Below are 58,537 nucleotides of genomic sequence, written 5' to 3'. Positions count from 1 at the left end.
AGCTCAGTGAATCCGTTCCTCCAAACAAGCTTGATCGATCGGTGGTAAAATCTTAGGCTCTACCAAGCCGGAACGTGTCCGAAGGATGCAGGTTCAGCAGATTAAGATGATGGCATCTACCAAGGTTAGTAGAAACTAAAATGAGAAGTTCTACTTACGGTATTCCAACTAAGCCTTCTCCCGCACCGTTCAAGAGCGATCAAACCGGAGCGATTCCGAAGGAATAGCTGTTTCTATACGAAACCTCACCTGAGAAATTCGGAACTACAAAGCTGGGATCTGCACGTGACACATCCCGTTTCACCGGACCAAATCTGGGTGCAGTTGTTCGGAGCGGAGTATAGTGACCGAATGGCCAGCCTGATGACCTGCATCGACGAGTAGCGTGGGGAAAAGCGAAAGCAGGAAAGGTCACCGGGAAGATGCCTGATTAGGCTTAACGTCTGCTGGCATTGAGGAACTCGAACCCGTCTGTTATTCTCCATCGACATTGGTGGCACCGGCTAGGTTCCACTCGATCTGCTTCACGAATGCTAGCCACGCGTCCTGGAACTGAAACCCTCTAACCCAACACCGGAACCCTCAAAATTACCCTTTATTTTATACACAAATTTAACAAACTAAACAGATTAAACATACAATAGCAACTTATTGTTCTAAATCAGCGGTTTTTCTGGAAGCCACCTTCCCGCAGTGCACCGAATCCAACCTGGTCCATGTGACCGTATCTTCCCGATGTAATCCTCCGACGGGTCCAGGTAATAAAGTTGTTCACGTACTTGGCAACGACAACAGCTTGCCCTCCTGTTCGTTTTCCTCATAAATATCCACGATCTAGTGGATGATGCGGGTCGCCGACAAGATCAACGGTAATCTGGATGTAATCGTGTCCTTCGCCAACACCCGAACCTCCTTCGACCACATCGGCACCGATCCGGCGAGATCTGCTCGGTTCCGATCCGCCTCGTCGAGCAACAGAAACGTGCAACGGGACAGGTTGTCTCAGGATGCCTCGCTCCAGCAAATCGATCAAACATCCCGGCGTAGTAATCACCTTCTCCACCCTCCAAATCGCGAACCTAAGTAAAACAAATGCGTCAACGTTAGAAATCCAAGCCAATCTAGCACTACTCACCAGCGGTTCCCCGCTGTCACGGCCGGACAGCTCAATCGGTCATCCCTGGACTTGGAAGGTGGTCGGCGAGGAAAAGCCCTGCTTATTGATCTCTCAAACTACAAACTCATGAAAGTTATCCTCGTCGAAGGTCTGCGTCGGATGGGGCACGGTGTTTTCCATCACAGTGACCTGCATGTACATGGGGATAACGCTTAACTGGAGGGCTCGTACAACTTCCTTCACGGTTTCAGGTGCTCCCCATGGACTTCGCCGGCCTCTGGCTGTGTTCGGCATCGCCTTGTACGCTGAACGAATCCACCGGCTTATCGAATCGTGGATTTCCGTCGCCCGAATCCGCCTTCGTTTTGCTGCAACATAAACACACTTGGAATGTAAATAATGCAGCTCTCAAAACATCAAACCAAAACAAACCTTTAACGATGCAGGACAGGTCACGATTCGATGCGAGTCCGCAATCATCCGGCAACCCCGGTCCTTCTCGCGACTGCTCAACTGGTCCGGTGAATCCGAATCGCCAAATTTGCCAAAAGTCAAAACCATGCACAAAAACAAATAAAAACAAAAACAAGACCTACCGTCGGATGCAGTCAAATTATACAGACATGAAAATGAAAATAATATTTTTGATATATTTGATACATCAAATTTTGATGTTTTTTGCTATATTAACCATTCTAAAGCACATGACTTATAAAAAAGTCTTTGATATTACTATTTTTTTTCATTATCATCCTATTATTAACGATTCGTAAGCAAAATTAGGCTTTTCAAATTAAATTTATTTAAATCCAGAGATACTGCATGATACGGTAGCTGTTTACGTTATGGTGGTGCCATCTGTTGTATAGAATTTAGTTCATCAAAAATTCCACCAGAGGGATTTGGCGTAGAACAAACGCGAACCTGGCGGCAATTTTGTGAAACACCCCTGTCTGTGCCCCATTCCTCAAAATGATCAACTCACATTTTGCGTGTATCGCCCAGTTTTGACATTTCTCTCCTTCTTCGCAAACGCCCTCCCAGTCACGGCGTTCTAGCAGGATTCTGGAAGAGTTCTCACAGAGGTGGATATTCTAACAGCATTCTAGCAGAAATGTTCTACTATTTTTGCAGGATTCTGGCAACCAGCTGTGCTAGAATATTTCGTGACTGGGCTCACGCTGATTCATCTGTGAGAAACCGGCGCAACCAAAACAAACAACAACAAATCTGTCGTCGCAAAAGTCCGGTTTAAAAAAAAGTTATGTTAAACAAAACTTTTAGTGAATTTCTGCTCGGAAACTAGGCTTCGTATTGGGTTTGTATTTTGTATTTGGAGAATTGGAGAACAGAGCGGCGGATCGTTTGCCTGGTGTGGCTTTCGATGCTGGTTCGATTTTAGTTGGCTGGATGGGAATAAAAGTGGTCAACCACGATTGAAGGAAAGTTGTTGCAGGGAGGACAGATGTACGCGGATAGCGGATTCTTAATGGTTTATTTGGGCTATTGCTTTGATTGTATACCATTTTTGCATCATGGTAGATCCAAACATTGGGCCGCTGTCGGGAAACGCCTGCTTTTTAAAGCACGGCAAACGGGTTGCTTCCATTTGTGGGGATCAAGAAAAGATTTGCAGGGACAAAGAATTTGCCTGGTTTTACTTCCACCGCGCATTGCTAAATGGTGGTATCAACGTGGTGCTTGCTCTCTCCTGGCCGAGGCCGAGGTAATCTTATTTTTCAGCCCATCAAAAACGTTTACGGTCCCCATCCGAAATAATTCAGGTTTTTGATTGGGTGCCGCTTGTGGAAAATCTCTTCGGATAGTGCTCGGGCATAAACAACGTGGCTACGTGACTACCAAATTTTAAATTCGAGATTCTTCACATGATTGTAAGGATTTTCCAAGAAAGTGCATCCCGTATTGTTAACATCACTTTATTTTTATTTTTTGCATGATGGGCGCCGAAATGGATTACGCTCCGAGGCACCATTTTTATTCAAAATAATAATAAAACCTGGTTGAATTTGGTGAAACATATTAGAAAATCATTACAATATTTCGAACAGATATATAATATCGCGTATTGAAGTTAACCATTTGAACTTTAAAATAACCTTTTGATTTAGGATAACTATTTCAGTAAACATCCTCAAAAAGTTTTTCAAAGTCATTCAGAAAAAAATCACCATTACAAACTTTTCAAAAACCCTAATTATAACGGTAACTATTTGACAAATAATCATCCAAGTCCGCCAGTTGAACCATTTGAATTTTAAAATTACCTTATGAGTTAGGGTAACCATTTGAGAAAACATCCGCAAATAATTTTTTATAGTTATCTAGAAAATTGTTTACCATTACAAACATTAAAATAACTCTATTACTTATGGTAACCATTTGACAAATAGTTATCAAGGTCCGCCAAATAACATTATTACAAATGGTGACCATATCTCAAAAGGTTTTTTTAAGTTCCTCACCAGAATCGATATAGTTTTCGTTTATCCGGGTATGTATCAAATTTTTTGTAATTGTCTGCTCTACAACTTTGTAGAACATTGTTACAGGCTTAAAAATAATCCTGCAAAGTTAGAAAAAACACAAAATTTTAAAATGAAAATTTTTGTTCTAAATGAAAAAATGACCCTTCTGGGTCAATGTAGATTCGAAAAGTACATTAAATTTCCCTTAAAATGACATGTTCCAAAAAATTTACAGTCGAGTAACGGAAAATGGCAGAGTTTTTAAAACTTTTTCAGTGTTTTTTCGATGAAAAATACGTTTTTTTTAGAATTCTGAGTACGCCATCAAATCGGGCGTATAACTTTACATAAAAGTCCCTTTGACACCAAATTTCTATCTCATCACCGTTTCAGGCTGCAAATTATTGAAAAACACCTCTTTTTCCGCATGTTCAAAAATGGAAGGGGTCGTACCGCCCCTCCGTCTCGAGGTATCAAAAAACGGACCTCGAATTCGTGATCAGGGACAAAAAATACCCCTTAGGACAAAGTTTCACGCAAATCGAAGAGGGGTCGGGGCAACTTTTCCCGATTTCGTGTGAGTTGGTAGAGAATTACCTCCATTTTAAATACATGATAGGTGCTGGTAGTTTTTCAAGGCAATTTCAACAATTGTTTACAAATTGTTAAATAAACTTATCTCAGTTTTCATTATATTCTCAATATAATGTGAGCGATTTCTGGGATCTCAACCTATAAAGATTTGAATTTATGCTTGCAATACAAGAAGCTAAAAAAATGCTAAAAATAAACTTTAAAATAATGTTAAAAATTTTCATTTCGATTTTAATAACAGTTCAACAACACAAGCCAAGTTCCTACAGTAATGCAATATCCTCCCCCAGTAACAGCACCGTTCGGTAATGAAAATGTATGGTACTGTACAGTGTGAAAGTTCTGTGGTAACCGTCCGTCCTGCCCACACTCTGCTGGCCAAGGTAGGTCCCCGAACCCTTTCGAGAGGAGGGACGACGTTGCCTCAGCACGACTGCTTGCACTCGGTGCTGGAGCGATGATGAAGGACTTAGCCCGGCCCGGTATTTATGGCCTTTCAGAACTGCAAGTGGTGTGCAGATGGTTGAAGATAAAAGCTCAAAAGTTAACTCGTGGGGAAAACTGGCACTAACTTCGTGTACTCGTGGCCCGGAAGCACTCTGGAGTCGGTGCCAACTCGCTCCTGGAAAGAGAAAAAAAGAGGGGTCATCCTACTGCACTGCAACGAGCTAAACCGATGTCATTAAGTGCTCATAAACTCGTTCAAAGCACAAGGCAGGACGAATGATGCAGTGCTATCAAGTGTTGGATCTCGTTTGATATCTCATTAGGTGCTTATTAACGGCTCAAGTCATCAAGTATTAAAATATTGAGATCCTATAAATTGTTCAAAAAAGTTTACCTTTAAATTATTTAGCTAAATTTCATGTGTCCACGAATACATGAAACCCACATCCAGTGACAACGTAAAAAAATAACACGCAACCTGCAATTCAACAAATGAAGTGAGCTTCCCCTGTCCGTTCATTACGGTGTTAAATTTTATGTAAGTACCCCTTCAACGTGTATGCAAACACCTTTAATGTTGTTAAACCAACGCCACCGGAGTGGCCCACTCGGTTTTATTCCTGTAATTTACAGTAAAAGCATCAATTTGAAGAAACAATAAGCCAATTATTCTACACGCTTAAACGACCATGAATAAATCAAAACGATTTCACATAAAACAGCAGCAGCACTCGAACGTGCCTCCCCACGTGGCGCATGTTTGTGGGGTGAGGGGTTGCCTTTCAACAGTGAGCACTTTTATTCTGAGCGAGCTTTCCCCCATTCATACAAGGCTTTGGTGCCAGAACCATGTGGGGGCCCATATCAACCACCAACTGCTGCCGGTTCTGTTCCGTTCTCTTGGAAGGCACCGATGGTTACCCTCGCAAGAGGACGACACACGAACATGAGGGAATGATTATTTGATGGGTGTTTTACTTCCCCGGCAATCCTGTGGCCAAGAGCTTTATTTTTGCTTGGGCTCCGATCTGATCCCGTGTTGAATGATCTGGCATGGAGAGGAGCACCGCTTCTCTGAATGGCTATTAAAGAGGATGAGTAACTGAACGAGCATCCGTAATTAATTCTTGGAGCTGGCTAAGTTTAAGCCTGTTAGATCCTTTGAAACATCAGTTAGGCTGGAAAACACCAACAGTTTTGTGTCAAAGGATTTCTCATATGAAAAGTTCTATGAACTCAATTTCAACATGTCTGCGTTTGATTTTTAAGAACATGAGGCTTGTTTAAAAAAAAATTATTGTATTTCTCTGCATACAAATTAAATTCCCTCATAAAATAGAAAGAAAAATTGGCTTTTCTTGACAGTTTGAAGTTTTCATTTATATTTAATTTTCGATAACAGATCGATTTTTTCTATTTAAAAAAACACAATGAAACAAATATTTTCATGTTCTTGAATCATAAAAAAATTGATGCAAAATTAATGTAACCACCATTGGCACCAACTTTGTGTGGGGCACCTGATGTCAATGACACTATCAGTTTTTTTTTGCATAACATAAGAACGAACCCTAACTGTAATTATGTAAAAAGCATACAAAGTGATAATAAACGCCACAAATGATTTATTTTTTCCGCGGCGGTACGATCCGTTCCATTTTTTGTTGTTGAGTTGTTTCTATAATTTCGCAAATAGGATTTTCTTTGTATTTTTTATTTAGATTTAATTTTGTCCATTCCTTATGTCAAAAAAGCAAATTTGTATCATTAGTTTGTCCATACAAGTCTCCATACAATTTTTCGGGCTGGTCATACAAAATGGGTACCGTCATCAGGGGTGACATTGGGTCTCGGGGTGAGATTGGGTCATACAAAAATGCTGAAATTTGTATGACCAAATCAAACCCCCCACACGCAATTTCACCTCTGATGACGGTACGTTAATATATGAAAATCTGTATCTTAGATATTTTTGGATCGATGTCTTCGGCAAAGTTTAAACCTAGTGCATGTTAATGCAAAATCTTGTTCCAGACACATATTTTTTTTTAATATCGAAAATGTGATCAAAGAGCACATTTTTCAAATTTGCAATCGAAAAGTATTTAACCAGATTTTTGATAAAGTGCACCATTTTGAAGTTATAGTCACTTTAAGGTTATCTAATTTTGTGAAGTTTCGTTTTAAAAAAATACTTTATAAAGGAAAAAAATATTTTTGAAAGGCTGAGAACTCCTTAGAATTGTCTACCAGAGACTTTGAAACTTGGACAATTGGTTTCTGAGATACATTCTCACAAAGAATTCGAATCGAAATGAGTTTTCTAAGAGTCACCTAATAAGCCTTTAATTTTCTACTAACGGTATCTCGGAGCTACTGATTTGATTTTTAATTTTAAAAATTAAAATTTGTGAAATTTTCTGGTATTTTCAGTAAAAATAATTTAAAATTTAGCTTAACTTTTGAAAAGGTCTCAAAGAAATAATTTTCCTTATTTCATATTTTAGACCAAATTTTTAATAATTTTGATAGTATTTTTACTGAAGAGATCAGAAAATTTCACTAAAGTTTCTTTTTTTACATTGAAAATCAAATCAATAGTTTTCGAGGTATCGTCAGTTGAAAATTACAGGCTAATCAGGTGAGACTTAGAATTTTCTCAGCTTTTCAAAAATCTGATCATCAGGTTTTGGCTTTCCTTTAAAAACAAACAAAACATGTTGAAATTCCAGAAAATTATAACTTAAAAGTGACAATAAATCCAAAACGGTGCACTTTATCAAAAAAACGGTGAAGTACTTTGTGATTTTCATTTCATTTTATAAATTATACACAATATTTTTTTTATAAATTCATGTCTCTGGAAAGAGATTTTGCACCATCATGCTCTACAGCTCATAAAATGTCTTTTTTTGTCCACTAAACATATACGTAGTCTATTATGTTTTTAAAACCTTTTCATGGAATTTCACCACTAACAGATCAATTTAACATACTCCCTAATTAATCAGCTTAGTGAATGTTCATCGTCAAACAAGACCAAACTGAACCCGACCATCATTCATCGCTGTTACTGGTGTCGGTGCAGTAGAGACATACATTCCATAAGATCTTACCTTGTACAAAATATGATTCCCATACCGAGCAACGCCCCGCGGGACACCGGGCACCCGTAATTCCTGTAATCGTAAAAGATTATGGATGTGGTGCCTGGCATAATTGTCGGGGTATCCTCCCGGGGCCAAGGGGCCAAGGTTGTAGAGTGAGAGCGCGGTCGTCTCGACTCTCCTCGTCACTGCGTTGGTGACCTGCAGCGATGCAGCACCAGACGCGCCCCAGGACATTCCACTTGCTGAACTTGCTCAGGCTACCGATGCAGCATCCGATGTCGGGTGGGACGAACCAGGCAAGTGCCTTCGAGGTCCCTTTGAATTTTGTGCGGTGAACAGCTTACACAGCGGCATGTTAATGGGATTCCACTGAAAAGCAAGGAAATCACGGCTACGAACTGGTTGATTTATGTCTGAGAAATGGATGGAATTACACATAAATCGCATAGCTTCGCAAAGCGGCCAATTATCAGAGAGATTTGAGAACTGGTAGATAGTTTATGTTGTGACATGGGCTAATAGGAAATCATGAGTATTTCATCAAAGCTCCATTAAGCAGAATTTGCTGATCCTAATTGCTTCTGAAAACATGAAGCAGCTTTTATGGTAGAAAAAAACGTTTAATCTGTAACGTTTCAAAAACTTTTCAACAGGAAAAAATCTGTTTTCTTCTTCCAGCGCTACATTGTTTGACCTGTCCGATAAAGTTAATTAACTTGTATCAGCACCAGCAACTAAAATCAAGACCTTTGATCACATGGTCATATGGTACAGCAAAGAACACACGTTCGCGTTCACGTATTTGCCTCAAAGAGCCACGACAAAAGTGAACCACGTTGGATCAGGTTAATTAATTTATTACTCGTTTGAGGGGTGGATTAACGCTGCTGGATTGGACACTTTCGAAGCAGTGACAGTCAAGGCAGTTTGAAAATTAATATATTTCACTCAAAGCTGTTTCAAAGAGTTCGCAGCAACTGTTTGAAATTATGTACGGCTTTTTTTTCATGGCGATATCTCAGAATCTTATGAAGTAAACTAAAAGAATGATGTGATATGTTTGCGATTTTAAAAATAGTAGTTCCTGCAACACGTTGCGAAAAAGGAGATTTTTTCAGCACGAGTCGTACATTCCGGCAAGAAAATGTTTGAGTTGGATAATTACGACAAGTGCTGAAAAAATCAAGTTTTGCAACGAGTTAAATGAAACATTTTTCGAAAAACGTCCTTTGAATTGTATTTTGTCAGTGAAACGTTTTTTCCCCACTTGAAGGGTCTTTGCCGACAATAAAATGGTCAAACTCCGAAACAGTATCGAAAAGTATTATTTTCGATTCAAGTGCTGAAAAGTTTAACTCAAGTAAATGTTGAAAAGTACTTTTTGCGATGAAAGGTAGGCCGTGTTTTTCGAGAATGACACTAATGACAGTAAAGTAAGTTCTTTCGCAACGAAATTATTAAAAAAAAACAATTTTTCAAGCTTTTGTGGAACATTAAAAAAAACCACCCTTCGCCATTGTCGGGAATTCTTGTCGCCTGTTCATTTTAGGCCAAATTTTTCTGGTTCTTTTGTACCCGATCCCCACCAATTTCAATGAAACTTCAATCCTAGGCTTAAGCCATTTTTATGAATATGGAGCCAGTTGCACTCGAAAATGACATTTGAGAAGGGCGTGTGTCATTCAAATATTTATGTATTTCGTAATTTAAAAATTACTGTATCTGGAAGCCTTTGCATCGTACAAATAATTGATCAACGACTAATTTGTAGGAAATTGGACGGGTTTTGCCTTCCTCACTGAGGTAAGGCTATAATCCTGCTCGAAAAATGAACTTTTGAAAAACAGCTCATAGACCTATATTCATGTATACCTATCGACTCAGAATCGAAAACTGAACAAATGTCTGTGTGTGTGTGTGTATGTGTGTGCGTATTCCCCTTGGTGCTCGAAATTCTTGCCAAGTTTTCTCGGCACTGGCTGATCCGATTTGAGTCAAACAAGTTGCATTCGATCCGGTTTGGTGCCCCATACTGCACTATTAAATTGTTTGAAGATCCGATAAGTAGTTCAAAAGTTACGTATAAAAAAGTGTCAGAGTTGCGAATCGGGTGCTGGAATTTTGATGCCGGATCTCACTTATCTATATGAAAACTATGTCCGGATCTATCATCCGACCCATCGTTGGTTAGGTAATCAAAAGACCTTTCCAATGAGTCCAAAACATTGAAGATCTGGCAACCCTGTCTCGAGATATGTCCACTTAAGTGATATTTATGCACTTTTTTGAAGCCGGATCTCACTTATCTATATGAAAACTATGTCCGGATCTATCATCCGACCCATCGTTGGTTAGGATATCAAAAGACCTTTCCAATGAGTCCAAAACATTGAAGATCTGGCAACCCTGTCTCGAGATATGTCCACTTAAGTGATATTTATGCACTTTTTTGAAGCCGGATCTCAATTACCTATATGAAAACTATGTCCGGATCTATCATCCGACCCATCGTTGGTTAGGTAATCAAAAGACCTTTCCAATGAGTCCAAAACATTGAAGATCTGGGAACCCTGTCTCGAGATATGTCCACTTAAGTGATATTTATGCACTTTTTTGAAGCCGGATCTCACTTATCTATATGAAAACTATGTCCGGATCTATCATCCGACCCATCGTTGGTTAGGTAATCAAAAGACCTTTTCAAAAAGTCCAAAACATTGAAGATCTGGCAACCCTGTCTCGAGATATGTCCACTTAAGTGATATTTATGCACTTTTTTGAAGCCGGATCTCACTTATCTATATGAAAACTATGTCCGGATCTATCATCCGACCCATCGTTGGTTAGGTAATCAAAAGACCTTTCCAATGAGTCCAAAACATTGAAGATCTGGCAACCCTGTCTCGAGATATGTCCACTTAAGTGATATTTATGCACTTTTTGAAGCCGGATCTCACTTATCTATATGAAAACTATGTCCGGATCTATCATCCGACCCATCGTTGCTTAGGTAATCAAAAGACCTTTCCAATGAGTCCAAAACATTGAAGATCTGGCAACCCTGTCTCGAGATATGTCCACTTAAGTGATATTTATGCACTTTTTTGAAGCCGGATCTCACTTATCTATATGAAAACTATGTCCGGATCTATCATCCGACCCATCGTTGGTTAGGATATCAAAAGACCTTTCCAATGAGTCCAAAACATTGAAGATCTGGCAACCCTGTCTCGAGATATGTCCACTTAAGTGATATTTATGCACTTTTTTGAAGCCGGATCTCAATTACCTATATGAAAACTATGTCCGGATCTATCATCCGACCCATCGTTGGTTAGGTAATCAAAAGACCTTTCCAATGAGTCCAAAACATTGAAGATCTGGGAACCCTGTCTCGAGATATGTCCACTTAAGTGATATTTATGCACTTTTTTGAAGCCGGATCTCACTTATCTATATGAAAACTATGTCCGGATCTATCATCCGACCCATCGTTGGTTAGGTAATCAAAAGACCTTTTCAAAAAGTCCAAAACATTGAAGATCTGGCAACCCTGTCTCGAGATATGTCCACTTAAGTGATATTTATGCACTTTTTTGAAGCCGGATCTCACTTATCTATATGAAAACTATGTCCGGATCTATCATCCGACCCATCGTTGGTTAGGTAATCAAAAGACCTTTCCAATGAGTCCAAAACATTGAAGATCTGGCAACCCTGTCTCGAGATATGTCCACTTAAGTGATATTTATGCACTTTTTGAAGCCGGATCTCACTTATCTATATGAAAACTATGTCCGGATCTATCATCCGACCCATCGTTGCTTAGGTAATCAAAAGACCTTTCCAATGAGTCCAAAACATTGAAGATCTGGCAACCCTGTCTCGAGATATGTCCACTTAAGTGATATTTATGCACTTTTTTGAAGCCGGATCTCACTTATCTATATGAAAACTATGTCCGGATCTATCATCCGACCCATCGTTGGTTAGGATATCAAAAGACCTTTCCAATGAGTCCAAAACATTGAAGATCTGGCAACCCTGTCTCGAGATATGTCCACTTAAGTGATATTTATGCACTTTTTTGAAGCCGGATCTCAATTACCTATATGAAAACTATGTCCGGATCTATCATCCGACCCATCGTTGGTTAGGTAATCAAAAGACCTTTCCAATGAGTCCAAAACATTGAAGATCTGGGAACCCTGTCTCGAGATATGTCCACTTAAGTGATATTTATGCACTTTTTTGAAGCCGGATCTCACTTATCTATATGAAAACTATGTCCGGATCTATCATCCGACCCATCGTTGGTTAGGTAATCAAAAGACCTTTTCAAAAAGTCCAAAACATTGAAGATCTGGCAACCCTGTCTCGAGATATGTCCACTTAAGTGATATTTATGCACTTTTTTGAAGCCGGATCTCACTTATCTATATGAAAACTATGTCCGGATCTATCATCCGACCCATCGTTGGTTAGGTAATCAAAAGACCTTTCCAATGAGTCCAAAACATTGAAGATCTGGCAACCCTGTCTCGAGATATGTCCACTTAAGTGATATTTATGCACTTTTTGAAGCCGGATCTCACTTATCTATATGAAAACTATGTCCGGATCTATCATCCGACCCATCGTTGCTTAGGTAATCAAAAGACCTTTCCAATGAGTCCAAAACATTGAAGATCTGGCAACCCTGTCTCGAGATATGTCCACTTAAGTGATATTTATGCACTTTTTTGAAGCCGGATCTCACTTATCTATATGAAAACTATGTCCGGATCTATCATCCGACCCATCGTTGGTTAGGTAATCAAAAGACCTTTCCAATGAGTCCAAAACATTGAAGATCTGGGAACCCTGTCTCGAGATATGTCCACTTAAGTGATATTTATGCACTTTTTTGAAGCCGGATCTCACTTATCTATATGAAAACTATGTCCGGATCTATCATCCGACCCATCGTTGCTTAGGTAATCAAAAGACCTTTCCAATGAGTCCAAAACATTGAAGATCTGGCAACCCTGTCTCGAGATATGTCCACTTAAGTGATATTTATGCACTTTTTTGAAGCCGGATCTCACTTATCTATATGAAAACTATGTCCGGATCTATCATCCGACCCATCGTTGGTTAGGTAATCAAAAGACCTTTCCAATGAGTCCAAAACATTGAAGATCTGGGAACCCTGTCTCGAGATATGTCCACTTAAGTGATATTTATGCACTTTTTTGAAGCCGGATCTCACTTATCTATATGAAAACTATGTCCGGATCTATCATCCGACCCATCGTTGCTTAGGTAATCAAAAGACCTTTCCAATGAGTCCAAAACATTGAAGATCTGGCAACCCTGTCTCGAGATATGTCCACTTAAGTGATATTTATGCACTTTTTTGAAGCCGGATCTCACTTATCTATATGAAAACTATGTCCGGATCTATCATCCGACCCATCGTTGGTTAGGTAATCAAAAGACCTTTCCAATGAGTCCAAAACATTGAAGATCTGGCAACCCTGTCTCGAGATATGTCCACTTAAGTGATATTTATGCACTTTTTTGAAGCCGGATCTCACTTATCTATATGAAAACTATGTCCGGATCTATCATCCGACCCATCGTTGGTTAGGTAATCAAAAGACCTTTCCAATGAGTCCAAAACACTGAAGATCTGGAAACCATGTCTTGCGATATGACCACTTAAGGCCGTTGCAAATATTTTTTGAAGTTTATGTCCTTCGACTCTAATCAAAGTCGAGGAGAGGGGGAAGGGGGGGGGCAAAAACATAAAAAAGTTAAAAATTTAAATTACAGGCCAAGGTGTCAACATTTGAATGAAAAAAGTGTTTTAAAATGCATCATACACCTGTCCAGTTGTTCTGCAATCATCGATTTCCAAAAGTACTGACGAAAATTTTATTTTTAGGAGAAAAGAAAGTTTTTGCGGTGTAATTTTATAAAAGTTCAAAATATTTTTAAACGAGTCCAAACATTTTTAATATGATTATCAATGCAGCAAAAGGCATTTTAGATTGTTCTCTCTTTCCATTGAAATTTTGATATTTTTTTGAAAAAATATTTTTTTTGCCCCCAGATTTTTCGGACCATGTCCGGATCCATCATCCGACCCATCGTTGGTTAGGTAATGAGTCTTTCCCACGAGTCCAAAACATTTAAGGTCTGGCAACGCTCAGTCTCAAGTTATGACCGCTTAAGTAACATTTATGTATTTTATTTTATTTTTTATTTTTGAGAAATAGATGGAATTTGTGTCCAAACCCATCATATCACCAAATGTTGGTAAAAAGTGAGGAAGGCACCAACCACATAGGTGGATTAAGTTAGTTTTCTGAAAAAATACACTCAAATAAAAATACACGCCACTTCTATGAGATTTATTATTTTTAAGTTAGAAATTAAATTTTAAGATGATGTCACGGCTTTGAAGATTGAGGTCCAAAAAACATAAAAATTCTTAAAATTGCTCGCATTTCCGTAAAACTTGATCAATTCCAACTCTCTTAGATGTCTTTTGAAGCACTTCAAAATGAGCCATAGATATCCAGGATTGGTTTAACTTTTTCTCATAGCTTTTGCAAATTATGTTAAATTTTTTTTTTTTAAACCTTAATATCTTTTTGAAACAGCCTCCAACACCCATACTCCCATAGGTCAAAAGTTAGGTAATTTCATGGACTATATGCCTACGGTATTAACTTTTTGGCCAATCGCAGTTTTTCTCATAGTTTTTCGATTTTTCTATAACAAACATTTACAACGTTAGTTTTTGCCCTGTAGGCTTCCATAGCTGCAATTTTTGGTCTCAATTTTGACATATTCGGAATCCTCGGAAATTTCACGTTAGTTAGAAGTATTTGGCATGAGTTCATCTCGTGTATAGACAAACAAACGCTGAAAGTTTCATCCAAATCGGAGCACCTCGATACGACCTCTAGAACAAACCGAGCAATATTTACAAATACTGCCTCTTAACTAAAAAGTTATTTTAAAAGTAATCTAAACGTCAAAATTGTCAAAAACCAATAGGGGTAATTCTCTACCAACTCACACGAAATTGGGAAAAGTTGCCTCAACTGTAAATTTTTTTGGAACATGTCATTTTAAGGGAAATGAAATATTTTGTTCTATTACCCTTCTGGGTTAATGTAGATTCGAAAAGTACATTAAATTTCTCTTAAAATGACATTTTCCAAAAATGTTTACAGTAGAGTAACGGGAAATGACAGAGTTTTTAAACATTTTTAATGTTTTTCTCAACGAAAAATACGTTTTTTTCGGAATTCTGAGTACGTCATCAAATCGGGCATCCAATCTATCTATCTTCTATATATATAAAAATTTTCGACGGTTTTGTTCGAACGCGAATCAGTTCAATACGGAGCATCGGATCGAGGTGCTTTTTGTTGCGTTGGGTTCGTATAAGCCCAAGGAAGGTTCTTACGCTAACTAATTGACGCTTTGGACACTCTGGCACCGATTCCGGAGCATCGGCAAATTGTATGGAGAAAGTTACGTAAAATCATATTTTGATCACAGGAGGCCGAACAAGCAAATAATCAAAAAACGTCAACAAACGAAAAAAAGGCAGAACGAAGTTTGTCGGGGAAGGCTTGTTTTACATAAAAGTCCTTTGACACAAAATTTCTATCTCATCACCATTTCAGGCTGCAAATAATTGAAAACATGTCTTTTTTTCGCATGTTTAAATATGAAAGGCGTCGTACCGCCCCTCCATCACGAGATTAAAAAAACGGACCTCGGATTCGTGATCAGGGACAAAAGTTACCCCCTTAGAACAAAGTTTCACGCAAATCTAAGAGGGGTCGCTGTGTGAGTTGGCGGAGAATTACCCATATCGATTTCGGGCCAATCGATTCTCCAGACAATTTTACATAAAACTCTTCATATTGACCATTATCCTAAATTCAATCTTTGTAAAGGTACAGCGGCTTTAAAAATAAAAAAAATAATAATAAACAACATACATTTCTATATGGCAGACTTGATTTTTGAGTCTCGTAAATATTTTTACCGAAAAACTCGTGCGATTTTCCAACACCACCGCTGAAAACATCAACTTTTTCTTCACTCTCTTCTGGCAGCACTTGTCATGCAACCAAGCAAGCTGATGGTTGCCAAAAGAGCTTTAAGGAAAAGTTGAAATTTTCAGCGGCGGTGTTTTAAATTCTGTAACATTTTTAAATATCAAATCTTTTCGCACTCTTCTGCAAAGTTGTTTCCTGTAATGTGTGATTTTCTTAAAGAAAATTTAAATTTAACGTGTTTGAGGCCATAAAATCAGTTAGACCATCTGAATTTTACAAACTTTTGAATTAATTCATATCCTCACTCCCCTTCATGATTCAGAATTGTTAGATTTTCGTTTGCCAATTTTTTCTAGGTTTTTAATCATTATGCCAGATTTGCCAGATTTTTTAAATTTTGCCTGAAATGCCCGCAAAAATTACCTATTTTTTACATCCTAAACTGGCATCTTTACTTCACAGATCCCCAAAATTCGATTTCAATCCTAAGATTTTCAATAAAAACCGAAAAAAAAACTCCGTGCATTGTTGTCACTTTTCATATGAAAGAAGTTTCAATCTTGTAGTGCTATCTTGACACAGCCTGAAAATTGATGTAAGTACGACAACTGGCCAAAGGAATTTCAGGTCCGAACGCGTTTGCCTCACGTACATGCCCGGACAATGCACAAAATAGTCAACCATACAAAACGTGTTTGTTAACATTGTGTGCTCTATTTCTTGTTTATCCAAGGTTAATAATCAAAACGCGTTTTTTCTCAAAACGTCAAAAAGCGCCTTACGACAAGATAGTACGACAGCGTCAAAATGCTTTCAAGAAATAAAAAATACGATATAATAGCGCTCTGCCAATGCTTACTCGTTAGGAATCCCATAAAGCTTAGTACAAGAGAGCAAAATGGCATCGAAATGTCCAATTTACAGCATTTTTGAGCTGCTTGCCTTGTTCCACTACATATTCTTTGCAGAATCTTAAGATCTAAGATTTTCTACAAAGTCAATAAAACTTCGTGCTTTGTTTCAATGTTTGAAGATTAATATCCTGTGGCTTTGGAATACCAGGCATAAACATTTGTTAAAAACATTCAGTATTTTTTCCAACCATTCTTTATTTACACTATCCAAATCTAATAATCCCATTTGAATGCAAAAGCATTCGGTATTACTACTTGTCCAACCACAAATTATTTCCCATGTTTTCCATGATAATGATAATGGAACCAATTCGGTAAACATTATTTCATACCAAACCGACCCCGGTCGAATCCGGAACTTTGCACAATACCCCAGTATCCGTGACGTTTGCGGTTTTGCAAAACTCCGACTTTGGACTCACAAACAGTATCCTCCGTGTGGTAGTTATACCCGCCGTTGTGCATAGTCCCTGGTCACACAATTGTTAGCACGTGATAAAATTTTCATGCTGCAAATTTTGCACCTCTCGTGCTCCCTAACGTAACTACGATTTTTCCACTCGATTGCAGGTTGATTCCACGTGGGTGTGAGGCTTCCCAGGTGCCTCTCAGGTGGCCGACTGTTTTCCGCTAATTTTAGCACAACTGTTGTCCACACAAAGGAGGGTATAACTATGTGTGCTCACAAAAAAGTAGGTGGTACGTGAATCAAATTACTCGCGAGCAATGTGGGATCTTCTTATTGTTGCCGAACTTAACAAAATGTTTAATTTAGATGTTTTATTTGTCAAATCTCTTTTTATGTTTGGATCCAATTGATAAAATTTTACACATGTTTTTAATAGAAACTTACTGTTCCACCGTGCAACGCAAAGCCACTGGCGAATAAATACGTTTTCCGGTATTTTCCTGCTGAAAAATTGGCTATTCAGGGGTAAAAATAATAGTCAAAATAGGTGGCACCCTACAACGAAAAAGTTAGTCCACGTTCTGCATTCCACAACCAAAGGGAAGGCTCGATGCTTGTTGCATCGTGCCAATTAACAGCGACCCCCTAGATGGGCCACAATTGATAAAGCGAGCATCCCCGCAACCCTTGGGCGTTGTGGTGAAACTATCTCGTGATGCGGAAAACAAATTTTTAGCTCGAGTTAATACGTTAACAGCTAGTTGCTCGGTCTACATGAAACTCGAGCCTCTATGGCGCTCTATCTACCGGGACGGGAGCGGATAGATTCCGAAAGACCATCGAGAAGAAACAGGGTCAGATAGGATCCACTGTGCCTACACAGTTTGGCCAGAGATAACGGCCAGGTGTTATTTGACTGTTGGCAGGCCTGTACTCTTCTGGGATTTTAAATATTCATAACTAACGCTGGGGGCTTGTCGTGCTAGGGTGTTGATCAATTTGCTCACTAATGAATAACTTCTCAGTGTAATCGCTTTGAAACATAGAGCATTGGAGAAGTGAAAACTTGTTGGTAAATGTAATACACTCATGTTTTGCATCAGCATTCGAGAAGCCAGTTGGATATTCAAGTCTTTTTATGTTTTCAAAGTGAATTTACAGACATAGACACAATTTCGTGAATTCAATCAGATCAGATAAGCTTTTCGAGAAATTCTAATTATTTTATCAGATTGTAAGCAGTTGATAACAATAAGAACTGTATGTAAACAATTGTAGAAGGAATGTACAGACCTGATTTTGTACCCATAGTTTGATTTACAGCACCACCCTACCAAAATCCATGACATCAACACGACCACTAGTTTTGAACGGTTTTCCCGGCGCTTCCCACCACCCACCAAAAACGAACGGTGGAGGTGGTCTGAGAAGCACGGATGCTAGTCCAAAATTAGTCCACTCTACCATGTGTTCAGATACATATCCGAGCCAACGCCACACCGCGGACATAGCCCGGACTATCGGTTAATTAAGTTCTTCACCGTTGTTCACCGTTTCGCCGCCGTGTCCAACCGAGTGGGGCTTTTACTACGAACATACCATGATCCAATTTGCATTCGTTCGTGTCTGTGTTGCACGAGTGGAAAGCTTCTCTGTGGAGCCAATTTTCCAGCCAATAATTCTTCCCCGGCTTTTTTTTTCTCCTTCATCTTTTCGATTTTGCACCACTTTGTTCAGCTCAATGGACAGACTGCAGCGATATTATTACAAAAATGAAAGGGGGAGAGGGTGGGGTTGAAAGGGATTTAAATAACTCTTGAATCATTTATCATCGAGTACAAATCTCAACCCCACCCCAGTCCAACACGTTCGATAAGGCCAGGTCGAGGCAAATATTATACTCTGTGTCAAATAGAGATTGCTTTTCCACTCACGTTCACCTTTTTACATGATGCCACTCAATTCCCACTTCTTTCAACCCTTGGACCTTTGGACCAACCCATCCTCCCCCAGCTGGGTTGGTAGCACAACAAAGAAAAAGCTCATGACACCATCGACATCAACAGTTGGCCCTCATCAGCTGCTACGCCAGCTGAGCTTTGATATCGGAGACTGCAAGTTGGACTGGGTGGTTGGGAGGGTACACTCAATATGGTGGGAAAGGGTGTCAAGTTTCTAGATTAGTGCTACAAAGCTAGAGTTGGGCTAGATCAAGTGAGGATCAAGGGTGATTGTACTGGGCAGTGGAATTGAACGCATGTTGAATTCATTGGTTGGAAATCGGTAATATTATATTTTTTCTTAAAAGTATTTTGGGAGTCATTGTTCGCAAAAGGGTTCCAATGAAAAAAAAATAAACTGAAAACCGCAATGTTTGTGAGTTCCACTTGGACATGGTTTTTGCACAATTCGACTCAAAATTTATTCAGCAATTTCAAAAAAGAAAATTAGTTTTACTACCGAAACAGTGTGAAGAGTTTGCATTCAAAATAAGCGATTCTCTAACATCGACGGGAAATGTTTCTCATAATAAGAGCGTTCAATTTTCCTAGGTTACAAAAATCCCAGGAAACGGAATTTTTCAACAAATTTCCCGGGAATACCGGGAAAAAATTGTTCTGATCCTGGTTAATATTTTGCAACAAAAATGTATAGAACATAAACTTTAATGGTCAAAATAAGTGAAAGATCAACTAATTGCTTTAGTGTTTTTAAAAAATCATACAACTTCAAGACATATAAAAAATTTCTATAAACCGTCTTGTGCATTCTTGAGTTTTCTTCTTTTTTTTAAATGGTTCAATAAACAAAAAATTCATTCATTCATCATTCATTCTGAAACCGCCTTGAAACAGAAGTATTCAAAAACACCCAGAAAGCAAAAATTAATAGTTATTGAACCTATTAAAAAAAACTTTAGAATTGTATAATAATTCAAAATCTGATCCTAGGATTTGTTGTTGTTTTTCGTTGTGTTGTATTATTTTTTTATCAAAGTGTTAAAAGCAGTGAGTAAAATGAATCCATGCTCCAGAACCATAAAATTGCTTTTAAACGTGCCTCTGTGACCAGTATGAGAGCAAGTAAATGACCTTGGCGCATAAAGGTGAAATTAAGTATAATCATGCAGAATTTATGTTTTTCATGACAAATAACTTTTCCAGAACAAGTCTTACTGATTTCAGCTCTTGAACTTCTCGTTTTATTTTAATCTTATTTTTTATAGAGTCACAACCTTATATTTTCAAATATTTAGAGCATATTTTTGAAATATTACATGGTTTACAGCCTAACAAATGAATTCGGTCAGTGTAACAAAGCAAAAAGTTATTTAAAATTATGCGATAAATTAACATCTAACATTTCAAAATGGCGTAATATTGAATGTTTGGCCCTATTGAAATGGTAATCTTGATTCAAAATTTTTAAAAATATTCGAAAAGATCGAAAAATGATTCACGAATGTTTCATATTTTAACATTGAAAATCGAACCATTAGTTGCGGAGATATCGACATCAGAAAATGAGGGTTGTTTGGGTGAGACTTAGAAAACTTCAATTTTCCTGTTTCTTTTTCTTTAAGCCGCTGTATCTCAGCAACCAGCGGTCCAATCTTTAATGTCCCTCACACAATTTTAGAGCAAATATTCTGAACTCTTAAAAAAAATATTTTTAGAAATGGTCGCTCATGGTCACTAAAAATTTCGCTGAAATCAAACTTTCGAAGGCCATATCTCGAAAATGGAGCCCTTTATCAGAAAATCTGTAAAGTAGTCTGCTTTCGATTGCAAATTCAGTTTAACATAGAAAATTAGGTATTTTTTTGTGTGAAATACCGACTTTTTCCAAAAATCAAAAAATAGGTATTTTGGGAAATTCAGTTTTTGTGAAAAAAAAGTTTATTACAAAATCGGCAATTTTTTTCCGTGTACCTATTTTTTTCTCAATAGTCCTCAACAATACCTAAAACTTTGCCGAAGACACCAAATTGATCATAAAATTCACTCAAAAGTTACAGCTGTTTGAATATTAACGTACCATTTTTGTATGGACAGTAGGGTGCCCAGAAAAAATGACGCCCTGCTCCACAAGCGGAAAACGGTTTTTGTGTTATTTTAAGCATCTGTGCAAATTTTGAGCGAAATTGGTCGAGATTAACCCATTGATACCCGAGCCTAAAGTTGGTGAAAGCAATGTTTTTCATACAAAAATTACTTTTTTAAATCGCTTATAACTCTTCAGGATCGAGTTTTACAGCTTTGGTATGTTGCACAAAGTTTTTTTTTCATAAAATTATTTTTATTAGGTCCTTTTCGGTGCTGGGACCTGGTTAGGACCGAGTCGGCTTTTGTAATTACATTTTACTTAAAGCTAAGAGTAATTACAGAGGATCTTGTGTGTAAATGTTAGTGGGAGGGGAGCCGATTACCCGCGGCCCACTCGGGGTTAGTAGTTGCACAAAGTTGTAGAGCATTAAATATTCAATAAGAATCTCACTTTTGGGAACATTTGGATGTAAGTAGCGCACCATGCAGACCATACCGTAAGAAAATTGGATTTCCCATACATTTTTTCGATTGACCGATTTTGCTCCTATTTGGTCCAGAGTCCTAAAATAGCTCAAGGAACAATATTCAGCTTGTGAAGCGAGATTTTGAGAAAATTTCCCATATGCTGGGCACCCTAATGGACAGCTGCCAAAATTGTATGAAGATTCGTATGAGAGAACAAATGACATAAAATATGTAGCTTCTTTGGTCAAAGTTTGAGTAAAATAAAAAAAAATACAAATAAAATCCATTTCCGGTTTAGGTAGAAAATTGTTCTCGGGTAATTAACAAATTTCCCGGGAAACTGGACATATTTTGTCGAGGGAAATCCCAGCATTATTCCCCCGGACGGAAAATTAGACGCTGTGACTGCGTATTTTTTTAAGGAAAATCTAGCGTTTACCTCACCAATTCTTGAATTGTTAGCATCTCTCGATGAACTAAAGGAGCTATTGGACTGTGACAAACAAACAAACAAACTTTTTGACAAACATTTGTTTGCAGAAACGTTAGCCTGCATATATTTGGCATTGTTTGTGAATTTGCCGCAAAGGGACCATCCATAAACCACGTGGACACTGTTTTGAAATCTCAGATCCCCCCCCCCCCTATCCCTCGTGGACAATTTCCATGAAAAAAAACATATCTTTTTTGTATGGAGCATGAAAAATCGCTTCACAAAATACAGTGTAATTTTTTTATTTCCATACAACACTTTTGTATGGAAAGCTCCCGAATTTTCATGGTGAAACCTTGCGTCTCCATTGAATCAAACTTTCTAAGAATAAAATCACGGGGACGCTTGGTTCATCACAAGAATTATGTAACATTTATAACCACAATATGAGCTATTATTTTTTGGCCAATAAATTAATTAATTTTTTTGCTGATTGAACCACCTTCGGAGAACCCGTTGCTAATAACCCATGACGATAAATCTTATATCTAAATTGTCCATGTACTTACTGTACTGTGGCCTAAATAAAACTTTTAGGCTTCAGAAAAGTCAAACTTGAACCACTCTATTGTCAAACTTGAGCCACTCTAATGTCAAATTGAAACACTCTTATGTGTAGACACTCCAAGTCCCATCTAAAAGAAGTATTGACAAGTGCCTGTCAGCAAATCCTTCTGCAAATGCATCACAATTAGCCACTTAAATCCCAATCTTGCCGAGCTTAACACGTCACCCGCCTCGATGGCCTACAGCTTATGACCCCCCCATTGGTCAATCTCGTTGATCCCGTCAAATACTCCATCGCTAATTTATCGCAATAATCAAACAATTAGCAGATTCCCGCCAACCCAAGCACAAAACTGAAATCCCTCCCCTAGCAGCAGTAGCGGTAGTAGAGAAAATTCCCTCTGGAGACTCCTCGAAAACAATTACTCGGCGGTTGTCCCGCGGTGACCAAGCAATGCGGGGCAGCTGGCCAACGCAACCCCAAATACAATCCTGCGAGACCGCGACCGCTCGGAACACGCTCATTACCACCGTGGACCAGCCGGCCGGCCAGAGGTCAAACCAAAATGTTAGGTTAGGGCGCGAGGGAGAAAGTGGGGTTGATTTGGTCAGGCCAAGCCACGCCAGACAAGCAGACTGCGAGGGAAATTCGATGATCCAATGCACGCAATTTACGGCGCTGTTACGATGTTTGATGGTTTAGGCCTCCTCTCATTATCGTGGTATCGGGCACTTTGGGCGATTTTGTACGATTTTAGAAAATTCAGGGATTTACGAAAAACTTTATTTCATTTTTAAATTATTTAAAAAAAATATTTTTAGACCAAATGATTAGCATCATTCGCAACTATCAAAAATTTGTATTGCAAAGCTCATAAGAGATTTCTCAGTCAGCTTTTTAATATTGCTTGTTATCCCGAAAATGTCCAACTTTGATCACAGTGTCCATCATATTGTAAAGTATGCAAAACACAAAATTCCACAATGGCAGATTTCACTTGTACCAGCTCCTCTTTCCACCTGCCGCACCCTCAGTGCACAGAAAAAAAAATTATGGTAATATTCATCAGGAAATGGTGACAGATTTTGTGGCAAAAAAATGATTAATTTTACCCCAGAAAATGATGAATTTTCATCAGTTTTTGATGAATATTCATCAGGTTAACATTTTTACACATTTTTTATGTAATATTACTCAAAAATAGAGTTAATATTCAACCTACCAAATTTTCAACATTCCAAAATTCAACTTTTTTTTTCTGTGTGAGGTTGGTAAGTGTACCGTTGAGTGCTAATCGCCTGACACTATCATCGCACTAGCTGCAACTGCCCTTAATGGCAAAAGTGTCTTAAATTGTTTTATAACTGAGTTTACCTGGATTATCGCAAAAAAAAATAAATTTACGCATGAAAGTATTTTTGGATTCTGAAATTTTAATTTTTCATGAAGGAGATAAGCCACTTCAATGTGAACTCCAAAACAAAGCCTCCAGCACATATGTCATTCCCTGTCCTGCGGACAGTCAGTGTGAAATTGGCACATCACTCGACACGGCTTAGAACAACTTGTAAAGTGTGTAATATCGGTCCTTTTCCCAACCCTTCCGGCGCTCCTGCCTGCCTCCCTGGACAAGGGTATGATTATTTTGAATGTGCCTTAATATGGAAGCTTATCGATGGGACTACGTGGCATGTTAGCGGTTTTATGAGCACCGCCGAGGACACTATCATAAATCAGTAACATGTCATCGGTTTCAATTGTGATTGCGGCGTACGCGGGCTGTGTTTGAACAACTCGCCGAATTCGGTGCATAGGATTTGGAAATAATTGCTCTTCGAGTGGGTAAATTTGGTGCAATATTGAAACGAGATTTAAGTCAATAGTTTGCTTTATTAATCACTTTTCAACACTAAAATTAACCAATCAGGATCGCAGGGGGTGCTGGGAACCACTTCTTGTGTTTCTTCGTGGTGTACGGATACGATCCGTAAGCACCATACGGTGATGGATATCCGTATCCTCCGTAGGCACCTGGTACTGGTGGCCACAGGAAGGGATTTGGAGCGGACCAAACCACAGCCCTGGAACAGCACAAAACAAGACACGCGTAGAATAACCAGCACTTCATTTCACAATGTTGAGTATCCAGAGAGTGGTAAAAGACGACTACGAGTCTAACGTCAAACGACTGCGATAATCTACCTTGACCATGAATGATCTAACCAAGAAGGTGCTAATGAATGAGTCAAACAAATCTAGAACGGATTTTCAAAAGGGCTTGTGAAATGTGTATGATATACTGGCTGTTGCAACCATTACAATTGCGTACTCTTGGTCTAGCATGTTCTTTCTAATTAAAATCATTGACTCATTGACTCATATTGAGTTCAAGTTACCGAAAAAAGATGCGACTTTTTTTATTTAAAGATTATAATCATTTTGTTATTTCGTCGCTGTCGTGCTATCTTGTCGCACGTGCATTTTGGCCTAAATTGAGTTAAGAACGCCACTTTTTGCAGCTCACTCAATTTTTAACTTTCACAGATCCCCAAAATCCCCCAATCCTGAGATATTCCATAAAAACGAAAAAACTTCGTGTCACTTTTCATATGAAAGAAGTTTCAATCTTGTCGTGCTATCATGACACAGCCTGAAATTTGATGTAAGTGCGACAATTGGCCAAAGGGATTTCAGGTCAAAGCGCGTTTGACACAAGTACGAGCTACACTACCGTAAACAGTTTCAATTATAACTCGGGACTCCGGCAACCAATTTCACCCAAACTTCGGGGCAATGCACAGAATGGTCAACGCGTTTTTCTCGGAACGTCAAAAAGCGACGTACGACAAGATAGCACGACAGCGTAGATTAGTAATTATAACTGGGAACTAAGGCAACCAAATTTTTTTTTCAATCACACCGTCTTTGCAGACTGAATACTAATCGTCTGTTGTGTGCTATCTTTCGCGACAACGACCATTTAGTACTTTTCGAGAAAAATGATTTTTAAAGTTTGATGATACATATTTTCAAAACTATGAATGATGGAGCTAAACTTTTTTGAAGCAATCGGTTCGTATACTATCGCTTAACAAACGCTCCAAGTTTCAAATAATTCACAGCAGTTAAAAGATACAGTAAATTATGTAAACAACAATCTGAAAAGCACGTGTCACAATTGTGTTTTGAAAGTAAAATTGTACTACGTGTCACAAGTGTGCATAGAATTCCCATACAAACTAAAATAGGCTTAAATCAAAAGTGTAACCGACTTAATCAGTATGTGAGCATGAACATGAGCATGAGAGACCACCCATGGTTGCCCCTCCGTTGCTGAACAGAACCGTAATATCCTTTCAGCACTACTGATCATAGGCTTCGACGATCTAGTGGTGTTTCCCTTATCAACAGCATGTATGAATGCGCCGAAAAGATAAAACACCATGATTGCTAAAACTAGATCAGTTGCGAATAGGTAACAGTCATTGGCCACCAACGGCGCCCGCAATGTCAGTTTGTAGATCTCGATTTTAAGGGACGGAAATGTTAGTTAGCGCAGGTTGCTACTAGGGCAGCTGATTTACTCTGTGCTTACACCCCACAAGCGCCAGGAACCTGAAAATTGGTTAGAAGGATAGGGTGCTTGGTCAGGATTCATCATAGAAGATGATGATGCGACCCAAAATCATAGTGTTTGTTGAAAGGTTTTATATATTATTCTCAAGGCAAACAATCGGATGCTGCGGATGAGACATTTCCCGTTTAACTGTTGTTAAATTTTAAATGAAATGGTTTAATCTTAGACAGCCGGCTGTGGAAAGATAAAGCCAAATAATGTTTATTTATAGAATGAGGTGTTAAACGCAATGCTGCAATGATAGCGTAGTCTGATTTTTAATTATATAACCATTTAATTTATAAATTTGTTAAGGAATAGACGCTACGAACTCAACCATCAAATGCCTTCCGATCTTCTTTCTGTTAGCTAGATGAGGTATTGATTTTCGTTGCCTCTCGAGCTACGATGCTATGGAGAGGGCTTAACACACAAACAACCGACGTCGAGCCCTCCGAGCTACGGAGCTATGGGAAGGTCTTTTCAACACAAAAAAAGACTCGCGCACCACTCAACGTTCTTGATGAATCAAAATATTTTTTTACGCGATAAACCTAACGAACTCAACCGTCAAATTGTCTTCCAACCAGCGATGATGAAGAAAGGGCTTTAAGCACACAATAACTCACCGATTAATATAAATAAATTCCAAGATCGATCTTGTTTTATAGCAACAGCGCAACTCACTCCTGATTTTCACGATCGCGAATACAGCACAAAAAGAACACCACAAAAATCCATCTCACAATCCTGAATTGTTTTTTTTTCACTTTGCACACAAACCCAACCATCCGCTTGCACTGACGGAACATAATTCACACAAAAGAGACGAAAATTATCGCGAAAAAACAAGACTGCGCGTTCCCAGAAGCACTGCACTTATGATGCCATTATTCAATTATATGTAATGACCAATCACCCCATGGGCAGCGAATGACCGAAAGGTTAAAACTGCCGGAAATAAATCAACTAACAACAACAATCACCCCATGCACACAAACAGCGACACAAAAGAGACGAAAATTATCGCGAAAAAAAACAGAACTGCGCGTCCCCAGAAGCACTGCACTTATCTGTAACCGACTTAATCAGTATATTTTCAAAAACAAAAGATTGCATTTCCTTTAGAAAGTGTGTATCAACATAAATTTGTAAAAACAAGATTTTTTTTCCACATTTTCCAACAACATGTATGACGTGTCACAAGTGTGCACAATCATTTTGACGATAAATTAATCTATGTCACAAGTGTGTATTGCGATCCGGGAAACGGAAGCGAGTTCCCAAAATCGGGATCTTGTAGTGTTTATTATGTATAGCAAAACGGCATCATTAACTCATTTTCGACCAAAATGGTCTATGTCACAATATAGCACACAGCAGTCGAAATGTTGTATGGAACACGTTGCAAACTTGATTTTTACAGCACTCGTCGTATTTATCCAACTCGTTGATCCTCGTTTGATAAATGTACGACTCGTACTGAAAAAATCTTCTTTTTGCAAATGGTTGCGTAAACTACTATTTTGTTGATAACGTGACTTCTTTTACCTGTATAAGTCATGACCAAGCTTGACCATCCCAAAAAATATTTTTTCGACAGGATCAGGAAATTGAATTTGAGTCTTATCTACTGTGGGTATCTATTTGAGGCTTATCAACTGTGGTCTGTTATCTGTCAGATTCGACTTGCAGTCATTAATAAGAAGCATAAAACAACTTTTGCTTTAAATTATAGAGAACATTGCATCATTAAATGCTGTCACTTGATGGCACTTAAGGAAAAAGAAGGCTTTTTGGAATTAGTCAAACAGGAAAAGTAAATTCAAAATTTCCATCTGGTTACAAATATTGTAAACCTTTTCAGTAATCAACCTCTAGCTGCCATCAGAGTCATCTGTGTCAATTCTGAAGAATCTTCACTTCGTTATTTAAACGAGTCTGCGCAGTACGACGAAACATAAGATACACTTGCATAACTTGAATGAATACAAATACAAAAAACAGTTGTAAGATGCTATTGCAACTATGACACATTTTTAGACTGTTACTCGAGAAATCATATATTTTATTTCATTTATGAAATATAGGAATGACGAAATTATAAATAATTTTTCATGAGCCACATTTACCTCCCGAATATCACCCAAAATCCTTCAACATATTGCAGCTCACCCCTCATCCTGCAAGTCTCACCCCACCATCACACTTACGTTTCGTTGAAATTGATAAATTAAACTTTGCCCTCTGCTATTCAACGAAGAAAGAAACACGTTGAGGAAAAAGTGCGCGCCAAAGTCCCCTCTGGCAGTTGGCTGAAGCTACCTACTACCAAAGCTCGTGCGTGAACAGAAGACGCAGCGTGTTCTTTTCATTTTTTGATTTGTTTGATGATGAAAAGTGAGCGAAAAATTTGTTCCTAAATTTGACCCCCGGGAAAAATTGCTCGCACATCAAATGTTTGATACTAATGCCGCAATTTGTTGCGGGAAAATTTAAAATAATGTGTGCGTGGGACCATCTGGTTTGTGCGGTGAAAATTTGCAGCGCAATTTATATTCATGTGGAAAATTAGGAGCTGACAAAGTGTAACAAAATACATTCGGTGAACCGCAAATTGAAAAAAAAGGAACGGACTTTTAAACCAATTAGTGAATTAATATTGTAATGAGCCACGGGGAATATCAACCCACTGACACTAACTGGCACTTTGTATTAAATGTCCACAATGAGTATATAAATAACTCTCTCTAATGGACAGATCGGTTGCGGAGAACCCAGCAGTGTGAAAAGTATTTTCCAACAATTCACGACCATGACATGACATGGTTAACAAAATGTCAGGACAGTGTGGTCCAGACAGATCTGGCAGTGGTCATCACCACTTGTGGGTGGTGAGTGTTTCAATATCAGGTTATGCATCGTATGTAACTTTATCCCAAATGTAGTTAACCATTTTATTTCAATCAAATTCATCCAAGTTGATATTTTTATACAAACGGATAAAACACTTTCTGATTAAAGTAAAAATTTCCAGATGACCTGAAATAATGGAAATTAATTAAAAAATTTCGAAACAACTCATTATAAGAAAACATACTTTTTCGAGTAGATCCCCAATACATCATTGGAGTTGAACAGGCATAAACCCAACAAATAGGTAGGATATGTTCCACACTTCTTTGCTTTGTACACGTAGGCTGGATTCAACGACAATGTGAACAACTGATGAGAATGAGAGTGACTGCAGGCTAGGGGAACTATAATTTAAAAAAAATATGGCATAGTTTTAAAAATCCTCAACGACTAAACACATACTTCTGACAATAGGAATGCGAATTATTACTTACCATATGCATCAGAATACGTCAACATCGGAAGCAAGCATGAAGGCTGCGGGTGGTACCCTCCATTTGGGAAAAAATTGGCCTGACCAATCGGATTACCAGTTCCCAGCAGATAACGGGTCGTGTAAATCATCTGAACGTACCCAGCATCCGTGGAGGCAATTCTATTCTTCGTTCCAACGTCGATCGGCAACGTGAACAGTGGCCCCGCTGCATCTAATCCATACAGTTCCTTCACCTGTCCACTGAAGTTCTTACAAGCAAACGCCGAGACATGGGCCCCCAAGCTGTGCCCAATCAAGGTCATCTTGGACGGAGTAATCCCATTCCGAGTCAAAAATTGCATGAAAACAGCCAAATAATTGCCCACCAATCGGGTATTTCGCTTGGCCGCGATCGCATAACCGTACCGGGCATATCTGGACCAGTCCACTACGCAAACGTTACTGTCCACGTACTTCCTGTAAGCTCCGGCCATTTCTTGTACCCACGTAACGTTTGCCTTACTCTGCCATCCATGGGTTATAATAGCAACAGGCTTCTTAAGGTCAAGTTTGCTCCCAATTGCGCTATCATCTACGAACGTCTGCTGGAGACTCGAATACCCTCGCCTACCGCACCAAAAAGTGACCTCCTGATCGATCGTACGGTTGTCCACGACCGTTTGGATCAGATTACCGGCCATGCCAGCCAGCCCGGATGAAAAGGTGTCGATAAAACTGGCGAGGGCACTCTCCGTGGAATAGATGGAAAAGTCAATGGCGTGTCCAGTGGGAAACCCCGACACCAGGATGGCCAACAGTACACATCGTGACCACATGGTTGTAAATACTTAATCGTTCCTCTAGTCAAACTGTCAAGCAAATCGAAATTTGAGCAGTTATATCAGAAAATGTCTAACAGCTCTTATTAACACAGTTGCGAATAAGTCTGGCAGAAAAAATGCAAAAGTGAAATTATAAACAATAAATCCATTGAAAACAGTTCTTGCACATTAACCGCGTAACCATCTCGATTCATTGCGTAGCTTGAATTATATTGAACTCGAACAAGGTTAAACAAAGCACGTGCTCAACACAGTTCGTTTAAACTTTGAGTTATACCTGTTATGACAGTTGAGAATAGATTGAACAATCACCATATTGTTGTATCTATCAATCATATGTTAAAAGTAATCTTTTCCTATGTTCTCTCTTGTAATTTAATCATTATCCAAGTAATTACAAACATATTGAAGAAGTATAGAAAGAGTGGACGATAAGCAGATCCAAATTTTCAGATGTGTTAGGAATAGGACCAAATCTCTCAGTAAATTTTCAACCAACAGTATATTTCAGACCTAAACACCTGCTAAATTAGCAGTGCTAATGAGAAGGATCTCTAATCTATCAAGGGCCTTGGGCTTTGTATAAAGTATTTATCAAAAATATTTCAAATGAAATAATATTCAAATAAAAAAATGTTTGAAGTGACTAGGGTGGATCTCGATTCGGGTGATTTTGAAAATCTAACTTTTCAGGAATATTTTTGGATATTTTTTTGTCTTCTAGAAAGTTGTTTGACTTGCCAATCCAAACAACTTTGTCGAAGACACCAACATTTTATCTCGCAATTTACTCCTTCCACGACCAAATTTACAGAAAGCATTTTTTTATCTGACGATATTTTGGCATCTAGGGTAGAGTAGTCATCAATGAGACACGGGGAATGATGATAAAATTGCTCTCACAAGTCGTAGTTTCAACCAAACAGGCTAATGTTTGAGGGAAAGATGTGTCTACGGGATACAAATCTGACATAATAGTGGCACACCCTTGCAAAGTTATTCATAAATGTTTGATTCTGGGGTGTAAAAGTTAATTATGGACAAAAATAACTTTTTCTCTCATAGGCTGCCATTAACACCAACACTAATATTTCTTAAGATTTCTTCCGACGTTTCATAGGGAATGATTTGGGCTACAATTTCCCTTCATTAGGTTTTACCAAAATTAAGAATATACTCAGAATCCAGGTCTGTCTCAGTGTTTCCGATTTTTTCAGCCAGAGGCACTATGATTTTTCTTCATTAAACTTTTCAAAATCTACGGCTATCTTTTAAAACATGAATTGGAAATGATTTTTGGCATATTTATTGAGTTTAAACTTCGTTTAACCAAAAATATAAAGTTATTTGGTATAAATATATGGATTTTATGAAATTTATATACTATTTAGTACCCCTTTCCTAAAAGTTTTTCTCCTTCCTTCCCAGTTTTTCCCTTGATTCCCATCCACAGCTATCCATGATTCCTTCCCCTCCTGAAAGTCAAAAACCCTAAAGTTAACAATCTTCCTTTTCCTTCAAGTTATTCTTTCTCGTAAGCCCCCATCCTTTGACTCCGTTCCCTGAGTTATTTTTTTTTGTTCATAACTTATTTTTATTAGGTCCTTTTAGGTGCTGTGACCAGGTTAGGACCGAGGATCAATAGTACAGAAAATAATAGAAGAAAAGAAAAAAAAACCGTAACTAAATTAGATGATCATTTGCTCGTGCCATGTGTCAGCAAGTGTGCGATCACATCAAGTTCCCTGAGTTATCCTGTGATTCCCTTTTCCGTCCTGAAAGTTATTGCTGTTGTTGGGTGCCGTTGGAGTTGCTGCTGCTGATCTGGGTGCTGTTATGGGTGCTGCGCTGTTGCTGCTGCCCCTTGGAGACGAGCCTGGTTTCACCTGAACCGCGTTGGTGCCGCTGCTGATGAAGTCTGAAGGTGATGGTGTACTGATAATATTTTTTGTATTTTTAAACATTTCTTTGACCGTTAACATCGATTTGCTGATTTACTTTTGTACTGGGTGAACTGCGACGATTGTAGGAGTTTGATTTGGAATCTTATAGAATGTTAAGTAGATTTAAGTGTTGCCTCTCATCCCTAGATATTAGTTTAAATGAATTGGGTCCTATAGTATGCTCTGTCTTGAAACTACCTCCACTTATTTTTGATTATGGATAATTCCCGAATTAGAAGTGTCTCTGCAAACATTCCCCGTATTGTTTTAAATGCTATGTTGAATCAAGATCATCTAAACATTTGTCACATTAACGTTCAAAGCATTTGTGCTAGGAATTTCTCAAAATTTTATGAACTTAAATCGGTCTTATTAAACAGTAAACTCGATATTATATGTATGACTGAATCATGGCTGAGTGATAAGATTACTGATCAAATGATTGCAATTGAGGGTTATAAAATTATAAGAAATGATCGAAACAGACATGGTGGTGGCATTTGTGTTTACTATCGTGACACTTTGTCCTGTCGTATTGTAAATAAATCCATCTACGATGCTGATTATGGCCGACAAATTACAGAATTTCTTCTACTTGATTTTCGTCATGCTAATGAAAACTTTTTGCTTGCGGTATATTATAATCCCCCTAATCTTAACTGTGCAGATATTTTAAAAAGCCATTTTGAAAATTTTAGCGTTAAATACAATTCTACGTATTTTATAGGTGATTTCAATACCAACTTATTATATAATTCATATCGTTTGCAACACCTTCGAGAAGTTGTATCTAATTTTTGTTATTCTTTCATCAACTCCGAGCCAACTTATTTCTACAGTTCAGGTTGTTCTTTACTTGATCTTTTTATCACTGATTCCCCTCACATGGTTCTTAATAATGATCAGATCTCTTTACCTGGAGTTTCTCATCATGATATGATCATTTTTTCTTTAAATTACTCTTTATCTAAAACCTCTGACAGTACCGTACAATTTCGAAATTACGAAAGAATTAATTTTGCTGAACTCCAAAATGCGTTTTATGACTTTGCCTGGGGTGACTTTTATAGTATTGACAATCCTAATGTTCTTTTAGATTTTTTTATGAGAAACTTAACATATCTTCATGATCGGTTTGTTCCATTAAAGTCAATGCGTATAAAACATGAAAATTGTTGGTTCAATTCTGATATTGAAAGAGCCATGTTGAACAGAGATCTTGCCTATCGAACTTGGAAATCCTCTAAACTTGATAGTGATAAAGTGAATTATAAAATTCTTAGAAATCGTACCAATTTTTTGATAAGAAAAGCAAAATCAACTCATGATAGAAAGAAATTCAACACAAATCTTCCAAGCAAACAACTATGGAATAACGTTAAAAAACTAGGACTCAAAGATGATAATCGATTTAGTAATAGTATTGATATCTCTAGTGAGCAAATTAATGACTATTTCGTTTCTAATTTTACCATGGATGATTCAACGATACCCACTTTTGCAGCCTGTCCAAATGGTTTTACCTTCAAACCTTTTCTTGATTATGAAATTATTAATTCGGTTTTTTCAATAAAATCCAACGCTTTTGGCCTAGACGGTGTTTCCGATCAAATTTATACAAATTATGCTTCCACTAATTTTACCGCTGATTAAACACCTCTTTCATAGCATCATTAAGACCTCTATCTATCCCCAGGGCTGGAAAACCGTTAAAGTGATACCTATTAAGAAAAAAGGTAATTCCTCTGCAATTGCTAACCTTCGACCAATTAGTATATTGAGTGCACTCTCAAAAGTTTTTGAGAAACTTATTAACACTCAAATTTCTTCATTCATCAACGATTTGAACCTACTGCATCCGTATCAATCTGGTTTTCGTAAAAATCATAGCACAGAAACAGCCTTGCTGAAAGTCCATGACGATATCGCTTTAACTTTAGATAAAAAAGGAATTGCAATTCTGTTATTAATAGACTTTGCTAAGGCGTTCGATCGGGTATCACATCGAAAACTTGTAAACAAACTTCGTTCTGATTTTCTCTTTTCTGAGTCAGCTGCAAAACTTATTGAATCTTACCTTATACATCGCAGTCAAGCTGTCTTTTGTAATGGGATATTATCAACTTTTCAAAATATTGGATCTGGTGTTCCTCAGGGTTCCATTTTAGGACCGTTACTATTTTCTCTTTTTATCAATAATTTACCCTTAGTTTTAGAACATTGCTCAATCCATTTGTTTGCTGATGATGTTCAGATTTATTTTTGTTCTGATTCCGTTTTTGATTTGTCTGTTATTAGAAATAAAATAAACAAAGATCTCTTAAATATTTACAAGTGGTCTCAACACAACCTTTTGCCAATTAATCAGTCCAAAACTAAAGCAATAATTTTTAGCAAATTGCGATCTTCTATTGTTTGTCCTGCTTTACTTTTTGGAAACGAACAGGTCGAATTTGTAAATAGAGTTAACAATTTAGGTGTTATCTTTACATCTGATTTAGATTGGGATGCCCACATAAACAGTCAATGTGGTAAAATCTTTGGAGTGCTAAAACGCCTTAACTTAGTTACTAGACATTTTGACTCTGCCACGAAAACAAGGCTTTTTAAGACCTTAATATTTCCTCATTTCATTTATGGAGATTTTGTATATACTAATGCTTCGGCCGCAGCTATCAACAAACTTCGTATCGCACTTAATGCATGCATCAGATATGTCTACAATTTGTCTCGTTACTCCAGGGTTACCCACTTGCAAAAATCACTAATTGGTTGTCCTTTTGCCCAGTTCTATCGATTCAGATCATGTTGTACAATACAGAAAATAATATTCACTAAAAAACCTAATTATTTGTTATCTAAATTAAGACCTTTTCGACAAACGCGCACATTAAACTACTTGTTACCTCATTTTAATTCTTCTTATTATAGTCAGTCAATGTTTGCAAGAGGCATTGTCTTCTGGAATTCATTACCAGTATCTACCAAATCGTGTACCACTATTGTGAGTTTTAAGCAGAGTTTATTAGAAGAACTCAATCGTTTAGACTAATTAGTTAGGGAATGAGAGCAACACAAAATTAGCAAGAAGCTTAAACAAAAACCACCTCACTCAGTTTGAAACATTGTAACATTTTAAAAGACATGAAGTCTTACGTTACTTAATTGAATAAATAAATAAATAAATAAATAAAGTTTAAAGTTGACGAAATTGCGTTAATATGTTCAAGGCAAGTCACCTACAATGGAACAATACAAAAACACGATGTTTTACTAGAGAAGAATTGATTTTCGTATAGTGTCTCATTGTTCCTGCCAAGTGCGTAGACGCCAGATCGATCTCATATTTTGGTCAATGTTAGATCACATTAATAGATTAATTGTTTTCAAAATGCAACAAAAAGTTCATGATAACATGCCGATGAAAAAAATTCAAAAATCGTTGTAAGTTAAAAATCAAAAGTGTCTCATTGATGAATACCCTACCCTACTGATCCGATTTTCAATGTTATAAAAGTAAAATATCATATTTTTTAAAATAATGTTTAGTAAATTTTTTAAGTAATATCTTCAAATTTGGAAACGGTCAACATGTTTTCAGATAATCGATCATCAAATCACATCTCATTTCCAAATGTTTATAGAACAATAACATTGTTTTCAATTTGCAGGAAACAAAAAAAATAACAACTTTTATTGAATATAGCTTTACAATATAAGTGCTGAGAAAATATTAAAAAGGAATGATGAGAAGCAAAGTATTTCATAGAGAAAAAGTTATTACTCCTTAAAAAAATGGTAAAACACATTTTTTTAAATAGAAATTGGGCAGTTAAGGTTAAAACGTAAATATTGTGTCTACACATTTTCCACATTCGACTCTATTTTGCTTCTAGTTGAGCAATTCTCTACAAAATCGGTCTTTTTTCTTCAATTTTAATTTTTGTATTTTTTAATCCGGCTGAAACTTTTTTGGTGCCTTCGGTATGCCCAAAGAAGCCATTTTGCATCATTTGTTTGTCCATATAATTTTCAATACAAACTTGGCAGCTGTCCATACAAAAATGAAATGTGAAAATTCAAAAATCTGTATCTTTTGAAGGAATTTTTTGATCGATTTGGTGTCCTCGGCAAAGTTGTAGGTATGGATACGGACTACACTGGAAAAAATGATACACGGTAAAAAAATATTTGGTGATTTTTTATTTAACTTTTTATCACTAAAACTTGATTTGCAAAAAAATAATATTTTTGATTTTTTTTATTTTTTGATATGTTTTAGAAGGCATAAAATGCAAACTTTTCAGAAATTTCCAGGTTGTGCAAAAAATCTTTGAGCGAGTTATGAATTTTTGAATCAATACTGATTTTTTTCAAAAAATCGAAATATTGGCCGCAATAATTTTTCAACTTCATTTTTCGATGCAAAATCAAATTTGCAATCAAAAAGTACTTTAGTGAATTTTTGATAAACTGCACCGTTTTCAAGTTAAATCCATATTTAGGTGACTTTTTTGAAAATAGTCGCAGTTTTTCATTTTTTAAAATTAGTGCACATGTTTGCCCACCTTTAAAAAAAATATTTTTGAAAAGCTGAGAAAATTCTCTATATTTTGCTTTTTTGAACTTTGTTGATACGACCCTTAGTTGCTGAGATATTGCAATGCAAAGGTTTAAAAACAGGAAAATTGATGTTTTCTAAGTCTTACCCAAACAACCCACAATTTTTTTTCCCAATCATTAGTTTTCAAAATATCGAGGTATCGACGGAATTTTTTCAAACATGCTAAATATTATTATAAACGCAGGAAAATGCATTTTAACTGGTTTTCAGTTGATAAAATATTAATATTCATTAAAATTTTTAAGTTTTTCGAAAAATAACGTTCTATGCCCCCTGGGGGAAACATAAACTTTGAAGAATATTTGCAACGGTCTTAAGTTAAAAACGAAAAGGAAGATTTTGTTTTATTCACGCATGCAAAATAATGAAAAACATTTTGAAACGAGTGAATTCAATCAAGAAAAATACTCTTCACAAATGTGCTTGGCGTTAAATATTATTTCATACAAATGGATACAACAATTTCTGGTCAAAATAGAAGTTTCCAAGTAACCTGAAAACGTTTGTAAAATAGTTTAAAAAAATGTGAGGAATGTATCGTTCCAAAACACATACTTTTTCGAGTAGATTCCAAGCACATCGTTGGAGTTGAACTGGCACAATCCCAACAAATAGGTAGGATATGTTCCACACTGTTTTGCCTTGAACACGAAGGCCGGATTCAACGACAGTGTAAACAGCTGATGCGCATGGGAGTGACTGCAGGCTATTGGCACTGGAATTGTTGTTGTTTTTTCAGGATATTAAAAAAGATGAAATTGTATCTATAAAAAAAAACTTACCATACGTATCGGCATACGTCAACATGGGAAGCAGACATGAAGGCTGAGGATGGTATCCTCCATTTGGGAAGAAATTAGCTTGACCAAGAGGATTTCCGACTCCCAACAGGTAACGGGTCGTGTAGATGAGCTGAACATAGTCGGCATCCGTGGATGCGATTCTATTTTTCGTTCCAACATCAATTGGTTGAGTGAAAAGTGGTCCAGCTGCGTCTAGTCCGTACAGCTCCTTCACCTGACCGCTGAAGTTCTTGCAAGCGTACGCCGAGACATGGGCACCCAAGCTGTGACCAATCAAGGTCATCTTGGACGGAGTTATCCCATTGCGTGTCAAAAATTGCATAAACAAGGTCAAATAGTTTCCCACCAATCGGGTATTCCGCTTGGCCGCGATCGCATAACCGTACCGGGCGTATCTGGACCAATCCACGGCGCAAACGTTACTGTCCACGTACTTGCTATAATTTCCGGCCATTTCCTGCACCCACGTGACGTTAGCATAACTCAACCAACCATGGGTGATTATGGCAACGGGTTTCGAAAGGTCCAGTTTACTCGCAATGGAACTATCATTTACGAACGTCTGCTGAAGACTCGAATATCCTCGACGACCGCACCAAAATGTGACCTCCTGATCGATGGTTTCGTTGTCCATGACCGTCTGAATCAGATCACCCGCCATATCTGCTAATCCGGTTGAGATGCCATCGATGAAACTAGCCAACGCAGCTTCTGTAGTGAAGCTGGAAAAATCGAAGGCTTGTCCGGTTGGCAATCCTGCCACGAGGACTACCAAAAGTGCCGGAATCGACCACATGACGATTTCTAATCGTACTGACTGATAGTACCAAAATTGTATCGTATTTATCAGTTTGATTCTTGTTAACTCAGTTGCGTATTTGGCTAACAAATGAATGAACAATAAGTTTATTTAAATTCCATCTTAACCAGCTGTATCTACGCAGACGACAGTGTAGACGTATATGAAAACTTTTCTAGAAAGAAGTTCAAATTTCTCTGAAACATCTTCCACCTATTTGCTACCCTGCCAAATCTGAAAGACACTTTTCACATGTGCAACAAGAAAATTTCATTTATTCGTACATTAACCACTGCCCAAAACCACATTGTCCGCACTGCGTTGAAAAGACCACTTCGTTCCGCCAACAAACCTCATTTTTTTCCACCCATACTCCAATGTGGTTCCAACGGTTGCATTTCCCAGTCCGTCCGTGGGATAAGGAAACCTCAAAACAAAAAATCTTCAAGACCATCTGAACCGCCACGCGGCCAAGCAAATTACTTTAAAGCTAACTCTAGCTCTGCTGGCTGGCAACACTGCGCTGCTGCTCAGTCCAAGAACGCAAAACCAGACGGAGCTGGTCAGAAAATTGGCAACCTGCGGCGAAAACACTCGCATTACGTGCACTGCTGGTCAGACGGCTACCCCTCTGGGAGATGGACCGGGCGATGCTTCCCGCTGGCTCCCAGTCAGGAGTGGCTCATGCAGTTCTCAACATGATTTAGCGCCGCCAGGATGAATCTTTGCAGTGGTGGATGGACTGTGGGGATTTGTGGGGGGTAAGTGGGGTAAAATGAATGTAATTTGAAGTTACAAAAACCCATGAATAGAGCTAAAAGTCCCATTTCAACCCAGACTGCCATCATCCAACCCCGAAAGACAGTCCGCAGGGTGAAAACTCCACAAAGACACACCGCTCAGCGTTCGTCGCCTTTGCTTGCATCCCCGTTTCCCCATAATGAACGAGCTGCATTTTGTGTTATAAATTAAATTATCCTCAAGAAAAGTGGACGCGAAAAAAATGCTTTTCCGTTTTGCCGGTGTTACACCGACCCGGTTGCAGATCCAACTGGTGGTGTAAACCTCAAAGAATGTTGTATTTTAAAATTGACTCAAATTAACTCCCGAATAAGATTTTTTGTGAGCTAATATATTAACTTAGGAAAGAGTAAAACACAATTTTTCAATTTATTTTTATTATTTTTTCCATTCATATAAACGCATTCTTCGTTATCCACTCCAAAAAGGAAGATATTCTTGTAGCAGTAGAATACCTCCATTGAATACATTGGACATCTTCATCTGGATTGACCCCAACAAGAAACGGGACACCACGAGGATCCAACCAGGTGAGCATACCGCTGAATCTCACACATGTGATATTCTTCATAGGATTCCTCAAACAAAGTTGAGTCTTGTGAACCTCATACGGGTGACTTCGCTGGCAGTCTGAATTGTACATTGGATGGAGTACAGTGTTTACGGTAACATCTTTTCTAACTGAAATCGAAAAATGATAAAAATTTAGCTTCTGAAAACACTAGAGCGTCCAATTTCCAGTCTCGGGAAAAAAAATCCAGGGAATTCCCGGGATTTCCCGAAAAAAAAAATATTTCCCGTATTTGTAAATTTGCCAGGATTTCCCGAAATTTAAGCGGAAGTAATACATGATCTAAAATTTTTGGCACTTTTTTTAAATAAATAAAATAGTAAAAGAGCTCAACTCACTGATAAGTTTCATAAGTAAATAACAGTATATTGAATTGAACAATTTACTGTTCATATTGAACTTATCAGTTCGTCTAAAAATTTCATGTCAAGGTTTTTTTTCAGATGATTTCTAAAGCATTTACAACTGGAAATGAAAATAAAGCACCCCTTCCCGCCAAGATAAAAATTTAGTTTCTTCTACGTTTTAGTTTACCATTACCAAACTGAATTGATATCATTTAATTTGTTTAAAATTATTCGAGAAATTAAAGATTAAAGTTGAAATTTTATAGAGCACTACAGCTGCCAAGGGCGTAAGAGATTATGAATATGAAACTACTAAACTACTTTTTTGCTATGAATCTTTTTTGTAACCAAAGGCTGCTTAATAAAAAAAACACATTGAAAAACTACTTCGTATTGTACTAAAGGTGCCCAAAAAATGCAAACATTTTTCAAAAACTCCAAATATTTGTAAAAAAGAATATTTGAAAAACGTGAAAAATATGATTTTTAAGGCAAACTCAATGCAATGAGCTCAAACCAGTAAGATTTGCTTTGGAAAAAATATTTGCCATGAAAAACATATTTTCTGCACTATTTTTTTCATTACAACTTTTAAGTTAAAATTATTTATCAATATTTTTCTTTATTATATTATCTCAAACTGGCCACAGAGACAAATTTAAAAGCAATTTTATGGTTTTAGAGCATACTCACTGTCCAAAAACTGTAATTAAAGAATAATACCTACTTTTACCAAAAAAAAAAACTTTTGATTATTTTTTTATATTTTGTATGAAGACAGCTTAAAAAAATTGAAAATTTATATATTTTCTTGAAGTTGTATGTGTTTTTACAGGCAGTCAAGGCATTAATTGATCCTCACACTTGAATATTTTAACTTATTTTATTTTGCTAACGTCATGGTTTGAAATCCGGACACTTAGTAGCATATCTTTTTTGTTATAGCAGGCAAAAAATCATGTAATAAGTTGGAAATAAAGAAATATCATCAGAATGTAGAATCTTAACAGAATATAAACAGTTAGTTTTAAGAGAATTCATGGGAAATATGTATTTTCTAACCATTTTTCATCAGAATTTTAAAATTAAAATGACTTGTTGTGCTTCGAATCCAGGACACTGATAAAAGCTGATTCGAAATCTGGACACTTTTGCTTCGAATTCTGGATACTCGATTTTGCTTTCGAAATGTTATGGCATGTGTGAATGTGTGAATGGCATTCTTTAGGTCTTAACCCTCTAACGCCCATGGTTACTCCAGAGCACCACTATTTTTTGCCTTCAAAACTAAATTTCTCTGCAACCATACATTTTTTCAACCTCGTTCAACCTGCGTTAGTTTATATAGAATGTTAGCTTATAACCATTAAAATTTCATCCAATTTGGTCGATCCAGTTACGAATTATGTTGAAAAACGTAAAAAATCTCGATTTTGCTCTGGGCGGGAAGGGGTTAAATAAGCTGTTAACATCAAAACAATCGATATTTTATATAAAAATTTGCTTGAATTTAAGGAAATCAAAGCCATAAATTTAAGTTTTGCCTTCCCGGTGCATCAAACGCCTATGAAATATTTCAGTGAAATGTTTCACGTTTTTGGATAACTTATAATTTTATTCTATATAATTGTTTTGGCATTAACTACAGCGTTCAAACAAACTTAAAATGAAAGTTGTTGTTAGAATTCATCAAATAACACAGTTTGTACATTCATAATGCGAACTTATACACAAATAATTGATAAAACAAGATGAGGTGTCCGGGTTTCGAAGCGTCCGGGAATTCGAATCATGACGTTATTAATATTCTATAAAATTTCGTAGCATAACAATAATCAGAACCAGAATCAGATCAATTTTTGATAAGCACCAAATTTCTCGGGAAATTCGTTGAAAATTTCCCGTTTTCCGGAATGTTGTTACCCCGGGAAATTGGACGCTCTAGAAAACACTCAATGCCATACCTGCGAAAGTTATGTTCAGCACAATTGGCGTATGAGTTTGATTTGTCCACAGACAGGCCGGGAAAACCTGCGCATTCCACTCAAATGGGTAGCTAAGCTTAATCAGCGCTATATCATTGGTTTTATCGGTTGAGTTGTAGGTTTCGTGTTTCAAAACGTCACTGATATTGTACTGTGTCTGTTTATCAATTAGACGAACCACCAAGTAACGATGTTCTGCCAGGCAGCTTGCCGTCGTTAGCACCGCACTTTTCGTTATAACAACTCCTGAGCACAGGAAGGTGATTCTTTCGCCGAAATGTCTTGCAATATACGCCTAGTGATAAGGTTTACTGTTCATATTTAAATTCTCATTAACTGTTGTGACAATCTTACCAGAGACCCCAGCGAAGTCGTATGCCCTTGAGCCATTTCAGGACATTTCAAAACCTCAGGATGTATTTGACTGCCTTCGCTCAACATGATGATCTCATAAGCACAGCAAACCACCGAAGTACTGGAACAAAATGTGTCAACTTTTCGATTAAGATGACCTGGACAAATGTCTACAGAAACGCAACGAGCAGGTCTTCCCTTGGAAATTGTGCAGTTATCGCCCTCATGAAGATCCATATCGATGTATCGTACAGTATCAGCCGTATTCTGGTAGTTTGGCAAAAGGACGGATTTCATCCACTCCACGTGGCTTGACAGACGAACCCCAATAATATGCTCTCCAAAACCGCAATCCCTTCCAAACAGACTCAGCGCTACGGTGTGATGGTAGTCGTTGTTCTCCTTGAACATCCACTCATCTAGAACGCCGCCAACCAGCAGATCACATGATCCCGGTACCAAAAACACGTCATTTCCGACGCAGAACTGTTCCCTCGTAAGTCCATGGCGCAATCTTGGGGCGAAACGCTCTGAAATTACACAACTGCTTTCGTTTAAAACGGGAGATTTGATACGGTGGAGCGCTTGCGTTGAATTGAGGTGAATCTCTTCGTCAAAATACAAAAAATGGTTTATGTCCTGACGACCACTGCCGTATGCATTAACCGAATCGTTAAACATTCCGTGCCAAACACAGGAAGGTTGGAATCCCAGAGGCAAATCTAGCAATTTACTCATCTTTAGAATAGCAATGTTGTTGTAGCCTGATCCTTGAACGTGGTTAGGATGAACGTGAATCTTTGATATGGGCATCACTTTTTCCCCCAGATAAGTAACAAAAGCTAGAGATTGTCTGAAAGAAACTGTATCAGTCGATTATCTTTTACCAGATCCGCTTACAACCCTTCCAAGTTTGTGCAATCGGCCACCGTGATCACTGTATCCTCATCCACAATAACACCGTAACAATTGTGTCCAACGTCAACCATCTGTATCGGCAATGCACGGCTAGAAATTCTCACCCTAGTCATGTCCACAGCTGTGAAATTATTCGATCTTTCCTCATCAATCCGAACTTGATCGTCAAACTCTCGCAATGAAGCGTAGCGCAACGCGCACAAGGTAGCGTTGTAGTCCACTACAAATTCAAATAATATTACTTGCAAAAATTATTGATTGATTCAGTCTATACCTTCAAGTCCATCAGCGCCATGATCCCGCATCGTAGCCATAATCCAATCGTAGAAGAACGCTACCTTCGCGTACACTCCCGGGTTAGACGTTCCACAAACACCCCCGAACGACGTAACTCCGACCACGAACGGTGTCATCCGGGAGTTGTGCAACAGTTTCAGCTGCAGGGGACCACCAGAATCCCCTTCGCAAGTGTCCATTTCCTCGTCCACTGCACAAAGGTGCTGATCTTGGAGACCTTGTCGAATTCTCCGCGTCGGAGGATAAAATTCACTGCACTGTTCATTGGAGATCGGTTTCAACGAAACCTTCAGCAAGGTTGGCGTACGTTTTTGAGCTGAAATGAAACGCTTGTCAACGTCACAGTGCAGGTTCGAGTGCTGACGATCGTACCGAAGCCGGTGTTTCCCCAACCCGTTGCCACCATCTCGCGAAATCTTACCTCACCATCGCTCCACAAACAGGCCGGTATCACCGTCTGGTCTAAGCTGTCGAGAGATAATCATTACTTAGCGATCGAAAAGAAAAAGCATCAAAACTGACGTCACGTTCCATTCTAGCTTCAGCAATGCTACATCGTGATAGCTGGCGCTGAACGTGTGCTCGGGATGTCGAAGAATCTTTACGATTTTCAACTGCTGTGCGTACGTGTCATCTTCGGCGCTGAACAGGTCCAGGTCACCCAACCGGACCACATCGGGTGGCTGGTTTCTTTTATCAATGAGACAGTGAGCCGCGGTCAGCACGAAGTTCTCCCAAATCAGCGATCCCCCACACTGCCACAGAATTGTGCCGTTCGGAAGTGTCCAACCGAGTGCGGCCATGTGGGCAAATTCCCGGAAACGTGTCGGTTGTCCGGCCGCGGGAATGGACGTGGGATATCTAGCTAGTTTAAAGTACCGAAGGTGACAATCTTTTGGATAACACAACAAAACAACTTATCATTTTCACCATCTAGATTCTAGAAGCAGCTAATCTTGCCATCCAGTGTTGTCCGTTCGTTGGGAAACATAACCGGTTCATCGTTCTGAGCTTCCGTCAACAGCAACAACAGCGAAAAAACCATTAACACGAGATAGATCATCGTCATTTCACGATCGTGTCCGCTATACTACTGATCGCTTTGTAATGAATTGCACTCAGTATGATTAAAAAAACCCTGCTTGAAAGATGACGAAACTCATAAAGTTGTTTTTAAGTTCTGCAGACCGTCTGATCGTAAAGATGAAGAACTCAATGTAATAATTTGTAATCTTTTGGCGATAATATATTGTGAAATAAGTTAAAAAAAAGTTCTATTGAATTATCAAAATTACATTTTATTAGATTGATGACGTGGAGACGCACGGTAGTCAAACTTCTCAAGTATTCCACCTGTCCAGATTCAAAACGTTTCGTTTGATCCACCCAACTAACGCCGAAATCCGGGTAAACGTCCCGTGCCGCCATGAGCTGCACTGTTCCTCATGCTGTGCCATCCCAACCAGATAAGTAACTCCACCTTCGGTGGGCTGCGATATCAGCACATCACTTGCATTGCGGCACACGGAATCACGCCTTGGCGTTCGACCACACAGCTGAGACGGGTGCAGCGGGCTTGGGTGAGTTCTTTGGCAGTCCGAGTTGTACCTGGCTATGATCTTGCCATGATCCAGGTTGTCATCGTCTAGAAAAAGGGGGTTGTTCAGTGAAATGGTCCTCAAATTGACTCAAGTTGATTATTACCTTCAAAGATCATTCTCATAACAAGTGGAGTATGCGTATTGTTCATCCAGAGGCACGCTGGATATATTGACGCACTCCACGTGAGCGATTCTTTAATCTTGACCAGGGCAATGTCGTTGCTACCGACGGTTTTATTATACGATTCGTGGAGGAGCACATCCTCTATCAAAAACAAATCATCTTCAATATCTGCCAGCAGTTGAACAACGTCCGGCTTATTTGGTCCCAAACAACTCACAGTTGTAACTACCACGCTAGCAGTTATGATCGATCCCAGGCATCCGATTTCATACCTATCTCCGGCATCCCATCCAAAACGTACCAATATTCCATCTTCATCAGAAGGCTCCAACTGATTCACAATGGAAGGACAATCGTCTAAATCTGATTGCAGATCTCGTTGCTCGTTACTTTCGATAATATCCAAAGGACAGCAGATGACACTCGTTGTAGAACAAAACTTCACATTACTCTGCGCGATAAAGCTCTGAAAACTATCAGTACACTTCGCCAGTGGAACGCATCGTCCTTCCTGTTCAGCTTCTACATAGCACCGATCTCCATCGTGAAGATCTGGATCCGAAAAGATCAGCGAATCACTATCAACTTGTCTATGCTTAGGTAACAGTACCGACTTCAACCACTCCACATGGCTCGAAAGTCGAGTTGCTATCAGATGTTCTCCATAACCACAATCTCTACCGAACTGAGCGAGTCCGTATGCAAAATTATGACGGAAATTACTCTCGTATATCGAACTATACAAAGGTCCCCCGACGGCAAGATTACACACTTCCGGCACCAGAAAGAAATCGTTACCAACGCAAATGTGTTCCGGAGTTGGGCCACGTTTTAGAAAAGGTAAATGCTCGGCGGATATCCGACAGTTAGTCTTATTCTGCGCGGTTACTTTCGAAGTCCGAAATTTTGTGGTTGGATCTGAAAAATACCTTTTATGTGACCTGGATCGGATGATTCTTAACAATACCTGACATACTTAGTCCTTCGTAAAAATGTTCTGTATTGAGATCGCTTCTACCAAAACCAACAGTTCTTAATGTGTCGTTCGGTAGCTCGGTCCCATGCCAAATGCATGCGGCAGATGCATCTGAACTAAAATCTAACAGTCTTTCCAATTTCAAGATTGCAATGTTGTTATCGCTGCTGCCTTTAGTATATCCAGGATGTATGTGAGTTGTTGATATGTCGATTTGCTCTGGGAGAACAATCCGCCTGATTCGTTTACTAAAAAAGAAAAAAATGTATTGAAATTGTCGAATGATTTTGGTTACCCTCACCCTTTATACCCAGCGCAATCAGCTGTCGTCAAAACAGTTTCTTCGTCTACAATGACTCCGTAACAGTTTTCATGATCAAGTTTTGCAATAAACGACGGCAAGTCGGCCACATCAGTCAAATGCTTCTGAAAAACATCGATCGTCGCTTTGGTACCGTTCCGTTCTGTCACAATCCCAGCGTAATACTCCCTAAGGGGAGCATGACGAAGGGCACAAATGGTCGTGTTAAATGTTTGGTCATCCACGACGGCACCGTGGTTCTGCATCGTGTCCACGATCCAGTCTACATAGGAGGCCACCCGGGTGTACACTCCGGGATTTTCCGGAGAACATGGCAGTCCAAACGAGGTAACTCCCACGATAAACGGGGTCTCTCTCATGTTGTGCATTAGCTTGACCTGCAGTGGTCCTCCGGAGTCACCCTGTAAGATGAACTTCGTGAATGTTTTCTTTAAGGGGCACGTGACTAATTTATACCTCGCAAGTATCTGCCTTCTCATCCGATGCGCAAATATGATGCTCTTGAAGGCCCGCCCGTAGTCTTCTATTGGTTTCTTTGTTGAATACCTTTCCACATTCTTCATTGGATACTGGCGAAAGACCCATCTTCAGCAGCTCTGGAGATTGCTCACCAGCTACGAGTTTAAAAAAAATCAGTAATTCGAAGTTGAATACTTCAAAATCTTACAAAATCCAACTTTGCCCCATCCAACAGCATCCATTCGTTTGAACCGAACTTCCATATCCGTCCAGAGACAAGCTGGAAGAACCGTTTCGTTGATTCTACAACAATCAATAGTTTCAGTTCAGATTTTCGCCACAAAACCCCTCCAATACCTACGTTACATTCCGCTCCAACCGTATAAGTGCGATATCGTGGTAATGTGACGAGAATCGATGTCCCGGATGACGGACAAACTTGGCGATCACGATTTGCTGCGCATATTCATCACCCTCTTCAGTAAAAATGTTCAAATCACCGAATCTAACCACATCCGGGGGAACATTCCGGTAGTCGATCGCACAGTGCGCCGCCGTTAGCACAAAATTGTCCCATATCAACGATCCGCCACATCGCCAGTCTACGGTCCCATTCGGCTGGCTCCAGCCAATCGCTCCCATGTGGGCAAACTCATACAAACGCGCCGGAAGGCCACTGATTCCAAACGGATCCGACGCGTAAAAGTACTGGAAGAAGCGCTGGCGGCAATCTGGGTGATTGTGGGATGATTGTTTTTAAATAAATGAAACATTTACACCTAGACAGCATTACCATCTAAATTGGTACGTTCGTTTGCTATAAATTGTGACTCTCCTGGATGTCTGAAGGCTGAAACTGAAGCGATCATAAGTTGACATTTTTAAAATCTTCGTGAATGTATCGCATTTTGAACCTCTTCCAAGTACACAAGCAATTAGAGTAAATGCTATCGGCTTCATCATACTGGAACATACAACTAGGAAGCCACTTTGTTACTGCTTAAACGCCCGCAAGGTAGTTGATCTTGATAGTACCACTGCCCGTCACTGACTGATAAATGCATGCTACAGCGATCGCGAAAGTATCTAAGCAACGACTTGGAATCATCTCAACAAGAAAAACCAGTTTTGTTTGCTACTAATGCACACATAAATTATATTTAAAATCTCACATGTTCCCACTGATCCAATCAACCAGCATAGATATCCTGGTGAACGTTCCGTAGTCCCATCCCGAGCAACCATCCTCGTGCAAAGCCAGTCCCACCAGATAGCTAGGGCCGGTCGCAGTTTGCGACACCAGTACATCACCCGACTTCCGGCAAACCGGTTCGTCCCATACCTCCTTCGCACAAAGCTGCGATCGGTGCAGCTCCCTCGGGTGAACCCGTTGGCAGTCTGAGTTGTACTTGGCCTGGATCATCTGGACGGAAACTTGATCGTCATCTGTTGGTTTGGTTTAGTCATTTTTTGAACGTGTTGAATTTAGAATGGTGATCTTACCCATAAAAAGCATTCTCGTGATCATAGGAGTGTGAGTTTTGTTCATCCAAAGGCAGGCTGGATACAGTTGAGGACTCCAGATAATCGGAGTTTCGAGCTCGAGTAATGCGATGTCGAAGCTTGAGTCACTAGCGTTGTAGAGATCGTGAAAAGTTACGTTTTCCACCTGTATTGTGCTGTTTACGTTTGTCAAAAATCTAACCTTTGTTGGGATACTGTTACCCAAACAACTTCTAGTCGTAACGATAGTTTGAGTGGCGATAATTGATCCTAAACATCGAAACTTGTCATCGAACTCCGATCCGATCTCAACCATGAATCCGTACGGACTCAATACGTTTAATTTACTCACAATCTGCTGGCACTCCTCCAGTTCCGTTCGACGATTAACAGCTTTCTTCTTTTTTACGATCACATCCAGAGGACAGCAGACGACCTCTGTCGACGAGCAAAACTTTTTATCTGTCCGGTTTAAAAACTCCACTCGACTTTGAAAGCATTCTCCCAAGGCAACGCAACGTCCATCGACGCCGTGCTCGGTCTTGCAAGGATCACCCTCTTGGCGATCCCGTTCCAGAAACAGCAACCTACTGCTAGCATGGTGATGTCCGGGCAACAGTACCGACTTCATCCAGTCTATGTGACTCCACAACCGGGTCGCTAACAGATGTTCGCCGAAGCCACAGTCTCGGCCGAACTGGGCCAGCGCAAAGGTATAGCCGTACTCTCGATCGTCGTGCCACCGAGTGCCGAAGAGTGGTCCGCCGATGGCCAGATTGCACACCTCGGGTACCAGGAAGAAGTCGTTGCCTGCGCAGACAAGCTCGTGCGCAAATCCATGCCGCATGCTGGCTAGACTGGCCTTGGACAAGTGACAACTGGTCTCATTGAAGGCGGTTATCTTCGCTCTGTATGTTACTTGCGTTGGATCTGGGAGTATTGCTAGTTCTGGCAAGATTACCAAATCCTTGCGACCGACTCCGATAGTTTGAATCCGTTCATATGGTAGCTTGAAATCGTGCCAAATACAGGACGCTGTTGTTTCAGATTTGAAATCCAACAAGTTCTTCAACTTTAAAATAGCGATATTGTTATAACTGGTTCCCTTTTTGTATTCAGGGTGGATATAAATCGCTGCCACATCAATCTTCTCCGGTGTTATTATTCGATTTACCGGTTTTCTACAAAAATATTATTAACAATAAAATTAATACAATTAACTAAAACAATTACCCCATGAATTCCACACAATCCGCCACGGTCAGGACGATTTCTTCATCAACGATCACCCCATAGCAGTAATCCGCTCCCGTTGATCCTGCTGCCCAACCAAGTTTAGCAATATACGGAGGCAACTCGACGTCCAGCAACATGTGTTGACTCGAATAGTTGACATCGACATACGTTTCATTCCGGTGCTGTACCACTCCTTCGTACGGATCTCGCAAACTAACGTATCGCCGTGCACACGCAGTCGTATTGAACGTTTGGTCGTCTACGCGTTCTCCACGATCCTGCATGGTGGCCACGATCCAGTCCAGGTAAGGGGCCACCCTGGTGTAAACGCCTGGATTTGAAGTCCCGCACGGTAATCCAAACGAGGTAACCGCTACGACGAATGGCGTCTCCCGGAAGTTGTGCATCAACTTGACCTGCAATGGTCCGCCGGAATCTCCCTGGAATAGGGAATGGGTGAAATGACACCTTTGAAAATCTAGTCTGACGTACTTCGCACGTGTCCGTTAGAACATCCGATGCACAGATGTGATGTTCGTGGAGACCGGATCGCAGCTTTCTAATTGTTTCATTGTTATACACCATTGCGCACTTCTCGTGTAACATGGGAGATTGAGCCATCTTCAACAGAACGGGTGATTGATTTCCAGCTTGAATGCAAAGAAATATCTTGACAAACGTCCTGGCTTTTAAGATTATTTTTTTACCAAATCCTACTCGACCCCAACCCACGGCGTCCATATTGGTGAACCGAACTTCCATATCCGGCCATAAGCAAGCTGGGGCAACCGATTTCCCGATTCTAGAAATATCTATACTAAGATCATGCTCCTCCAACCAATGTTGCTACCCTCACGATACAGAACCAACCAGCTTGACGAGTGCAATATCATTGTAATACGCCAAAAACCGGTGCTCCGGATGACGTATTATTTCCGCAATCCCCAGCTGTTGAGCATACTCGTCACCATCCGGTCCAAAGATGTCCAAATCTCCAAATCTCACCACATCCGGCGGAGAGTTTCTGAAAAGCTTGGCCATCATTTCAAACCGTGCCGAAGAAAAATGTAGTTCCTAACCTGGAATCGACAGCACAGTGGGCCGCCGTAAGCACAAACCGGCCCGTAATCAGTGATCCTCCGCAGCGCCAATCGATACTGCTGTCCGGCGGCATAGTCCACCCGATCGCTCCCATGTGGGCAAACTCAAACAGACGCGCCGGCACACCATTGTAGCCGGGATTGCGCCAGAACTGGCTGTACTTGTAGTATCGCAGGTGGCAATCTGGGCAAAGGGTTGGAGTTTTTAAATTGATTGTAAATGTTTCGGTGAAGACATGGTGGTGTACCATTTAGACTAGTGCGCTCATCGGGAAAAAGCAGCGATTCCCCGGGGTGTCTCTCGATGAAATCTGTAGCAGTTTGGGTGTTTCTTTTGAAAAGGTGCAATTATAAGTTATCTGATGAATTGTTACCAAAACCCAGCGAGTAACCAAACGAAAGAATCATCCATAGAAATAGCATCTTAGCAGGGAGCACTTAGGATGACGTCACCGACTACCATCGCCTGTTGTTGGAACACTGTTAGAACACAGACTTGATCGTCGTACTATCAACATGAAACTGCCGTTTAGTCAACTCTGAGGTAACCAGTGCAGTTGATTGCTTCAAGCAGATGTTATGGGATTTCCCCTAGAGGGAAAAACTTTAATGTGCAATAACTTGGTATATAAAACTGGTTTGATCTCATAAACAGTTACATTATAAGCAGAAGACTTGCGCACATTTCACCACTTGAATCTTTCCAAAACTTCAGAATGAAGAGTTCGAGAAAGTAAAAATGTATATGGAAAAAGAAGGTCAGTCTGATATGTTAATAAACATGTAACTTTCTAGAGATGCTGGGTTGAAACTTGGCAGAACAAAGTAAATATGGCACATACAAAAAGTGGCGTCATGATCATTTTGATGGCACCGACCAACTGTGCCATTCGAATTCGGTCCTCAATTATGTTCCCCAACGAACGAACCACGCTGGACGGTAAGTTTCCATGCCAATTTCTTCTAATTGGCACAGAATTTAGAACTCTAGAGAGAACTCTAGGTAGAGTAACAATAATCAGCTTTTGGAGCGAGGTACAGTAGTTGTTCGGTAACTGGGCTGAACAAAAAATAACGAGGGGACCACCGATGCATAATATTTTCCAGATGAAATATAAAAATAAAAGTTACTCAAATTTATTTACAATGCTTACTTTTCATATTTCTTTAATTGTAACTTGAAATTAAACAAAAGTTTGAAAAAAGTTTTTTTATTTATTGAATATGATTTTTGCATCCATTAATCCCTCGGTTTGTTTTGTTTTTTCGACGTTTGCCTGCTTTTTAACTGGGCTACGGCCCAGTTATCGAGCGCCAAGTTAAAGAGCAGCCCAGTTAAACAACGCCCAGTTAAACAACGCCCAGTTACCGAACAACTACTGTATTCGAAAAACGTTACTTAATCCACCTTAAGGTGGTTGATGCCTTCCTCACATTATGTTGTATTTTAGGTTGTATTTACAAATTAATTTAAGAGTTTTTTCATTTATTTTTTTTATAATTATTGATTTTACTTCAACAACAATTTTCAATTCTTTTTTTACCAACTCTCCAAATTAAAGGAGAAAAGTCTCATGAGTTATATATTTCAGTAGAAAGTTCGTGTAAATCTTTGTCAAGACAAAATGATGCAGCAACATAATTAATAGGGGAAGGTGGGGCAAGACGACCATATGGGGCAAGAGGAACAATTGCTCGTACGGCAGTAATTTTTACAATTTTGATTATTTCCAGTATGAGGAATTGTTGCTAGCAATGCAAATAGCTGATTCTACTACCACATAACCGCCAAAACGACGTAAACGCCACGGGGCATAAGATTTAGTGAAGTTTTTTCAAAACCTTTGTTTTCTTATAATATTTGGAAAGTGCAAAATAAGGCTTAGGGTTCGTTTTAAGGCTCATTTTATCAAAATGCTATTTTTCCTAGATCAGTAGTGTCCCTACCAATGACATGCACCTATTACGAAGTATGATTTAACTTTTGGTTATTTTTGTTGAGAGCTTTTAAAAAATCTTGTTCAGGTGGGGCAAGTGTACCATATGGATTTTTAGTATGGAAAAAAATACGAATTGCTGCAACAACATATTTTATTGGGAAATAAATACTTGATAGTGCTTAAAAACTGATAAACAATTGTTAAAAAAAATGTCCATAAAAAATAAAGTGATATTATGAAAATTTACTATTTATCATCTAAGTATTTTTTTTACACTTGCCCCACTTTCCCCTACAGAAGCTTTCCAGAAGAGACGCAGACACTGCTTAAGCAATGGGGCAACCGGGCGATACGCATACAAGGTGGTGTGGCTGCCAATCCCCCGCGTGGTCAGACCAAAATCCTTACGCACTCTCGCTCGTAAGCAAAAAGACCCGGCCTTTTAGGTTATGCAAAATCACCGAGAAAATCACCCTTTTTTTGTAGCTATAAAAAAACTTTTTCTTGGCATAACTTTAAAAGTACTTCACTAAACAGAATAAAATTTAATAGGGTCTTAGGGGACCCCAAAACGAACAGAATAAGGCGGATCCGGCCAAAATCGGTTCAGCCAGTTCTGAGATAATCATATGGAAAAAAATCATGTCTACGCACATCCCCACAGACATTTGTTCAGAATTTGATTCTGAGTCGATAGGTATACTTGAAGGTATATCTAGGAGTCGTATTTAAGAAGTTTATTTTTCGAGTGATTTTATAGCCTTGCCTCAAGTGAGGAAGGCAAAAAGTCCCATATTCTGGGCACCCTAATGAGCATTTCCGACATACTGTTTTGGTACGATTTGAAGAATGTACCATTCTTGTTGGGAATCGCTGCCAATGTTATTTAATGTAAAGGTTGGAGATACATGGTTTGTACGCGGATTTCGTCGCACCTGGAGTGGATAATTGAAAATGCCTTTTTCTTGAATAGTTTTGCCAACCTTAAGATGTAACAACATGTGTGAATTTTGAGGGCATTTCAGGGCATGATCCCCTAGGTGAGCTTGATTGGTTGCGACAGGACCTGGCGCTTTGACTTTGAAGTTTAAATGGAATTTTACCCGTAAAATCTGTGCATTTTGGTTTTGCCAGTTTTGAGCCCCTTTTTTAATTTTTCAAAAATCTTTCGAGCTCAAGCTTGAAGAAAAAGTTGAAGTTTTCAGCTACTTCTATAACATTCAAATCTAATTTGACGAATCTTTTCTAACTATTCTGCAAAGTAGATCCCTGGAACATGAATTATGAGCTCGCGAGGTTTTTGAAAAATTAAAAAAATCGTTAAGGGCTTAAAAGGGGCAAATATAGGATTCGGGTGCAATACACATAGGAAATCATGCCCTTATATGCCCGCGAGTTCACCCATTTTGATACCTCCTTCACATGAGATTGTCAATAACAAAAAAACACACAGCTTTTAACTCACAATTTATTGAGCAAAACAATCACCGAAATCACCCCGCAACATGACTCTTGATCCAGCCAACCAGTGCCGACATCCGGGTATACGTTCCGTAATCCCAGCGTTCGCACTCCCGCTCGCGCAGTCCCAGCCCAACCAGATACGTGACGTAGTCCGCCGCCTGCGACACCAACACATCGCCAGAGTTGCTACACATGGCCACCTTATCCGCCGTGGAAGGACGTTTCACGCATAGCTTCGATCGGCGCAGCTGGGTCGGGTGTTGCCGCTGGCAGTCCGAATTGTACTTGGAAACCACGTGTTCCATGGTGAGATTGTCTTTATCTGGGACGAGGAATGGGGATTGTGTTTAAAGTGGTTAAATATGATTAATGTTAAGACATTACCACTGACGTAAATTCTCCTCATAACCAACGGAGTGTGTGTTTTGTTCGTCCACAAACAGTTTGGGAATACGTGCGAAGTCCAGGTGAACGGTTTGGACACTTCGACCAGTGCTATGTCGAAGCTACTATCAGTACCGTTGTATGAGTCATGAAAGCGGACATCACCAACTGGGAACATATTGATTTTTTCGTTAATTATCACCACGTCCGGTTTTCCATCCTCCAAACAACTTCGGGTGGTTATGACCATGTGACGAGTTATGATAGACCCTAAGCACCGGTAGTTGTATGAAGTTCCGTTTCTCCAGCCAAAAGTCACCTAAAATTTAAAAAGTTATCTTCGATCCCAAAAGATTCCCAAAAAGGGTTACCAAAGTAGTCAGATACTGAGGTTTCAAGCTCCTCACAACTGCCGGACACTCGTCCAACTCCGTCCTCCGTAATTCCTGCTTGATCTCCTCGATCCTCTCCATCAAACAACAAACCACTCTAGTGTTAGAACAAAATTTCACCACCTTCTGCTGCGCAAACTCCTTCCCACTAGAAAAGCACTGCCCCAGCGGAACGCACCGTCCGTCACCGTCCACCTCAACGCGACAGCGATCTCCCTCGAACCGATCCGGGTCCAAAAATTGAACCGCTCCCCCGGCAAATCCCCCACCCCCTGGCAACAGCACCGACTTCAGCCAGTCCACGTGGCTAAACAGGCGGGTCGCAATCAGGTGCTCGCCGTAGCCACAGTCCCGGCCAAACTGAGTCAACGCGAAGGTTGTGTCGTACGAGTCGCTTTGAAGAACAACCGAAGAGTGCAGGGGTGCTCCCGCGGGGAGGTGGCACATCTCGGGAACTAGGAAGAAATCGTTCCCGGCGCAAACGTGCTCCCGCGCTAGGCCGTGCTTCATGCGGGGCAGGTGGGCAGCGGAAATTCGGCAGGTCGACTCGTTGCGCGCGGATATCCGGGAGATCAACGGGCTGGTTCGGGGATCTAAAAGGGGAGAATGTGTTGAGCTTTGTCTGAATATGAATGTTTTTTTTTATAAAGGTAAATTAATATTAGAAAAATTTCATTTCGGATAATCGAATGACGAAAAAAAATTTTTTTCGCTGTCTTATTTTTGATTGTTGAACCCTAAACTAGTCTAAAGTGAAATAAAACTTTTAACTCAAAGATGGAGACGGGGAAAAAATATTGCCATATGACACCATGGTCTAACAAAAACTGGGAATTATTTAGATAAATTAAATTAAATAAATTTGAGAATTAAAAATATAAAACTGTGCCATTTTTACAGCTGACAAATTCTATAAAATGCTATCAGAGTGCTTATGACTTGCACGTTTAATAGTATTCATAAAATAAACCGTGATTTGAATCAAATCAGTAGGTTCTTCAATTTGTTTGTTAAACCTTTAAAAGTTGTCGAACTGTCAAGTTTGCTTTTACGAATAATATCGTTCTCAGTGAACGTCCAGCGTTTTTTATATTGAAAAGGTCTAACATGTGAAACACAACAGTTTATACACGCAGAAAAATATTTTGTAGAATCAGCCTGTATGAGGTTTGATTCAACAAAATATTTTGTTGAATATAATCAACAAAATTTTTGTATTGAATCAACTCTCTAATTTTATTATTTCAGATCGAGACATTTGGTTGTTTCAAAGCAGTTTTTTTGTTGAACCTACCCTCATTTTTGTTGATCAAAATTTGACAGAAGCCACTTTCAAATAAAAATTTTGTTGAATCAACGTCGGTTTTGTTGTTGAAACAACTAGAGATATTTTTCAAATTAAGGTTATGGTCCTTGAATTGAATCAATAAAATGTTGAATTGAAATAAAAATTGTAGTTTTATTGATATTTAAATTTTATTGAAAATTCCAAATAATGTCCATCAAATGTTGCAGCAAATTTGGCCCGTGATCCATTTCTCCGTCGTCGTTGACACTGTCGCCTCTGATTGAACCGACAAGTTTGCAAAGTTGCCTCCCCGCGTTGAGCGGCCATGTTGGCACTAGTTTCCAGATCGTGGTTATGCTGTTTTCCGCAGAGGTCTGCAACGGTGGGAAAAACGTAAGAAAAGAAAATTTTATGTAGAATCCTAAGGCGCTTACCAAAAATGTCCCGATAAATCTGCTAAACTGGGTTGGTTCTCCGTCTTGCAAGCGACACGCTGAAGAACTTCTGGTGGCGGCAGCATCGGCATTTCAATTGTCCGTGTTAAGTCGGCCTGGTTTTGGGTGGTTTTGAAATCACCCTGAATCCACCTTTTCAAATTTCGCGATTCGCTCGAGGCAAATGAACAAACTACGGATCCGTAAGTGCAGCCTCGTCGTACGGAACGAACAAAAAACGAACAGCAAACTGAGAAAAATTTAACTTTTTGACAGATAGCGGGCACGTGTAAATCACAACAATTTAGATTTGAATCAAAAACACACATTAAAGTTGATTCTACGCCGTTGTGGGTTGAATCAAATCAAAAAATTTGTTGTTGTTTCCAAAAGAGTTTGACAAATTACATCACGTAATTTCAACTCAAGATTTTGAGTTGTTTCGATCGGTTTTGAGGGTTATTTCAACAAAAAATCCTCAAGATAAAACAACAAAATATTTTTTTGATTCAAACCAGCTTGATTTTTCTGCGTGTAGGACCTTTATAAAAAAACTCTAGATTTGTTAATTCAAATGTTCAAAGGTTTTCACAAAGAAAGCCTTTGGATCTTTTAATGGATAAATATGTTTAGTGAGGAACTTCTAAAAGAACAATTCTCGGATTAGTTTTCAAATGACCGTAAGAGCCATTGGTCAACAAAGTCCTTTTTGCATCGGTATTCGACCTACTTACGAAAAAACAATTTCAAAAATGGTTGAGATTGTTCATCTACACGTCCTTCAAGTGCCCCAAACTAAAAATAAATGAAATTTTGTTTCATTTTGGATAAAAACGAAAATTAGTGTCGGAGGTCACGGTGGCTCTTAAGGCTTTTGAAAACTCACCAGAGAATTCTAGAGTATTTTTAAAAGTCCTATCAACATATGAAAGACAATAGTTTATAGGACCTTTTTAAAAGAAAACTGATAATCATGTTTTGATTGAGGAAAACCCGGAAAACTCTCCCTTTTTTTAAATCAAACTCACAGTTAAATAAAAATGACAAGTTAACAAATGCTTTGACCAAACAAAAAAAGCAATTCAATGCTTAAACAGTTGTTAAAATTCCGTGCAAATCCGTATTATGCGAATAATTCCTTACAAAAATTCCGTATGGTAAGGAAAAAAATCCGTAGAGTTGGCAGCCTTAGGTATGCCCAAAGATGCCATTTTGCATCATTAGTTTGTCCATATAATTTTCCATACAAATTTGGCAACTGTCCTTACAAAAATGAAAATTCAAGAATCTGTATCTTTTGAAGGAATTTTTTGATTGATTTGGTGTCTTCAGCAAAGTTGTAGGTATGGATAAGTACTGCACTGAAAAAAATTATACACGGTAAAAATTTCAAATTCAAATTCGGTTTTATTGGTGAATAAT

At 39.0% G+C, this 58,537-nt stretch overlaps 5 protein-coding genes and 1 long non-coding RNA gene across 10 annotated transcripts; all 6 read right to left on the bottom strand.

The window, feature by feature from the left end:
• Positions 1-938: 938 nt before the first annotated feature.
• On the bottom strand, positions 939-1,707 carry LOC120421256 (uncharacterized). Its single transcript, XR_008212210.1, has 3 exons — positions 1,550-1,707; positions 1,136-1,485; positions 939-1,079 (listed from the first exon to the last, which is right to left on the bottom strand). It is a non-coding gene; the product is annotated as an uncharacterized LOC120421256 (long non-coding RNA).
• Positions 1,708-29,220: 27,513 nt separating this feature from the next.
• LOC120421273 (phospholipase A1 VesT1.02-like) lies at positions 29,221-30,487 on the bottom strand. The gene is made up of 3 exons (XM_052708318.1): positions 29,628-30,487; positions 29,378-29,537; positions 29,221-29,319 (listed from the first exon to the last, which is right to left on the bottom strand). The coding sequence occupies exons 1-3, from the start codon at positions 30,442-30,444 to the stop codon at positions 29,268-29,270; spliced, it is 1,029 nt and encodes a 342-aa protein (XP_052564278.1). The 5' UTR covers positions 30,445-30,487; the 3' UTR covers positions 29,221-29,267.
• A 1,745-nt stretch (positions 30,488-32,232) lies between these two features.
• On the bottom strand, positions 32,233-39,302 carry LOC120421258 (phospholipase A1-like). The gene is made up of 3 exons (XM_039584454.2): positions 37,800-39,302; positions 37,573-37,732; positions 32,233-32,368 (listed from the first exon to the last, which is right to left on the bottom strand). The coding sequence occupies exons 1-3, from the start codon at positions 38,614-38,616 to the stop codon at positions 32,233-32,235; spliced, it is 1,113 nt and encodes a 370-aa protein (XP_039440388.2). The 5' UTR covers positions 38,617-39,302.
• A 477-nt stretch (positions 39,303-39,779) lies between these two features.
• Positions 39,780-45,040, bottom strand: LOC120421257 (serine protease snake-like). Of its 4 annotated transcripts, none has more exons than XM_052708721.1 (7): positions 44,415-45,040; positions 44,265-44,359; positions 43,870-44,208; positions 43,581-43,815; positions 42,678-43,530; positions 42,303-42,618; positions 39,780-40,101 (listed from the first exon to the last, which is right to left on the bottom strand). In XM_052708721.1, the coding sequence occupies exons 1-7, from the start codon at positions 44,693-44,695 to the stop codon at positions 39,812-39,814; spliced, it is 2,409 nt and encodes an 802-aa protein (XP_052564681.1). In that variant the 5' UTR covers positions 44,696-45,040; the 3' UTR covers positions 39,780-39,811. The 4 variants fall into 4 exon arrangements, with proteins under 4 accessions (XP_052564681.1, XP_052564682.1, XP_052564683.1 ...); XM_052708722.1 differs by having other exon boundaries at positions 44,265-44,354; positions 44,415-44,533; XM_052708723.1 differs by having other exon boundaries at positions 44,314-44,354; positions 44,415-44,514.
• Positions 45,041-45,178: 138 nt separating this feature from the next.
• On the bottom strand, positions 45,179-48,481 carry LOC120421269 (uncharacterized). Its single transcript, XM_039584463.2, has 9 exons — positions 48,289-48,481; positions 48,168-48,230; positions 47,736-48,105; positions 47,583-47,677; positions 47,372-47,529; positions 46,895-47,316; positions 46,594-46,841; positions 45,597-46,535; positions 45,179-45,537 (listed from the first exon to the last, which is right to left on the bottom strand). The coding sequence occupies exons 1-9, from the start codon at positions 48,335-48,337 to the stop codon at positions 45,233-45,235; spliced, it is 2,649 nt and encodes an 882-aa protein (XP_039440397.1). The 5' UTR covers positions 48,338-48,481; the 3' UTR covers positions 45,179-45,232.
• Positions 48,441-51,716, bottom strand: LOC120421268 (uncharacterized). 2 transcript variants are annotated; one of them, XM_039584462.2, is made up of 9 exons: positions 51,588-51,716; positions 51,462-51,524; positions 51,193-51,397; positions 50,970-51,137; positions 50,821-50,915; positions 50,606-50,763; positions 50,111-50,553; positions 48,878-50,058; positions 48,443-48,820 (listed from the first exon to the last, which is right to left on the bottom strand). In XM_039584462.2, the coding sequence occupies exons 1-9, from the start codon at positions 51,634-51,636 to the stop codon at positions 48,543-48,545; spliced, it is 2,640 nt and encodes an 879-aa protein (XP_039440396.1). In that variant the 5' UTR covers positions 51,637-51,716; the 3' UTR covers positions 48,443-48,542. The 2 variants fall into 2 exon arrangements, with proteins under 2 accessions (XP_039440395.1, XP_039440396.1); XM_039584461.2 differs by having other exon boundaries at positions 48,441-48,820; positions 50,606-50,915.
• Between the last annotated feature and the right edge of the window lie 6,821 nt (positions 51,717-58,537).

Source organism: Culex pipiens, chromosome 2 (assembly GCF_016801865.2).
Source record: "Culex pipiens pallens isolate TS chromosome 2, TS_CPP_V2, whole genome shotgun sequence".
In the NCBI taxonomy this organism is placed as follows: domain Eukaryota; kingdom Metazoa; phylum Arthropoda; class Insecta; order Diptera; family Culicidae; genus Culex; species Culex pipiens.
Note: the sequence above shows the minus strand (reverse complement) of the source record. Positions and strands in the feature narration are given on the sequence as shown.

Coding starts and splice junctions, on each gene's coding strand:
- LOC120421269 (XM_039584463.2), bottom strand. CDS start 48,337: ATGATGAAGCCGATAGCATTTACTCTAATTGCTTGTGTACTTGGAAGA. Junction 48,106..48,167: donor CGAACGTACCAATTTAGATG/GTAATGCTGTCT, acceptor ACAATCACCCAG/ATTGCCGCCAGCGCTTCTTC. Junction 47,317..47,371: donor AGAAGGCAGATACTTGCGAG/GTATAAATTAGT, acceptor TTCATCTTACAG/GGTGACTCCGGAGGACCACT.
- LOC120421273 (XM_052708318.1), bottom strand. CDS start 30,444: ATGTGGTCACGATGTGTACTGTTGGCCATCCTGGTGTCGGGGTTTCCC. Junction 29,538..29,627: donor GACGTATTCTGATGCATATG/GTAAGTAATAAT, acceptor TTTAAATTATAG/TTCCCCTAGCCTGCAGTCAC. Junction 29,320..29,377: donor TTGGGGATCTACTCGAAAAA/GTATGTTTTCTT, acceptor CCATTATTTCAG/GTCATCTGGAAATTTTTACT.
- LOC120421268 (XM_039584461.2), bottom strand. CDS start 51,636: ATGCTATTTCTATGGATGATTCTTTCGTTTGGTTACTCGCTGGGTTTT. Junction 50,916..50,969: donor AAGCTGGTTGGTTCTGTATC/GTGAGGGTAGCA, acceptor AGATATTTCTAG/AATCGGGAAATCGGTTGCCC. Junction 48,821..48,877: donor CACGAGAATGCTTTTTATGG/GTAAGATCACCA, acceptor CCAAACCAACAG/ATGACGATCAAGTTTCCGTC.
- LOC120421257 (XM_052708721.1), bottom strand. CDS start 44,695: ATGGCCGCACTCGGTTGGACACTTCCGAACGGCACAATTCTGTGGCAG. Junction 44,360..44,414: donor AAGCTAGAATGGAACGTGAC/GTCAGTTTTGAT, acceptor ATCTCTCGACAG/CTTAGACCAGACGGTGATAC. Junction 43,531..43,580: donor GATTGCACAAACTTGGAAGG/GTTGTAAGCGGA, acceptor AGTTTCTTTCAG/ACAATCTCTAGCTTTTGTTA.
- LOC120421258 (XM_039584454.2), bottom strand. CDS start 38,616: ATGTGGTCGATTCCGGCACTTTTGGTAGTCCTCGTGGCAGGATTGCCA. Junction 37,733..37,799: donor GACGTATGCCGATACGTATG/GTAAGTTTTTTT, acceptor CAACAATTCCAG/TGCCAATAGCCTGCAGTCAC. Junction 32,369..37,572: donor CTTGGAATCTACTCGAAAAA/GTATGTGTTTTG, acceptor CATCACCTTCAG/ACTTCATCAGCAGCGGCACC.